Genomic DNA, 72,089 nt, shown 5'->3' with positions numbered 1-72,089 from the left:
GTTCCCGAGACAGGTGTCATCAGAGAGCACTTAGACATAAAAGAACAACTCAACTTCAGCAGCTCATAAGTATTGAAAGGATTAATATTTTTTAATAGAAGTAATTTACAAATCTTTGTAGCAGAAAAATTTACCCAAAACCTCAAGGACAGTGTATATATTTATTTGGGGATTAATGAAACAGACCGTGCTTCAATTAACAATTGTATTTATTAAAATATCACAATAAATAAAATAGTAAAAATAAACACCAGATACCCTCACAGGGCTCTATGGGGAGACAATGTGGGAAAAAGCCGGTACAATGGAGGTGCTGCTCAAATGGCGAAATGACAGGAATACTCAGGCGGTGCAGGATAACAACATTTTATTCAGAGTAATAGGACAACACGTTTTGGCATCTGCTGATGCCTTCCTCAGGTCAACTTAACAGTTCCCAAGCTTCATTGGTGTTCAGTGTGAGAGAGCTGGATAATGATCCTGTCCGGCGTCCGCACCGCTGCTGATAAAGGATACCAACAGCGGTGCGGACGCCGGACAGGATCATTATCCAGCTCTCTCCCACTGAACACCAATGAAGTTTTGGAACTGTTAAGTGGACCTGAGGAAGGCATCAGCAGATGCCGAAACGCGTTGTCCTATTACTCTCAATAAAATTTTGTTATCCTGCACCACCTGAGTATTCCTGTAATTTCGCCATTTGAGCAGCGCCTCCATTGTACCGGCTTTTTCCCACATCGTCTCCCTATATTGCATATGGGCTTCTAACCTAGGAGTCTGATGCCGGTGGGAATGCTGCAGCTCATCTAACATAAGGGTCAATGTGCGGCTCTTCTAAGGTGGGTATATCCCTGTTGGTGTGGTGGAGGGTGCACATCAGTGAATATACTATCTCAGGGAGTTCCCCCTGTATCTTTTTTTCTCTCCCCTCACATCCTAGGGCCTTATGGGGGGATCTAACAATAGCTAAGAATTGACTAAAATATTTTCAATGCCACTAAAAATTAATTTGTGCGTTCACCTTGTAAAAAATATATATAGATACAGCTAACAATAAATAGTTCACTGAAAGGATGTTAAGAAATGTTATCATATAACAATGTTGCTAAAATGACGTCACACGCTGAATCCACCAGGCTGAGGCGCTGCAGCGTGTCGTGAACTGGCTCACAGTCTCCCATCCGACCCGGCACCAAAGTGGACTGATCTCCATCAAATTACCGGTGAGCGTCATCACCACCGGCAATATTCATCTATAGTCAGCGCCTGCCAGCGCAGACAACTACCGGCGCACAAAGCCCATAGACTGTCATTCATTTGTCATATACTCTGCTGGGGCTAATAATACTATTTATCCAGAAGATACCGCAACTCTGCTACATTTTCCTTATTAGAGGACAACACTGCAACACTGTATTTTTTTTTTTTTTTTTTACTGCCATTCATTTTCATTGAAAGACATTTTAGCAACATTGTTACATGATAACTGTTATTTCTTACCATCCTTTCAGTGAACTATTTATTGTTAGCTGTATCTATATATATTTTTCACAAGGTGAACGCACAAATGAATTTTTTGTGGCATTGAAAATATTTTAGTCAATTCTTAGCTATTGTTAGATCCCCCCATAGGGCCCTGTGAGGGTATCTGGTGTTTATTATTACTATTTTATTTATTGTGATATTCTAATAAATACAATTGTTAATTGAAGCACGGTCTGTTTCATTAATCCCCAAAGAATTATATACACTGTCCTTGAGGTTCTGGGTAAATTTTTCTGCTACAAAGTACTTTTTTTCTTGGCACCTAGGGCAGGGCTCAAGTCCTGCAGGAACTCATGGGAACGGAGTTCCTGCACTTTTTCCACAGCAGGAATGCAGTTCCCATTAGCAGGAGTCCTGCAGGACCAGCCCTTAAAGGGTTACTCCGCCCCTAGACATGTTATCCCCTATTCAAAGGATAGGGGATAAGATGTCTTATCGCGGGGGTCCCGCTGCTGGGGATCTCGGCTGTGGCACCCCAGACATCCGGTGCATGTAGCGAACTCCGCTCCGTTCCGGATGACTGGTGATGCAAGGCAGAGGCTCGTGACGTCACGGTCCCTCAATGCAAGTCTATGGGAGGGGGCGTGACGGCCGTCACGCCCCCTCCCATAGACTTGCATTGAGGGGCCGTGACCGTGACGTCACAAGCCTCTGGCGCAGCACCCAATGCTCTAAACAAATGCTGGGAGCAGCAGGGAGAACATGGGAGTCCCCAGCAGTGGGCCCCCTGGGATCAGACATCTTATCCCCTATCCTTTGGATAGGGTATAAGATGTCTAGTGCCCCTTTAAGTGGAAATCTAGGGTGAGTTCCCACACTTCCTTTTTTCCCAGGACTTGACCCCTGACCTAGGGTATAGGTGCTCACGCAAGTTAACCTCGGACTAGTGTATTAATTGTGAGTTGCACTTATCCTCTTTTTTTCTCTAATTTACAAATCTGTTTAACTTTCTGGAGCCAATTGATATATAAAAAAGTTTTTTTTCCTGGATAACCCCTTTAAGTATTCTTTGACACTATACACTTTGGGGGAGATTTATCAAAACCTGTGCAGAGGTAAAGTTGTCCAGTTGCCCATAGCAACCAATCAGATCACTTCTTTTATTTTTCAAAAATGAAATCTTCCTAAAAATGAAAGAAGCGATCTGATTGGTTGCTATGGGCAACTGGGCAAGTTTTACTCTGCACAGGTTTTGATGAATCGCCCCCATTATGTATGATTCCTGGTAACTTTATACTGGTATTCATATTGTCGCATCCTTCATCCATTACTTTTGGGTTTAGTCTTCATACTTATCTTCTGCACGTGTCCTGGTGCCTTTTACTATTATGTTTACTGTCATGTTTTTATTGTCTAAGCATGTTTAATAAAGATTTCTTTTTCTTCATGTGATTTGTCTAGTGCACTATTTTGTTGCGTTTGGTGTTACATTTTTTATTATGTTGTTAAAGGGTACCTCTCATCAAAAAAACTTTTATATATTATAGATTAATGTATGCAGAATAACTTTACAATTGCATGTTATTAAAAAATATGCTTCTTTCTATTTAATTTTCCACTTTGAAGAAATGACCACTAGGGGTCTCCCTACCAGTCCTGGCAGCAAGCATTTCAGACTCATGCTGGAGTCCTAAACACTACGAGCTGCCAGACTGCTTTGTTCACAAAGGAGAACACTCAGAGCTGCCAGCCTGCTTTGTTCACAGCCTGTTTGGCTGTGAACAAAGCAGGCTGGCAGCTCTGAGTGTTTAGGACTCCAGCATGAGTCAGAAATGCTTGCTGACAGGACTGATCGGGAAAAATACAATAGAAAGAAGCATATTTTTCATTAACATGCTATTGGAAAGTTATTCAACATTCATTAATCTAAAATATATCAAAAGTTTATTTGATGAGAGGTACCCTTTAAATTATTTTGCATGTTATATTTCTCTTAATGTTTTTGATTTATTAATTCTGTTAGATGAGATTTTTTTTCCAGCGTAATTACATTCTTCTGCTTCCTCTTCCGAGTTGCCCCTGACACTGCTCCGGCGTCACCTTGTCACTGATGGAATGAAGCTCTTCTGCTCTTTAAACAATAATGATCTTTGCATCGCACCTTGGAGGCCGCTCCTGTGCAATCTTTTATTAATGTCTGTCAATAAGCTGCTTGTATACATTCTCTGATTTGGTCCGGAGGGTATCGCAGGCCGGCGCACTGTCATGTCTGACTCTATAAATAACCCTTATACTGTAGTCTGTACCGTTCTGCAACCGCACAAGATCTGTAGACACCAAAACCTGTAACACAAAGGTTTTTTTTTTATTTAACTTTTCTGGTTTGGAAACCTTCTCATTAAAGTACGTATTTTTTTTTATTTTTTATAAAGATTATGCAAAAATATACATGTTTCTAATATACATTAATTAAAAAAAAATCTTGTTTTTATTACATTATAAAACCTGGCCACTAGGTGTCACCCTATATGGCTCAGGATGCATTTTCACCCCCTTATGTTGAGCAGGTTCGGACCACGGCTGGTCCGAAATGCTCGTTCACAGCTCGCTCTATGCCTGTATATGAAACAGGCAGAGAGCGAGCACAGCGCTCATTTGCGCGCGGTGCGCAAAATATGAATCTCCCCACCCCCCTACATATTCCTTTTCACACTGCAGCACGCGTACTGCAGTCTCTCATGATGTAGGCATAGAGAGGGAGACGAGAGCGGAGACGCCGCGCGCAAAATTTTAATATCCCCACCCCCTTCATATGCCTCTTCTCACTGCAGGAAGACGGGCGGAAGCGATCCCCGGCCAGGCTTCAGATGATATCATGCCGGCCGGGGCCGCCCACTTCCTGCACTCCGGAGACTGCTCAACTCTGAGCTACCGAAGCTGTTTGAAAAAAGGTATTTTTAGGGGGAAATTGAATGAAATAAATAAAGGGATAGATGTAGGTAGTGTCAGGGACAGATGGGGAGGGGGATAAGGGAAATTTATGTTAGTGATAGCTACTCTTTAAGGTTTAATGTGATAAATCTCTAATGGTCAAGATTCTGTTTTTTTTCAATCTATAAGAAAAAGTGTAATAAAATAAAATCTAAAAGAAGGAGAAATGTGTAAATAACTAAATGTAATTAAAGGACAACTGCAGTGGTAAACATTTATATATGCCCGGGCCTAAAAAATAATCAAAATAAACTTATACATACCTTCCTACGAGCCCCCGTTGGTCCGGCACAGGCCTCATGGTCCATCAGTGCCGACGTCATTCCAGTTCTTGGGGACGCCGCAGAACCGTCGGCTTATCACCGGCCGTAGCGATTTCCCGCCCCGGCTGATGATAGGCTGAGCCCACTGTCATGTAAGAAGCCGGCCAGAGCTCCTTATATGACAGTGGGCTCAGCCTATCACAGGCCGGGGCGGGACATCTCCACAGCCGGTGATACGCCAACGGCTCTGCGGCGTCCCTGTCCCCAGGAAGTGGAATGACGTCAGCATTGCCGGACCGTGAGGCTTGTGCTGGACCAAAGGGGGCTCGTAGGAAGGTATGTATAAGTTTATTTTAATTATTTTTTAGGCACGGGCATATATAAATGTTTACCACTGCAGTTGTCCTTTAAAAGTTGTACCAATATTAAACAAAATACATATCAGGACTGAACAAAAAATAAATTTTTATAGATGTTGGTGATTAATAATAAAATATCACAATTGTGGTTGTGAAACTTGGTATTCTCAGTTTGAATAAATAAATATATAACACAATTGTAAGCAAAAAAATAACCATTAATAAATGGTACTAATAACTATACAGAGGCCCAATAAATATCCATTCAAAATAAAAGGGGTGTACCGGCCATATACATCTTTACCCCTATCCAATACGATGTCTGATTGCGGGGGGGCACATCGCTGGGACCCCCCCCCCATGATCTTTGTGTAGCACCCGCATTCTATTCGGGGTTGCTGATCCTGTCTTGGAAACCTGTGTGTTTCCGGGACTAGAGGCATGACCTCACGCCATGCCCCCTTCATTCAAGTCTAATGGCCGCCACGCCCCCTCCCATAGACATGAATGGAGGGGGGGTGGTGTCGTGAGGGGGCGTGGCATCACGTCTCCAGTCCCGGAAACACAGAGGTTTCCGAGACTGGAGCAGCAGCCCGAATAGAATGCAGGTGCTGCATGAAGATTGTAGGGGGCCCGCCACTGGATACGGGATAAGATGTCTACGGCTGGAATACCCCTTTAAGACATAAAATAGGGCCCCACTACAGACCTAAGTTCAGGACATTATTAGTGAATATTTTGTTCCAGATATTTGCTCTGTTATCCAAAATGGAACACAATCCCTCTAGAAAGGACTACAATATAGACCATAGACCTTTATTGGAAGTCCTCATTGGCTGTAGTCATCGATAGAGAAGTAACGTAACTTTGATGTATTATGTATCATGAAAAACCTAGAGAACAACTAATCTGGAATCAAAATGCTCATTATAATATTTATTCCTTTGTCTTTTCCTCGTTTACATGCCGCCAACTACGCAAAATGTCAACGTGTACGTAAGGCAGGTACAGTGGTCCCTCAACATACGATGGTAATCCGTTCCAAATGGACCATCGTTTATTGAAACCATCGTATGTTGAGGGATCCGTGCACCCTAAACGGCTATCCAGTGGCAGCTGAAGCAGTCTGCGCTGTCGGATAGCTGTTTATGCGATGGCCCCGACATACAAAAGCATTGTTTGTTGATGCTGCCTTCAACATGCGATGGCCTCTGACAGGCCATCGCATGTTGAAATGATCGTATGTCGGGGCCATCGTAGGACGGGGGGGGGTCACTGTATTATGCTCAGTCTTTGATGAATAACCAGCTTTTTGACACAATACAAAAACCTTCATAAATAAGACCATCAATACACATATGTAGCTAAGCCAAAAAAGAAAAAAAAAGGCAAATAATGCTCAAGCAATATAAACCTACTATATCCTAGCTCTTAATATAGAGAAGATTCACACAAAATAACCCATGAATGGCATCAAATACATTTTATTGCACATATATAAGAATTACTACAGAAACAACAAAAGAGTCCCACCCCATAAAAAACATATAACACTTGTGCCAAAATAATAAGTGAAAACACAAGTTCAATTGGTATTTTTAGTTATTACTTTGGCACATGTATGTTATTAATGTACTGAATATATATGCACATTTGCACTTTACTTTCCATCAACTGTATACTTAGTGCTAATATATTGCCAAGTGTTATTACTAGCCTATTATAGCATATCCATGTGGATACTTTATTAATATTTTTGTGTGTGGCTGTTATACCTTCATTATCATATCTACACAGCTCAACAAAAAAAAAAAAAAAGTGAACACTAAGATAACACATCCTAGATCTGAATGAATGAACTAATGGTATTGTGGTAGGCCTCTGGGGTAGGGGTAGTGTAGTCAGGGTTTTGCTTCAGTATATCAGGGGTTAAGGTTAACCCTATTGTTCGTGACGCCAGGCTGTGGGCTAGTATGCTGAGGTAATTCTCCGGCCTATCGCCGACCTTCCCAGCAACGATAGGTGCATGCAAATAATGACTGATAAACTTTACTTAAAGGCTTGCGGTACATCCAATGAACAGTAACAGTCTCATCCAAACAGTCTCTATACACTTCAGTGACTGACAGTTGTTGCGGACCTTGACTTGTTTTATAAGTCTCTGAATTTAAGGTAATTTGCGAAGATCCATCCGGATTTAGGGGATAGATATGGTCCGGTGATCTTGCAGAGTGTTTAGGGATTGATACATTCACGGTTTAGAAGATATCAGCCGTCGCCGCAAGGCTCGGGCCTAAACTCACTGATGACAGCAGCGCAGATCCTTCTCTGTCAACAGCCCAGGAACAAGAGAGAGAGCTATGGCCGCCGCTCCCTTATATGGGCAGGGGCAGGGCCGTTTTGATTGGTCCAAGTAACTGTCACTCACCGTTACAAGGAATGATGGGTGAAATACGTCATAGGGACCTCCAAAGGTCCTTAAGCAAAAACCACAGTCCACGTGACCCGCAGGTCCTGCCACGCTCCGCACAGGTAATTAACCAGTTATATACATTTGTACAATTATATTTATATAAATTCTGAATAAACGGTTAAATTACTAATACCTAGATGAGAGGTGACAAGGGGCGGACTAGGGACTGGCTATGGGGACCTATATACAGGTACCGTATAGGATGCCACAGTATGAAATACTTTCCTCTTTACATAGTTGAATGTGCTGACTAGTGTTGAGCGGCATAGGCCATAATCGAATTTGCGATATTTCGCGAATATATGGATGAATATTCGTCATATTCGTATATTCGTAATATTGAATTTTTTTTCAAGCAAAAATTAGCATATACAAAAATTAGCAGATGCAAAAATTAGCATATACAAACATTTGCATATGCGAAAATTTGAATATGCAAATATGAAAATTTGCACGCCAGTTTCACACAGTAGTATTAGAGCCTTCGTTACACCACACAAGCTGGAAGCAGAGAGGGGGGATCACTGTGATGTGTACTGTGAAGTAAAACAAAACAAATATTCGTAATTGCGAATATATAGTGCTATATTCGCGAATATGCGATATTTGCGAATAAAATTTGCATTGCAAATATTCGCGAGCAACACTAGTGCTGATAACAAAATCACATAAAAAATATCAATGGAAATCAAATGTATTAACCCATGGAGGTCTGGATATGGAGTCACACTCAAAATCACAGTGGAAAACCACACTACAGGCAGATCCAACTTATTTTCAGATAAAACATTGTATTAAGTTTTCAATGTACAAACACGACAAAGGGTAAACAAAAGATAAGGCAAGTAGGCGAGAGTATTGTAACACTCTCACAACATTAACTGCCACAGCATCAGGGATGTAACACTAGCGATAAACGTGAAGAGGGCACTTGCCCGCTTCTGCAGTCGGAGGTCTACGCAGCTAGTGCCACCTGGGGCGGGCAGCGCCATAGGATCGACAGTTTCGTGTATTGCTCAGGATTACCAGGGTCTCCCGAGTAGGCGCCCTTAAGAGTGCAAGTGCAGGTGCTCTGGCTGTAAGTCTGGCAGACAGTATATGATGCAGCCTTGTAATATAACATCTGGTATAACATGCTGGAATATGTAGGGGAGTGGGAAGAATAAGACAAGAACATGAGGGGTAGAGAGAGAAAAAAGGTAACAGAAGAGTAGGAGGGAAGTAAGAGACAAAGATATGAAAGGACCTGAAGCTCATGATGCAGGACTTACCAAGCAACTTGGACGCACCCAGAGGGTCCCCCGACATCTAGCGGTGTAACGTCAGACAGTCGGAGAAGGGGAGGCGCGTCAGGTCGTGCGGAGGGGTGGGGGTCGGGACTCAGGAGTGTCCGGGCGTGTGAGGTCGTTCGGTCAGGGTAGGTAGGGTCAGTTGGACAAATGGAGTCGGCCAAAACACGTAGAGGATGTAAAGGCCATCCAGGGTGCCCAAATGACAGTGTTTTTGGATAGTTGTCTGTGGGAATCCGCCAGCAGTTCCTCAAATCTGTAAAGGCAAGAGATTTCCTGCAGCCATGCAGAGACAATGGGTGCAGCCCGAGATTTCCAGAGCCTAGGTATCACCATCCTAGCCACCAGGAGCATGAATGAGAGTAGACGTGCAGTGTGTTTGGGAATCAATGGGGGGCAGCATGGAAAGCAGTAGTGGTTCGGGCGTGTGCTGAAGTCTCACCTTGGTAACATGATTGATGACATTGATGACACTAGACCAGAATCCCGATAGGGATGAGCAGGTAAGCCAGATGTGTAACATTGTTCCCCTTGCAGAGACGCACCTCCAGCAAAGGTCCGAGGTCCCCGGGTACATGTGTGCTAGCAGTGCCGGAACTCGATGCCATCTCGATAAAACCTTATAATTAATTTCCTGGGCCTTACAGTAGATAAAAGCAGAATGACATCGGGCAAGAGCAGATGTCCAGTACGACTCTGGTATAGGATGGCCTATGTCTTTCTCCCAGCCGGCTTTGAAGGGTATGGGAGCATCCGTCTGCATTTCCAGAACGAGAGGGGATAATGCACTAATGGCGTTGGATATAGGTGTTTGGGATGTGCAAAGCTGTTCAAATCTAGTGAGGCTATGGTGAAGATGAAGGATGTGTTTGGAGGTAGCATAGAAATTTTGAAATTGGGCGTATTGAAATCTATGTGTAGGGGAAGGATTGGATTCCTCCAAAATGGCTGCAAGGGGTTTCAGTGTGGAACACGTCAGCAGAGATTGGAATGTAGGCTGATCCAACTTTATGTAATGTCCTTAAAACAAGTCACAATGAGGCTCAGTAGTGTGTGTGGCCTCCACGTGCCCGTATGACCTCCATACAAAACCTGGGCATGCTCCTGATGAGGCGGAGGATGGTCTCCTGAGGGATGTCCTCCCAAACCTGGACTAAAGCATCCGCCAACTCCTGGACAGTCTGTGGTGGATGGAGTGAGACATCCTAGATGTGCTCAATCGGATTTAGGTCTGGGGAACGGGCGGGCCAGTCCATAGTATCAATGCCTCTATGCACATCCTGACACTTCTCTGCCTGACATACTTAGTGCACATATGAGGGTAGTACAATACGCTCCACTACGCTTAACACAGTATTTGTGTACAACAATAACCGGTGTGTAGGCCCTTAAATCTTTAACAGGAACAAAATAGTACACCACTTAGATGTATGTATGTGGTATGCACTTATGAGGGGAGGACAATGCGCTCCAGTACACTTAAAAAAGTATTTTTGTACAACACCAGCAGTACACACCAGTGCTGCAGCACACAGTCGCTGTGTACTACACCCGAAGTTGCACTTTCTCTCTCACTATCACTCCCTTCCCTATAAGTGCTTCTAGGCAGGATTTGGGCCTGAGGTGAATCACTGCTGTTCTGTGCAACACAATGTGCAACACACTGCTCCCTGTCCCTCTCTGTAATAGAGCGCTGTAGTGAATGGGAGGGGAATCGCTGCTGGAAAAATAATTTTCTGTGCAACACACAGCACTGTCTGTCCCTCTCTATCTCTCAGCAATAAAAGACTGTCCGCAAGATGGCTGCCGATTATATAGGGCTGTGACATCACAGGGGTGACTGGCTGCTGATAGGCTGCATGCTGCATGTGATCCAGGTTAATTCCGCCTACCCTTGTTCCCGCCTTTCCAGGATTCTTTGCCCCATGTCCTGACATGTGGATCCGCCATTTTAGATGCCCTGGAGCCTGGACCGCACTAAATGGAGTTTAAAGGGGTACTCCGGTGGAAAACATATATATATATATATATATATATATATATATTTTAAATATAAATGAATGTTCACCTCCCTCTATGTAGTAAGGTCCCCATAATGTTTTCCCTACCCCTTCTGTAGTTAGGCCTCCATAACTTATGTTCTCCCCACCCCCTCTGGAGTTAGGCCCCCATCCTCCATTGCTACCCCCCCCATTGTAGTCAGGCCCCCTCCCCCTTCTGTAGTTAGGCACCATAATGTATGTTTTCCCTCTCCTCCTCTGTAATTAGAACCCATAATACATGTTCACCTCTCCCCTTTGTACTTTGCCCCCTATAATATATATATTACATGCTATTACGTGATGCCAGGAAGGGGAGTGATGGCGCCGGAGCTGAGTCCGCTCCATACATGGGGATATGCTGGATAAGTCTTGTAGCTGACACCTGACATAGTAACCTGCTCTCAGAACAGAGATCTCCCTTCTCCCTTGGTATAAAAAAAACAGAGTCTCATAAAAAAAATACATAAATTGAAATCAGTAAGAAATGACAAAAAGAATTGGCACAGATACTAAAATATTCCACATAACCACGTGATTTTTTGTTATACAGATAAAGTCACAGATTTGCGGAGATGATTAGGGACTCGCGGGAAGTAAACAAATCACCTTCATTCTATGTCTTTTAGTAAACAAGAAATAGGGATTGCGGAGGATGGGGGAGATTTTACGTTTCAGAATTCAAAACAACTTAAAGGGGTTATCCAGGAAAAAAAACTTTTTTTATATATATATATCAACTGGCTCCAGCAAGTTAAACACATTTGTAAACTACTTCTATTAAAAAATCTTAATCCTTTCAGTACTTATGAGCTTCTGAAGTTAAGGTTGTTCATTTCTGTCTAAGTGCTCTCTGATGACACGTGTCTCGGGAACCGCCCAGTTTAGAAGAGGTTTGCTATGGGGATTTGCTTCTAAACTGGGTGGTTCCCTAGACACTAACTTCGGAAGCTCATAAGTACTGAAAGGATTAAGATTTTTTAATAGAAGTAATTTACAAATCTTTTTAACTTTCTGGAGCCAGTTGATATATATATATATATATATATATATATATATATATATATATATATATATATATATATAAATAAAAGTTTTTTCCTGGATAATCCCTAAGGACCAAGGACGTATGAGTACATCCTTGGTCCCGCTCCCGTGATATAACGTGGGGTCCCACGGTGACCCCCGCATCATATCACGGCGGGCTCGGCGTCATAGTGAAGCCGGGACCCGCCGCTAATATCGTGCGGCACTGATCGCGGTGCCGCGCGCTATTAACCCTTTAGCCGCTCGCTCAAAGCTGAGCCACGCGGCTAAAAGTGAAAGTAAAAGTGCCCGGCTAGCTCAGGGAGCTGTTCGGGATCGCCGCGGTATAATCGCAGCATCCTGAACAGCTGTTCTACAGGAGGAAGGTCTCTTACCTTCCTTCCTGCAGTCCGATCGCCGATTGAATGCTTCAAGCCTGAGATCCGGGCTTGAGCAATCCATCATCGAAAACACTGATCATTGCATCTCTATGGAGATGCATTGAACAGTGTTAAAGATCAGTAAATGCAATGTTATAGCCCCCTATGGGGGCTATAATATTGCAAACGAAAAGTGTAAAAAAAAATCATTAACCCTTTGAATGATCCCTTCCCCTAATAAAAGTTTGAATCACCTGGCATTTCCAATAATAAAAAAAAAACTGTGTAAATAGAAACAAAAATAAACATATGTGGTATCGCCGCGTGTGGAAATGTCCAAATAAAAAAAATAGATTGCTAATTAAACCGCACGGTCAATGGCGTACGCGCAAAAAAATTCCAGAGTTCAAAATAGCGTGTTTTTGGTCACTTTTTATATCATGAAAAGATGAATAAAAAGCGAACAAAAAGTCAGATTAACCCCTTAAGGACCAGGCCATTTTATACCTTAAGGACCGGAGCGTTTTTTGCAATTCTGACCACTGTCACTTTAAACATTAATCACTCTGGAATGCTTTTAGTTATCATTCTGATTCCGAGATTGTTTTTTCGTGACATATTCTACTTTAACTTAGTGGTAAAATTTTATGGTAACTTGCATCCTTTCTTGGTGAAAAATCCCAAAATTTGATGAAAAAAATGAAAATTTTTCATTTTTCTAACTTTGAAGCTCTCTGCTTGTAAGGAAAATGGATATTCAAAATATATATTTTTTGGGTTCACATATACAATATGTCTACTTTATGTTTGCATCATAAAATGTATGAGTTTTTACTTTTGGAAGACACCAGAGGGCTTCAAAGTTCATCAGCAATTTTGAAATTTTTCACAAAATTTTCAAACTCACTATTTTTCAGGGACCAGTTCAGTTTTGAAGTGGATTTGAAGGGTCTTCATATTAGAAATACCCCATAAAAGACCCCATTATAAAAACTTCACCCCCTAAAGTATTCAAAAAAACATTCAGTAAGTGTATTAACCCTTTAGGTGTTTCACAGGAATAGCAGCAAAGTGAAGGAGAAAATTCAAAATCTTCATTTTTTACACTCGCATGTTCTTGTAGACCCAATTTTTGAATTTTTGCAAGGGGTAAAAAGGAGAAAATTTTTACTTGTATTTGAAACCCAATTTCTCTCGAGTAAACACATACCTCATATGTCTATGTTAATTGTTCGGCGGGCGCAGTAGAGGGCTCAGAAGGGAAGGAGCGACAAATGGTTTTTGGGGGGCATGCCGCATTTAGGAAGCCCCTATGGTGCCAGGACAGCAAAAAAAAAACACATGGCATACCATTTTGGAAACTAGACCCCTCGGGGAATGTAACAAGGGGTAAAGTGAACCTTAATACCCTACAGGTGTTTCACGACTTTTGCATATGTAAAAAAATATATATTTTTTTTACCTAAAATGCTTGGTTTCCTAAAAATTTTACAATTTTAAAAAGGGTAATAGCAGAAAATACCCCCCAAAATTTGAAGCCCAATTTCTCCTGATTCAGAAACACCCCATATGGGGGTGAAAAGTGCTCTGCTGGCGCACTACAGGTCTCAGAAGAGAAGGAGTCACATTTGGCTTTTTGAAAGCGAATTTTGCTCTGGGGGCATGCCGCATTTAGGAAGCCCCTATGGTGCCAGGACAGCAAAAAAAAAACACATGGCATACCATTTTGGAAACTAGACCCCTCGGGGAACGTAACAAGGGGTAATTTGAACCTTAATACCCTACAGGTGTTTCACGACTTTTGCATATGTAAAAAAATATATATTTTTTTTACCTAAAATGCTTGTTTTCCCAAAAATTTTACACTTTTTAAAAGGGTAATAGCAGAAAATACCCCCCAAAATGTGTTAGGCAATTTCTCCCGAGTACGGCGATACCCCATATGTGGCCCTAAACTGTTGCCTTGAAATACGACAGGGCTCCAAAGTGAGAGCGCCATGCGCATTTGAGGCCTAAATTAGGGACTTGCATAGGGGTGGACATAGGGGTATTCTACGCCAGTGATTCCCAAACAGGGTGCCTCCAGCTGTTGTAAAACTCCCAGCATGCCTGGACAGTCAACGGCTATCTGGCAATACTGGGAGTAGTTGTTTTGCAACAGCTGGAGGCTCCGTTTTGGAAACAGTGGCATACCAGACGTTTTTCATTTTTATTGGGGAGGGGGGTTGTATAGGGGTATGTGTATATGTAGTGTTTTTTACTTTTTATTTTATTTTGTGTTAGTGTAGTGTAGTGTTTTTAGGGTACAGTCGCACGGGCGGGGGTTCACAGTAGTTTGTCACTGGCAGTTTGAGCTACGGCAGAAAATATGACGCAGCTCAAACTTGCAGCCGGATACTTACTGTAATCCTACGCCCATGTGAGTGTACCCTGTACGTTCACATTGGGGGGGGGGGAGCATCCAGCTGTTGCAAAACTACAACTCCAAGCATGTACGGTCTATCAGTGCATGCTGGGAGTTGTAGTTTTGCAACAGCTGGAGGCACACTGGTTGTGAAACACCGAGTTTGGTAACAAACTCAGTGTTTTGCAACCAGTGTGCCTTCAGCTGTTGCAAAAGCTACAACCCCCAGCATGTACGATCAGCGGAAGGGCATGCTGGGTGTTGTAGTTATGCAACAGCTGGAGGCATACTACTTTGGCTGGGGATGCTGGGGATTGTAGTTATGCAACAGCTGGAGACACACTGGTTTGCTACTTAACTCAGTGTGCCTTCAGCTGTTGCAAAATTACAACTCTCAGCAGTCACCGACAGCCAACGGGCATGCTGGGAGTTGTAGTTATGCAACCACCAGATGCACCACTACAACTCCCAGCATGCACTTTAGCTGATTGTGCAAGCTGGGAGTTGTAGTTACACAACAGCTGAATGTACACTTTTCCATAGAAAGAATGTTTCTCCAGCTGTTGCAAAACTACAAGTCCCAGCATGCCCATAAGGGCATGCTGGGAGTTGTGGTGGTCTGCCTCCTGCTGTTGCATAACTACAGCTCCCAGCATGTCCTTTTTGCATGCTGGGAGCTGTTGCTAAGCAACAGCAGGAGGCTGTCACTCACCTCCAACGATCCTCGCCGCACAGGTCAGTCCCTCGTCGTCTCCGCCGCCGCCGCTGCTCCTGGGGCCCCGATCCCAACAGGGGCGCCGGGGATCGGGGTCCCCAGCACCCGGGGGGCACGTCCCGCACCCGCTCACGTCCTCCGGAAGAGGGGCGGAGCGGGTTGCGGGAGTGACACTCGCAGCAGGCGCCCTGATTGGTCGGCCAGTAATCCGGCCGACGAATCAGGGCGATCGTGAGGTGGCACCAGTGCCACCTCACCCCTGCTGGCTCTGGCTATTCGGGGCCGTCACCGGGTCACTGGAGACCCGATTGACCCGGAATCCGCCGCAGATCGCTGGACTGAATTGTCCAGCGATCTGCGGCCATCGCCGACATGGGGGGTCATAATGACCCCCCTGGGCGATATGCCCCAATGCCTGCTGAACGATTTCAGCAGGCATCTGGCACCGGCTCCGCTCCAGATGGTTGCGGGGGGCCGGTAAAACACATGACGTTCTCATACGTCATGTGTCCTTAAGGACTCGGAAATGGAGACGTATGAGAACGTCATGTGTCCTTAAGGGGTTAATGCAAAAATGGAACTGACAAAAACTTCAGATCACGGCGCAAAAAACTGAACCCTCATAGTGCCCTGAACACGGAAAAATAAAAAAGTTATAGAGGTCAGAAGATGACAATTTTAAATGTATACATTTTCCTGCATGTAGTTATGATTTTTTTCTGAAGTACGACAAAATCAAACCTATATAAGTAGGGGATCATTTTAACCGTATGGACCTAGAGAATAAATATAAGGTGTCATTTTTACCAAAAAATTTACTACGTAGAAACGGAAGCCCCCAAAATTTACAAAATGGCTGTATTTTTTCAATTTTGTCGCACAATGATTTTTCCCGTTTCGCCATCGATTTTTGGGTAAAATGACTGATATCATTACAAATTGGAATTGGTGGCGCAAAAAAAAAGCCATAATACAGATTTTTAGGTGCAGAATTTAAAGAGTTATGATTTATTAAAGGTAAGGAGGAAAAAACGAAAGAGCAAAAATGGAAAAACGCCCGGTCCTTAAGGGGTTAAAGGGGGTACACCGCCCCTAGACATCTTATCCCCTTTCCAAAGGATAGTGGATAAGATGTCTGATCACAGGGGTCCCACTGCTGGGACCCCCACGATCTCTGTGCAGCAACCGGCATTCGTTTAGAATGCTGGGCACGGATGGCGGGGTCGTGATGTCATGGCTACGCCCCTAGTGACATCATCTCACGCCCCTCAATGCAAATCTATGGAAGGGGGTGTGGCCGTGACATCACAACCCAGCGCGCCCACTCCAAGTGTTTGGAACGCTGGGGCAGCAGAGTACCCCTTTAATAATTATTTAGTTCTAAGCCGCCTAAAATTGTGGAAAGAGAAGCACAGTGACCTGATGGGGCCTGATGTGTGGATTGTGCAGTATGAAGATGATTCTTTTTTTCTGTCTTTTTACATTGAAAATACATAAAGTGAAACGATAATTTCAGACTTGAATCTTTAAACAATTTTAAAGGGGTACTCCAATGGAAAACACATTTTTTTAATTCAACTGGTGCCAGAAAGTTACACAGATTTTTAAATTACTCCTATTTAACAATCTTAACCCTTTCGGTACTTACGAAGAAATTATGAGGAGGGGGATATGGCAGAGATGGGGACATGCTTAGGAGGGGGCCTCGAGGTTACTTATTGCACCAGGGCCCACAAGACTTTAGCTACGCCCCTCTCTAGCCTCTCATACTCACCTACCCTGTCATACTTATACTTACCTAGCCTGGTCCCCAGCAGTTGACAGCTCCCGATTTCTGCTCTTTAGCAGCTGTTTCTAGTGACTTGTGGTCTCCACCAGAACTGCCTGCTCAGCCAATCAGCAGCAATGAGGATAAGGGAGCAGTCAACGCATGAAGGAGCCAAAACATGGTGCAGAGAGGTAGGACATAAGGTTACCCTGACAGCTGGGTTTGTAGGGGAGATTGGTATACCGGTGAGAGGGAACTGCCAACATGACACCTGCTGCAGTAGCTCTTCCCCATTGATCTGCCTGCAATAGGCACATTAAGACTTATGTATCAGTTAAAGGGGTACTACCGTGCTGACAACTTTAAAGGATAGGGGATAAGTTGCCTGATCGTGTGGGGTCCCGCCGCTGGGGACCCATGCAATCTCGCATGCAGCACCCAGCACTCATCAGGCCCCGGAGCGAACATCCACTCCGAGTCTGATCATGATGTCACAGCTCCGCCCCTGTGTGATGTCAAACTCCGCCCCTCAATGTAAGTCTATGGCAGGGGGCGAGACAGCTGTCTCACCCCCTGCCATAGACTTACATTGAGGGGTGGAGCGTGACATCACATGGGGGAGGAGCCATGATGTCACGATACTCCGGCTCCGTGATTGACAGTCATCAGACCCGGAGTGGATGTTCGCTCCGGGGCCTGATGAGAGCGGGGAGCTGCATGCGAGATCGCGGGGGTCCCCAGTGGTGGGACCCCGCGTGATCAGGCAACTTATCCCCTATACTTCAGATAGGGGATAAGTTGTCAGCATGGTAGTAGGCCCCTAGACATCTTATCCTCTATCCAATGAATAAGATGTCTGATCACAGGGGGGGGGGTCTGTGCAATGGGACTCCCTGCGGCACCCCGGCATTTTAAACATTATGTTCAGAATGCTGGCTTTGGGCGGCCGTGGTTGTGCTGTCATGCCCCCTCCCATAGACATAAATGGAGGAGGCATGATGTGACGTCACAACCACGGCCACCAGAAGCCAGCATTCTAAAAATAATGTTCAAAACGCCGGGGTGCCGGCCCCAAGATCCTTAAAATAGGGGATAAGATATTTAAGGTTTGAGTACCCATTTAAAGGGGTTATCCACCATAAGGTGATTTTAGTACGTACCTGGTAGACAGTAATGGACATGCTTAGGAAGGATCTGCGCTGGAGATAAATGGCTATGTTGTGAGATTACCATAATACTGGCGCTAGATTTTTGTGAACTGGTATTTCCTGTCTGAGTTTTCCTTTTTGCCTACAAATCCCATAATTCCATTTTCCTCCCTCCCACACATCAGCTGCCCCACCCATTGAAAGATAAATGAGCGGCATCCATTCAAAAGACCTGTGGTTTTCAATCAGGGTGCCTCCAGCTGTTGCATTAGTTACAGATTGATCTCTCTCCCACCAAGCGATCGATCCACCCATTGAAGCAGACAGGCTCCCTGTCATCAGCTGACTAGTGATGTCAGGTCTCGGCCACATTGCAACCTGGGAAAAATCTGAGACAACAGTCATTTTGTATGCTGGTAAAAATAAATATTGGGGTGAAAATCATAGAAGAATTGTGAGAAAACTGTCAAACACAGGTACAGACACTATATTATGTACTACACTAACTTTACAACCCCTGTAGCATAGTCAAATAAAAAAAATTCCTGGAATACCCCTTTAAGGTCTTACTGAAAATATTTTAAGAAAATTGACTGCTAGGAAATGGAAACACGATGGGCAGGAATGTGTTAAGTTACCAAGAGTTCATTGGGGGTAATGTCTCTTTAACACCTGTAGTATAATAATACAGTGTAAGCAATTAACCCTATCTGGTGAAGTTTCTTTCTATTCCCAGCAAGGCTTGCTCACACTTAATGATACACAATGATTATTGCTGTAGGGCAGATCCTCATCGCCGGACCTGATGTACCTGGAATATAATAAGAATGCCATCCTTATTCCCCGTATGATGAACGCCGCGCCACTCCGCCACTCCGCCACTTCGGAGCTCTGACACTGGATATTAATGACCCTCATAGTAACTTTTCAGCTTTGCTACATTGTTGCTTGGGCAACCGTGTCTGGAGCGGAGCAGTAAGTGAGCGGCTATGACACAAGTGCCTCTTATTTTAGACCATTAGGCTATGAAGTAAATTTGTCGCGGTGTCCTCTGTGTTCTTGTACTTTTTTTTTGATCACTTACAAAAAGACTCAAGATCTGCAGAAGCGTGCGGGTCTATACAGAAATCCGTTCTGAAAGGAACGATGGCCATCTATACGCAGGGTCACAAGCTTTTCATTTTGTACTTTTTGTCCTATGATTATTAGTTTTATCTTTTTTACTTTTTTATTTACCGTATTTTTCGCCGTATAAGACGCACTTTTTCTTCCCCAAAACTGGGGGGGGGGGAAGTTGGTGTGTCTTATACGGCGAATACACCCCTATCGCGGCGGTCCCTGCGGCCATCAATGGCCGGGACCTGCGGCTAATACAGGACATCACCGATTGCGGTGATGCCCTGTATTAACCCTTCAGACGCGGCGATCAAAGCTGACCGCCGCGTCTGAAGCGAAAGTGACACTAACCCGGCTGCTCAGTTGGGCTGTTCGGGACCGCCGCAGTGAAATCACGGTGTCCGGAACAGCTTACAGGACACCAGGAGGGACCTTACTTGCCTCCTCGGTGTCTTCTCTGTGCCGGGATCCCCTGCGCTCTCTTTCGACGTCGTCGCGCATGCCGTCATCAGATAGGAGCGGCGTGCTTAGCAACGTGATGACGGCGACATGATGACGGGTCCGGAGAGCGTGGATCCCGGGAAAGAAGAAGTCCGGAGCGTCAGGGACACCACGGGGACGCAGCGACAGCGATGGAGCGACATTCAGGGCAGCGGTGACGGGTCCGGAGCAGCGGGGACACGTGAGTACAACCTCCTATACCAGTGGTCTTCAACCTGCGGACCTCCAGATGTTGCAAAACTACAACTCCCAGCATGCCCAGACAGCCGTTGGCTGTCTGGGCATGCTGGGAGTTGTAGTTTTGCAACATGTGGAGTTCCGCAGGTTGAAGACCACTGTTGGTTTCAGAATCTTTATATTTTTAGATTTTTCACCTATAAATTGGGTGCGTCTTATATGCCGGTGCGTCCTATAGGGCGAAAAATACAGTATTTATTTTTTGAAAGAGCAACTCCTTTGATGGTGCGGGCAGCTGGATATTTGCTTAAATTTTTGTGCTGCCCCATGGATACCAGTCTATGGTTTTTGCAGTCGTCTCATGCAAGTCTATGGGGCTAACAAAAAATCCGTAGACTGAACGTCGTCTCGCCAGACGGCTCTGGCTCAGATGGCTCAAGGAATCACCGGAGTTGCGCTTTTAGGTCCCCCAAAAAATTATTTGCCTCTCCATGGTCCTCTGTTAAAGGAGAACTCCAGCCAAAATTAACTTATTCCCTATCCACAGGATAGGAGATAAGTGACTGATCGCAGGGAACTGACCACTGAGACCCCCTGCGATCTCCGGAACGAGACCCGGCTCTCAGTAAGGAGCGCGTGCTCCAAGGGGGCGTGATGTGATGTCATGTCTCCAGTCCCGGAAACACAGAGGTTTCCCAGACAGGAGCAGCAGCCCTGCATAGAATGCCCCCCCACTATGAAATTCTGCACAGATATTCTGATGCAGCATTGGTGTCAATGGGATTCTGCGGCAGAATACACAGGCTAAAATTCATCTGCCGAAAGAATGATTTTTTTTTCATTCTTTTGTCGGAATACCGTGCGGAATACCTTGCAATCAACGCCGACTGATTACGTGGTCCTAGTGCCATCGCCCTTGAAATCTGGTAGATTCCATACTGTGAATCTGCCTTATGTTCCAACAACTTATGGTCATGTGGCTAAACAGAAGGAAGGGTTTAAAGGGGGACTCCAGTGGAAAACATTTTTTATTTTTTAATCAACTGGTGCCATAAAGATAAACAGATTTGTAAGTTACTTCTATTTAAAAAAAAAAAAATAATCCTTCCAGTACTTATCAGCTGCTGTATGCTTCAGAGGAAGTTGTGTAGTTCTTTCAAGTCTGACCATAGTGCTCTCTGCTGACAACTCTGTCCAAGTCAGGAAGTGTCCAGAGCAGGAGAGGTTTGCAATGGGGATTTGGTCCTACTCTGGACAGTTCCTGACTAGTGTTGAGCAGCATAGGCCATATTCGAATTTGCAATATTTCGCGAATATATGGATGAATATTCGTCATATATTCGCTAAATCCTCATATTCGTAATGTTTGCGTTATATTTTCGCATATGGGAAAATTTGCATATGCGAAAATTTGCATATGCAAAAATATGCGTAAACAAAAGTTTGCATGTGCAAAAATTAGCATATGCAAAAATTTGCATATGCGAAAATTTGCATATGCAAATTTCGCCATATGCGAAAATTCGTTCGCCAGTCTCACACAGTAGTATTCGAGCCTTCTTTACACCACACAAGCTGGAAGCAGAGAGGGATGATCACTGGGATGTGTACTGTGAAAAAAATAATAAACAATATTCGTAATTATGAATATATAGTGCTATATTCGCAAATATTTGCAAATTTTCGAATAAAATTTGCATTGCGAATATTCGCGAGCAACACTATTCCTGACATGGACAGAGGTGTCAGCAGAGAGCACTGTGGTGCAGACTGGAGAGAACTGCACAACTTCCTGTAGAGTATACAGCAGTTGATAAGTACCAGAAGGATTAAGATTTTTAAATATAAGTGATTTAAAAATGTGTTTACCAGTTGATAAAAAAATAAATAAAAAAATTTCACCAGAGTAACCCTTTAACCCCTTAATGACCAAGCCCATTTTCACTTTAAGGAACAGGCCAATTTTATTTTTGCATTTCCGTTTTTTCCTCCTCGCCTTCTAAAATCCATAACTCTTTCATATTTCCATCTACAGACCCATATAAGGGCTTTTTTTTTTTTTTTTTTGCGTGACCAATTGAGCTTTGTAATGAAACCTCTGATTTTACCATAAAATGTACGGCAAACCCAAAAAATATTTTTTTTAGGGAGGAAATTTAGATGAAAACCACAAGTTTGCACATTTTGGAAGGTTTTGTTTTCACACTGTACAATTTACGGTAAAAATTATATGTGTTCTTTATTCTGTGGGTCAATACGATTAAAATTATACCCATGGTTAGATACTTTTATATTTTTGTACCGCTTAAAAAAAATCTAAAACTTTTTGTACAAAATCAGTAATCTAAAATCGCCCGATTTTGACCACCTATAACTTTTTTCATTTTTTTCCGTGTATAGGGCGGTATGAGGGCTCATTTTTTGCGCCGTCATCTGAAATTTTTATCGATACCACATTTGAATATATAAAACTTTTATTTCAATTTTTATACATTTTTTTTAATAAAATGTGACAAAAAAGCTGCATTTTTGGACTTTTTATTTTTGACGTTTACGACGTTCACCGTATGGGATCATTAACATTATATTTTGAAAGTTCGGACATTTATGCATGCGGAGATACCAAATATGTTTATTTTTTTTAAAAATTACACTCTTTGGGGGTAAAATGGGAAAAACATTTTATATTATTTATTGGGGGAGAGGATTTTTCACTTTTTTTAACTTTTTATTTTTACATTTTTCAACTTTTTTTAAAACTCTTTTTATGTACCCATAGGGACTATCTATAGCAATCATAGGACAGAGCACTGATCAGTATTATCGGTGATCTCCTGCTCTGGTCTGTTTGATCTCAGACCAGAGCAGGAGACGCCGGGAGACGGCCGAAGCCAAGTGAGGAAACCTCTGGCCGCCATTACAGATGATCGGATCGCTGCGGCAGCGCTGCTGATAGCAGCTGGAACCTGCCGTGTATGACGCGAGCACCGTTCCGATGCTCGCGGTCATACACATGACGTAAATGTACGTCCTGGTGCAGGAAGTACCGCCAAACCAGGACGTACATTTACGTCCGTGGTTGTTAAGGGGTACTCCGCTGCTGCACTGCTTTTGTTTTTATGAAAAAACTTGCCAGATCTTCCACTTCAGTTCATTGCTCTTATCAAGGCCTCATACACAAACAGACACTGTATAGTCTGATCTTGTAATCATACTTCCTTCCATATTTCCCCTTCTTATTACTAAAATGCATCAGATCAACCCCTTCTGCTTTGCTCTATTGCTCAAGCAAAATGCCTAGGTCATCTGCAGCAGGAGCAATGAGAGTTTAAGTGTACCTGTCACATCAGAGTAAAAATGATACTTCTATATGTTCCTCACTAGGTCATGCTGATTCTTTTCTTGTCTTTTATTTGTCTAGCATCTGTATTTAACTCTCAAATCCCTCAGTTGTGCTGCTCACTCATTCTGATATCCACTGCTCTGGAAGGGGCGTGTCCAAGACAAGCACTGAGCCCGCCCTCACTCACCATGCATACACTTCCTCCCTGAGTCTGCTGTGCTAGGTCTTTTTATCCAATCACTGCAGGCTGCTCTGGAACCCCCAGCTCTGCACCCTGATAGGACAGGAATGAGCACAGAGGAGTGTTAGTCCCGCCCTCACTCCCTGGACTTTGTCCAAGCCTTTGCTTCAGTTGGGACTAGGATGATTCTGCAGTCAGACAGGATTATTTTCTGGCTGGTATAGGGACCCCTACTGGTCTTTTTTTAATAGCCTTGATTTTCATAAAAAGAAGACACATTTTTAATGAAGTATATTAGAAAGGTTAATGTTTTTCCAGGATTTATTACACATAAAAAGGTTTTTGATTCTGACAGCACCCATTTAACTGTGATCCCTCCCAGTGAAACTATGAAATGCTGTGGTTCATATTGACTGTTGCACCTAAAGTGCAAAACAAATGTGAAACTACCATCCTCCAGCAATCCTGCTCCCCCCCCCCCCGTCCCCCCCACCTCTGATATCAATGAGTTGCCAAAATGGAAACTTGAAACATTTAAAAATAACATATTTTAGCATTTTTTTTTTCTCCATTTGGTCCCCGTACGATCTCCCTGCTGCAAACGGCGTTCATTTAGAACAACGGCTGCTGCACCGGAGGCTCGTGATGTCACGGCCACACCCTCTCAATGCAAGTCTTTGGGAGGGGGCGGGGGCGTGACGTCAGCGCCACATCGCTAGTTATCAGGCATGGAGCAAAGTTTGCTCTGTGCCCCTAATGACTGCGGTGGCGCAGCAGAGATAAGGGGGGGGGGGGTTTCCAGCGGTGAGGACCCCGTGATCAGACATCTTATCCCCTATCATTGGGATAGGGGATAAGATGTCCAGGGGCGGAGTACCCCTTTAAATATATAAACCACACCATAAGCATAGAAGGAAAATGGTAGTGAGCACTGAGAAACAGTGACTCACATGACCAAGATCAAACTTTGTTCTTTTAATTGGTGAAGTATATACTACCCCTATATAAGCCCCCATATTACCAATAATGCCGTCATACAGTAACGCAATAGTGGTTACATACCAGGCGTACACAGATACTCCGCTGAGTATTATCATATTGCAGACTATACAAGCGAATACAGGACTAACCCGCCATAGTCACAGACAGAATACAGAACTGATCTGTCCTCTCCTCACCTGTCCATTTTATAACCTCTTAAAGGGGTGCTCTGCTGCTAGACATCTAATCCCCTATCCAAAGGAAATGTGTGATCGCGGGGATCTCGCTGTTGGCCCGAACACCAGACCCCCCCCCCCCCCCTCCGCAATATCCCGCAGCTCCCAGCGTTCTACACAAATGCAAACTTCCTGCAGCCGTGATCGTGACATCACAGCCACGCCCCTCATGACATCACATCACACCCCCTTCATTCTTGTCTATCGGACGACACGCCCCCTCTCCTAGACATGAATAGAGGGGACGTGGTGTAACGTCACACAGGGGTACGGCCATGATGATCTCGGCCTCCAGCTCTGAGCGTTCTGAACAAACGCAATAATAAATCTAAGAAATGACAAAAAAAAATTATAAATAATAATTAAATTTTAAATTGTTTTAATATTCTATAGCACTTTCTCTGACGGATGTCCACATGACCCAATAATACTTTTAGTAAAGGGTTGTTCTGATGGGAATATCACCAGAAGCCCAGGGTCTACTTTACCTTTAAATTTTTGTCGCCAACTAACAGATGTTCTATATTTGTCACGCGGATAATTAAATATTGTATTCTAGGTTTTAATTTCATATTGTGGCAGATTTAATTCTTCCTCTACAACAACCACAGTATCAAGCGCCAATAATCTCTTTTCTTTCAATTTTTATTTTCTCACTATATAAGTTTTTGGTATTGGAGCGATTAGAAAAGGGAAAAAATATCAAAATAAAACCCCTCCTTCTTCTTAAGGCTGGTGTTATAATCCCGGCGCATTACTAGAATTAGCTGCTAAGTCTCAATGCAGCATCTGTTATCTGTAATGGATTAATTTCACTGTTCAGGTGGTTGAAAGCTCCAGTTTGCCGATAAGGAACCTTCACAAAAAGAAAACAGAAATTAAATGGGAATTAGGAAGATACATTTTCTGACCAGATTTTTCTGATAAGTAAAGGAGATTGAAATAATTCTAATACTAATGTTAAAAATGTTAATAATTGTTCCTGGTACCCACTGCAGATCTCTCTCCATAGCTTTACATGGACCATCACTTCCAATTAGGTGACTGGCTATTTAGAGTCCATCTATCCTTCTTGAGATAAAATGCAAAACATCATAACAAACTCTTAAAGGGGTACTCCGGTGGAAAACTTTTTTTTTTTTTTTAATCAACTGGTGGCAGAAAGTTAAACAGATTTGTAAATCACTTCTATTAAAACATCTTAATCCTTCCAGTACTTTTTAGGGGCTGTATACTAAAAAGAAATCCAAAAAAGAAATGTATTTCCTCTGATGTCATGACCACATTGCTCTCTGCTGACCCCTGCTGTCCATTTTAGGAATTGTCCAGAGCAGGAGAAAATCTCCATAGCAAACATATGCTGCTCTGGACAGTTCATAAAATGGACAGCGGAGGTCAGCAGAGAGCACTGTGGTCATGACATCAGAGGAAATGCATTTCTTTTTTGGATTTCTCTTTAGTATATATCCCCTAAAAAGTACTGGAAGGATTAAGATTTTTTAATAGAAGTGATTTACAAATCTGTTTAACTTTCTGGCACCAGTTGATTTAAAAAAAAAAAAAGTTTTCCACGGGAGCACCCCTTTAAGAGCTATGTAGCAAGGTTTCATAGTCCAAACTGGGATCCAAGATGGCGGCAATGCGTTTTAGGAGGCTAGTGCTCCGTTATTATGGTTGGGAACAATGGCTGGTCGGCTTTAGCCTTGCATCTGCTTACAAAAAGTAATCTAGGGATTATTTATGGGTCACTGACCAGAATATGCCTCATGCCCCATGGCGGGCTACACAAGGGCACCACTGAAATTATGTAGAGGAGCAGGGAGAGACAGGAGTCTCTGCCCATCTACAGTAAGCAATGATGTCTCTGCATATTGTCTTGCAAAGGTGGAAAGTGGTGACTCTTTATACAATTTATACCATTATTAGTAGTATTAGTAGTAGAAACAATTCTTAATTTATATAGCGCACACAGATTTCACAGCGCTGTATACTCAAATCGGTCCCTGTCCCCACTGGGGCTCACAATCTAACTTCCCCTATCAGTATGTTTTGCAGTGTGAGAAAAAAAAACCGGAGCCCCCGTGCCACCCGTGTAATGTTAGTAGCAGTAGTATTAGTTATAACAGTAGTTGTAATAGTAGTAGCATATACCACCAGTAGTAATAAAAGTAGTAGTAGGAATGGTAATATTTGTAGTAGTTTTAGTAATATAATTATTTAGGGATGAGAGAATCGAAGCTGATGAAACCGAATTTGTTACAAATTTCAGGAAAAATTGCACAAATCGCTTCATTAAACTCCATTTAGTGTGGTCCAGGCTCCAGGGCATCAAAGATGGCAGCTTCATATGTCAGGCCATGGGGAAAGGAACGCTGGAACACGGATAGGGGGGATGACTGTAAATCACATGCCACCTATCAGCAGCCAGCTACCCCTGTGATGTCACAGCCCTATATAATTGGCAGCCAAATTGTGGCCAGTCACTTTAGCATGCTATTGCAGAGAGAGAGGAACAGACAGCGCTGTGTGTTGTACAGAAAAGCATTTTTACAGAAGCAATTTACTTCAAGCCCAAATCCAGCCTAGAAGGACTGATAGGGAAGGGAGAGATTGAGAGAGAGAGAGTGCAATTTTGGGTGTAGTACACAGCGACTGTGTGCTGCAGCACTGGTGTGTACAACAACTGAAAAGTTAATAGTAGCCAGCCAGTATGGGTGAGCAGAGCACTAAAAGCCATAATCACCTGCTATTAGTGCCTAATACAGGTTGCAGAGCGTATTGTCCTCTATTAAGTGTAACCTGTGCGTACATAGATGCTGTACCATTTTGTTCCTGTTAAAGTCTTAAAGGCCTAGTTACTGCTAAAGGCCAGACAAAAATACACACCTGCTGCTGTTCTAGACAAATACAGTTTTAAGTGTAGTGGAGCGTATTGTACTCCCCTCATAAGTGCATACCATGTACGTACATTTAAGTGGTGTACCATTTTGTTCCTGTTATAGTCCTAAGGGCCCAGTTACTGCTAAAGGCCAGACAAAAATACACACCTGCTGCTGTTCTAGACAAATACTGTTTTAAGCGTAGTGGAGCGTATTGAACTCCCCTCATATACGCACTAAGTATGTCAGGCAGAGAAGTGCCAGGATGTGCACAGAGGAGTGGCAGAGGCCAAAATTCATCAGGCGCAGGCAGAGGTCGCAGCAGACTAGGGGCGAGTGACAGCAGAAGTCGCTGTGAGAAGCCTGAGCTCCCGGTATCAGCTAGAGGTCATGTCTCAAGCAGCAACCATCTGTCATTGACTGGTTAACTCGGTCATCCACTTCATCACAAGTGACATCTGAAACCACCAGTCAACAGTCAATGTGCTCCTCAGACACAATCCTCAGTTGGCATGGCCTGGGAACAGTCCCTGTCCTCCAATTGCCTCTGTCCTATGCTGTTCCCTCCCCCATAGAAGTATCCTATGCTGTGGGTCCAGCTCCACTTTTTAGTCAGGACGGTCTACTAGAGGACAGTCAACATCCCCGGCTTCCTTCGCTAGATGGGCAAGTAGTGATGAGGAGAGTCGCGTGGTAGATGGTGTTGGGAGAATTCAGGCTCCTGAAGCAGACACTGTGGAGGAACCTGCGGAGGACATCAGTGATGTGCAGACACAACTCGATGATTATGAAGCCGATCGCACTTGGGAGCCCGGTGCAGAAGGGGCTTCATAATCATCAGGAAAAGAGGGTGGCAGGTTGCCTGTGAGGCAGCAGTTGAGCAAGCAAGGTGGTAGCATGGTTGGCAGTCAGCATGGTGGCAGCAGTGGGAAGTCTGGAGCCAAACATGCCTGGGGTAGACCATCTGCTTTGCGGCAGCCCTCCTGCCCGGTAGGTAGTGGAACAGGGGTACCTGGAGTCGGCGGCAGTAGCAGTCAGTCAGTGCGGACTGTTGGGGGGGTGAATCAGCTACTCTGCAGTGTGGCAGTTTTTCATCAAGTATCCAGAGGCCACATGCAATTTTAATAAATATGTTTAATCTTTTCAATTATGATGCCCTTTGGTCTGGTCTGGTCTGGCTGCCGCCACCTTCAGGCTGTGTCATTCCGTCACCATATGGTCTCTTCTTGCAGCTGCCACCTCCAGGCTTGGTCATTCTGCCACATTTTGGTCTCCTCATGCTGGTGCCACCTCCAGGCTGTGTCATTGTGCCGCCATGTGTTCTTCTCATGAGGATGGCACATTACGTAAAAATGTTCATGTTAATCTGTTTAAAATCTTCAATCTAAATTTTAAAATATATCTTTAGTATTTTCAAATGTGAGGCCCTATGATCTCCTCTTGCTGCTGCCATCTCCAGGCTTGGTAATTCTGCCACTATATGGTCTCCTCATGCTTCCGAATCATGGCTGACCGACAACAGGAAGAACATCTTGTCTGCGTTGCTTCCAGCCTTGAAGCCTGAGCCATGCGCCCTGCATGACACACATGTTCAATTTGGCTGTCAAGCGATTCCTGAAGTGTTACCCCATCTGCAAAACATACTAACAATAGGAAGAAAACTTTGCATGCGCTTCAGCCACTTGTACACCGCAAAGAACACCCTCCTAATCTTTTAAATTGTGTGGCCCTATGGTCTCAACAGGCGGTTGCCACCTCCAGGCTGTGTCGTTCAGCCACTATATGGTTTTCTCTTGCTGCCGCCAATTCCAAGCTGTGTTATTCTGCCACCATATGATCTCCTCACGCTGTTGGCACCTTGAATTAAACTTTTACATTTTTTTTTAAATCTAAAATCTTCAATTTAAATTTTACAAAATATCTTAATTTTTTTTCTATTGGGAGGCCCTATGGTCATCAACGTCATATATCACCTGTGAAATTACCACAAGAATCCAATGAAACAGGTTGGAGCGATAACAATGAACCAAAATTGATTAAATGAAACATTCGCACTTTCACAATTGGGGAGGCGCTGAGAGGCAGGGGCTGGGACAGGTGGTAGCTTGCCTAGCGGAGGAACGCCAGCTCAATTTTAAGACACAAGTACAAGCTTTTTCACTGCATCCACTTCTAGCTGTTACGCCGAGCGCTCCGGGTCCCCGCTCCTCCCCGGAGCGCTCGCTTCTCTCTCGCTACCGCAGCGCTCCGGGCAGCTCCACTGACCCGGTGCGCTGCGATACCGTCTCCAGCCGGGATGCGATTCGCGATGCGGGTAGCGCCCGCTCGCGATGCGCATCCCGGCTCCCGTACCTGACTCGCTCTCCGTCTGTCCTGTCCCGGCGCGCGCGGCCCCGCTCCCTAGGGCGCACGCGCGCCGGGTCTCTGCGATTTAAAGGGCCACTGCGCCGCTGATTGGCGCAGTGGTTCCAATTAGTGTGTTCACCTGTGCACTCCCTATTTATACCTCACTTCCCCTTCACTCCCTCGCCGGATCTTGTTGCCATTGTGCCAGTGAAAGCGTTTCCTTGTGTGTTCCTAGCCTGTGTTCCAGACCTCCTGCCGTTGCCCCCGACTACGATCCTTGCTGCCTGCCCCGACCTTCTGCTACGTCCGACCTTGCTTCTGTCTACTCCCTTGTACCGCGCCTATCTTCAGCAGTCAGAGAGGTTGAGCCGTTGCTAGTGGATACGACCTGGTCACTACCGCCGCAGCAAGACCATCCCGCTTTGCGGCGGGCTCTGGTGAAAACCAGTAGTGACTTAGAACCGATCCACTAGCACGGTCCACGCCAATCCCTCTCTGGCACAGAGGATCCACTACCTGCCAGCCGGCATCGTGACACTAGCTTTATGTGTCCACTTATACAACGGTACAAAAGCTGAATGTGCTCCTGTCCAAGTTGCTGGTACTGCAGTCCCTCCCTTTTCAAGTGGACACTCAGAGCATGGGGGTGGGACAGGCGGTAGCATGCCTCACAGGGGACCGCCACTCAATTATAACATACAATACAACACACAGAAGAGATGATTGGTGCTGCTATCTTCTTCTATATTAGCATATCTCTTTGTGGGTATGACTGGAAAAACTGTGGTGTGAAGGTAGGTGGTGCTCTGACATGACACAAGATAATGGAAATATTGCAAGAAGATGAAAAATAAATGCCGGCCACTCACCAAGTCTTCTTATTCTTCTTTGTTAAATAAACTTACTCACATATGAACAGTCATTGAGGCCAGAGGAAGCACTGAGCAAGTGCAAAACAACGGCTCCTGTTGCCTTCTTTGTACCCCCCCCCCCCCACGTGTGTCCGTCCCCGAAATGACTGTTCATATGTGACTATGTTTATTTAATAAAGAAGAATAAGAAGACTTGGTGAGTGTCCGACATTCATTTTTCATCTTCTTGAAAATTATACACTGCAGCAATTATACACTATTGGAGCTGGAATTACTGCAGCTGTTTGCACCAGACTTGCCCTCCAATGGGTCCTCAATAGAGATGGGCGAATCAAATCGGACGAATTTGAACTCCTCTCTAGTCGTTGTCATATATTACCTCTGGAATTACCACAAGAAACCAATGAAACAGGTTGGAGCGATAGCAATGAACCATAACTGATTAAATGAGTAAATGAAACATTTGCAGTTCCACACAGAGTAAGACAGTTGGGGAGGGGGGGGGGGGGGGGGCAGGGGCGCATAGAGGCAGGGGATGGAACAGGTGGCAGCTTGCCTCGTGGCGGACTGCTAGCTCGATGCTCACCAGAATGGGTCATCAAAAGAGGATAAAAAAATTAGATTAAATTAAATAAAAATGTCATAAAATATCTCTATCATCTTTTCAATTGTGACACTATATGGCCTCCTGACCCTGCTGCCACATCCAGACGCTCTGCAGCAGTGATTCTAATAGCGATGTCATAATATGTCATACTGAATAACAGCATTATTTCACTTACACAGCACACTCCCTATGCGTGTTATAACAAGGCAAAGTGTTCTACACCCCTATTGTGGCAATAAATTCGGACCTAAACTATTTTTTTTCTTTTTTATTTGGCAAATCAATTTTTTTAAACATTCACTCATCTCTAGTATTATTATTATTATTATTATTATTATTAGTAGTAGTAGTAGTAGTAGTAGTAGTAGTAGTAGTAGTAGTACAGTGGTCCCTCAAGTTATAATATTAATTGGTTCTGGGACGACCATTGTATATTGAAACCATTGTATGTTGAGACCAGAACTCTATGGAAACCTGTTCATTGGTTCTGAAGCCACCAAAATGTCATCTAAAAATAGGAAAAAGTGAGGATTAAAGAAAAATAAGTAGATAATTAATACAGATAAAGTAAGATTGTACATATAACAGTAATAAAGATCTGCTGGAAGCTTTAAATCACTGTTTATGTCAGTGTTTCCCAAGCAGGGAGACTCCAGCTGTTGCAAAACTACAACTCCCAGCATGCCCGGACAGCCAAAGGCTGTCCGGGCATGCTGGGAGTTTTAGTTTTGCAACAGCTGGGGGCACCCTGCTTGGGAAACACTGGTCTATGAAGAGGACAGGAGCTTCTTCAGGGTCCTGTACAGTACACAGTGTCCTAAAAAAGTAACATGGAATCGCCCTCACCTGGTGTCCAAAGGAGCAGCTAACCCTGGTACAGGTAAAGAGTACAGAACATGTAATACCTCCCTGTACTGTAGGGGGTGCTACCAGACATCAGTCAGTGCATACACTTCAGTAATACATGTAAAGAATACAGAACGTGTAATACCTCCCTGTACTGTAGGGGGCGCTACCAGACACCAGTCAGTGCATACACTTCAGTAATACAGGTAAAGAGTACAGAACATGTAATACCTTCTGTACTGTAGGGGGCTCTACCAGACACCAGTCAGTGCATACGCTTCAGTAATACAGCAGGGGTAGCTGCTGTAAATTGCCCATTCTGATTGGTCAGATCTTCCAGTCATTGACACATTTCACAGATCTGGATTGTCTGTAGCATTGTATGTTGAGTCTGGTTTCAACTTACAATGGTCCAGAAAAGACCATTGTATGTTGAAACTATTGTATGTTGAGGCTATTGTAAGTTGAGGGATCACTGTAGTAGTAGTAGTAGTAGTAGTAGTAGTATTTTTTGTAGTTGTAGTAGTATAAGATACTCACACAGTAATGGAAGTAGAAGTAGTAGTATTTTTAGTAGTTATAGTAGTAGTAATGGTACTCACACAGTAATCATAGTAGAAGTAGTAGCAGAAGAAGAGTGTGTCATTTTTGTTATACTATTATTATTATTATTAATTATTATTATTGTTGTTGTTGTTATTTGTAGCATTTATATTTTATTTGTTTTCTATTTTTAAACTCTATATAAATAATATTGTGGCAGCCGCAGACTTGTCCTCGATTATGTCACTCCACGTTGTTCTCAGAAAAGAAGGCGAAATGCTGTGAGAATAACGTTTCGCCGGCGAACTGATTAGCTGGGAATATTCCCTCCGTCATGTTCGGAATTGATCTGTTTATTTCACTCCGGCGACATCGCAGCAGAATGTGATCCACTTCCAAGGTGATTAATGACATCATTGATTAACATTCGGAGTTCGCATCAAACTAAGTTGTCAAAAATGTGACCGCTTTCTTATACGGCAAATGGAAGTGACATCTCCCTCCCTTTCTTTTTTTAAAGCAATAAACAGGGAAATGTTCAGTTCTTTTCTGCTTCCGACCATTTGCTGGCAATAAAGGAAGCAGTGAAGTCAGATTAATTCTACATTAGTCATATGCCCAAATGGAGCTCAGCGCTTGTTTAAGAACCGACTTGAATTCTTGTGTGGGGGAATGGAGGGTTTTACTACCCATAATACCTGACAGGTCCCTGATAAGTGCTCTGACAATATACATCATTCCCCGTAATCTCCGCTATGTCTATTATTGTGTCATTTGCTAAAAGAATGTAAGCATTGATGTAAGCTTTGGATGTGGTAAATTGCTGCAAAGGTTTTTATTACAGTCATATTAGCTCCATATATTATTAACATCTGTCACCAGAAAGGAATCATTCATGAAACGTTCTGTCAGAGAAGGAATTGTGTCGGGCGCGTGCAACATTTTACCGGCAGAGACGTGAAATGATCATTATGTATTTAGAATTTTTACATCAAATTGATAAATGTCAACAACATAATATACAAAATATAAGTAGATTAATTACTGATTTTGAAGAGCACCGGTTAGATTTTTATTCATTATTGTCCAGTATATAATTCAGTAGTGCATGTAAATTTGTAACAATTTTTTAAATGTATTTTATTATGTATTTTATAAAAGTGTGCAGTCACAAAAGAAAAAAGAAAAAACTCTTTAAAAGGAAGACATGGTGAAGGGGAGAGGAGGGGGGTGCAGCTTCGTTTTCTGTCTTTGAGGCTACATGCTGGGAGAAGGAAGGGGGATGAGCACTGGACATCTGATTGGCTCAGTTCGTAGACACAGCCTATAAATAAAGCAAAACAAAATCCCAAACAGGCCACATCCAGGAACAACAATGCTTCTTCCACTCGAAATATGGATGTACAAGGTCTATCTGTTTGATTTTTCCTGTTTGTTGACAAAGCTTGTGGTTGCTGTTGCGACACCCTAGCCTATCCCGTCTTGTGTTTCTCGGCCAATGAGGTGTCATTTTTATGTCCACACCCTGCTTGCTTTGGCAATTTAAAGGGGTACTCCACCCCTAGACATCTTATCCCCTATCCAAAGGATAGGATAAAATGTCTGATCGTGGGGGGTCCAAGCCATGGGACCCCCCACAATCTCCCTGCAGCACCCTGTATTTTTTAATGGCTTGTGATATCATGGCCACGCCCCTTGTTACATCATGTCATGCCACCCCCCTCAATGCAAGTCAATGGGAGGGGGGGGTGGCATTCTGGTCCCTGCCGCCGCACCACCTGAGATGTCCCTGCCCTTATCCCAGAGTAGGCACCGTCTTCTAGTTGTGGAGTTGTCATTTAGGGTGATTACGCAATAGGCAGGGACAGGAGTTCTGGGTGAGAGCTAGAGTGCACTATTTCGCTGCCCATACGTAATGATGGAACCATACATCACACAACATTACACACATAGCATACTCAGAAAGCTAGAAGAAATATCATAATCCCAAAACAAAATCATAACCCCACAAAGAGGCCCTTTTAACGTAACAATGATTATTATTAAAATGGTACATACAATGAAGTAGAGGAGTTTGCATATTATTTCACCAAGGATAATACAAGAACATAACATGCATTATGACACACTCACAACCTGGAATCAATTATAGTAGATTGTGATTATCCAGAATCCCAAGGGTGTATAGGTTCCTGGGTCAGGATAATTCAGGACAGTAGAAACAGGGAGAGTGGAGCGTCTAGATATCAGCGATATTCTATTGTAAGTAGTAAATAACGAGGAAGCAGTAAGGTGCAAAGGTATCCCAAATGATTTCCAACTGCATAAAACAAGAGATCGGGTGGGAATATGGTCTATCCTTAATAATCTACTGCACTGTGCTCTTTCCAGGGATCTCGCAGTAAAAAAGGAAAAACCCCATAAACATCAACCGTACACTCACTAATACTCACTGGTACCAACTGGACTCCCGCCATCAAACATAGATAAGTAACAAAATATACTCTTCGGCAGTGTTACCCAATCAGTGTGCCTCCAGCTGTTGGCAATCTAAAACTTCCAGCATGCCCAGACAGCCAAAGGTTGTCTGGGCATTCTGGGAATTGTAGTTTTGCAACAGCTGGAGGCACACTTATTCGGAATCTCTGTTCTACGGCTAGTTGTTTAGGACCTGCCAGGTCAGCCAGGTGAAAAAAGTTGGGGACCCAATCTGATTATATTTGTCAGTACACTTTCTACCCATGTTCCTAGGAGCACTAGTACTGAACTTTCCCGTAATTTCACCTTTTGATTTGCATAACTTTATCTGGAAATGTTATGTTGGTCTTTTACGTGTTCATTTTTGTAACTATTAAAGGGGTTATCCACTGTTTAAATAATAAAAAATAAAAAATAAAATAATAATAATGTCTTCTGGGGTGGGTGAGAAATAGACAAAAAACATATTTACCTAACTCCTGAAGCTTCCCTGCAGCTCCCATTCTTCTCTGTATGGTTCCCTGGTCTTCTCTCTTCTTCCTGCTTCCAAGATGAGTTTTCGATACAGAACCTGCCAGCTCAGCCAATCACTGGCCTCTGTGGTGTCCTGTTTCGGCCAGTGATTGGCTGAGTAGGAAGGTCCTGCACCAAGCACTTGTCTCTGAAGCAGAAAGAAGAGAGAAGACCTGGGAACCGGACAGATATGAATGGGAACTGCAGGGGACTGAGGATAGGTAAGTATGCGTTTTTTCTTTCTCTTTTAGCTTACTTCCAATATATAAAACACTGTTAACCATTTAATAGTTACAAAAACTAACACATAATATGCAAACATAACATTATAAAAAAGATAACAAAAATCAAAAAGGAGAAATTACAGAAAAGTTCTCTGCGTAGTGGTTCCATGTGGCTGCTCCCAGGGACAGGGGCAGAAAGTGTTCTGACAAATCTAATTGGATTGGGTCCCCAACTGGTGTCACCGTAGTGTAGAACACAGTGGGATGAAAGCATGATCATCTTCCTTTATTCCTCATCCCATGAGAAGGTAATTTCATTATTTATTCACCATGCCACCTACTTCTTACCAACAGTCATTCCGAAATATTCTAGAACAGAACTCCCAGCCCTTATAGAAGATGTTACACTGTCAAGCAACTCCGTAAGCCATATGGCATCCCGACGATCACATAGGGACTAATTATGATTGGACTGTACAGTGTTTCCCAACCTGTGTGCCTCCAGCCAATGCAACATTACAGCTCCCAGCATGCTGTTGGCTTTTTATTATATAATTTTTTTCAATTGGTATTTACAGAAAGCAGAAGAAAGGTGAATAAAGGCCCAAACCTTATATTAGGTTGGCTTCACCTGGCTACAATATGGACACAATTAATTTTTTTATTTTTTTTAATCAATTGGTGCCAGAATGTTAAACCGATTTGTAAATTACTTCTGTTTAAAAATATTAATTCTCCCAGTACTTATCTGCTGCTGTATGCTCCAGATGAATTTATTTTCTTTTTTAATTTATTTTCTGTCTGACCACAGTGCTCTCTGCTGACACATCTGTCCATGTCAGGAACTGTCCAGAGTAAGAGCAAATCCCGATATCAAACCTCTCCTGCTCCAGACAGTTCCTGACATGGACAGAGGTGTCAGCAGAGAGCACTGTGGTCAGACAGAAAATAAATCCAAAAACAAAGGAACTTACTCTGGATCATACAGCAGCTGATAAGTACTGGAAGGATTAAGATTTTTAAATAGAAGTAATTTACAAATCTGTTTAATTTTCTGGAGCTGTTTAACCTCTTAAGGACTCAGGGCTTATCTGTACGCCCTGGTCCATTATAACAGGTTTAAACCGTTCTCACGGGTTAAACCCAGTGGGTCCCAGTTGCTATGGGTAGACAGGATCCACAGCTAATGCCGGGCACAGCTGATCGGGCCAATACCTGACATTAACCCTTTAAATGCCACAATCAAAGTTGATTGCGGCGTCTAAAACAAAAGTAATAGAACCCCAGCAGCTTAGCGGAGCTGATCGGGACTATCGCAACAAAATTGCGATGTCCCGATCAGCTTACCGAATGACAGGAGGATCCTCTGCTGTCTCTGCGTTGTCCGATCAGCAATCTACTGCTCCATGCCTGCGCAGCAGGCTAGAGCATCAGATCACCGGTTGCAATGGCAGAGCACTGATCAGTGTATGCAATCAGAAGATTGCATGTTTTAACCCCTTCCCTATGAAAACTTTAAATCACCCCTCTTTTCCCATTTTTTCAAATAAAATAATGTAATAAAGAATAAAAATAATCATATGTGGTACAGACACATGTGTAAATGTCCGAACTATAAAAATATAATGTTATCTAAACCACACGATCGATGGCGTACACGTAAAAAAAATACCAAAGAACAAAATTGTGCATTTTTGGTCACATCATATACCATAAAAATATTAATAAAAAGTGATCCAAAAGTCCCATCAAAACAAAAATGGTACCTATAAAAACTACAGATAGGTACCACTTAATAGGTAGACTTAAAAAATTAAAAACTAATTTTGGTGCATGTAGTTTATAATTTTTTAAGTATTAAAATTATATAAAATATAAACTACCAAAAAGTGCACTGCGTAGAAACGGGAGCCCCCGAAAGCTACAAAATTGAGTTTTATTGTTTTTATTTTATTTCCTTCCACAAATATATATATATATATATATATATATATATATATATATATATATATATAAAAGAAAAAGGTTGTTTTGCAGCACTACTTAGCTTAATAAAAAATGGTCGGGTGCCAGCTCCTAATGAACTTGATCAAAGTCCCAAAATTAATCCATCCAAAGAAATGGTGCAGCACTCCATGAGTAAATCCAAGGTGCAAAAAGATTTATTCACTTCACATCATAGCATAGCAATGTTTCAGATCACACAGGATCCTTTTTCAAGCTCATACAAACACACATTAGGGGGTAATATATACCCAGGTGAACATTTCAATCATGATATAATAATTATAGTGCCAATTAATGAAAAGTTTACAAAAAGTGCATATTTAGTGCATCATATTACAAATATAAAGCATTAGTGCAACATATAAATAAAGTGCATACGTGTGTATTAAAATCATTAAAATAGCTTGAAAGATACAGTTAATATTATACAAACATAATCAATTGCACACACATGTCTGTCATATTGTATAATCATACCCATGTGTGGCAAACATAAATCATAAACACTGGCACGGAGAAGGAGGAACGCTCACCTGTTGTAATGCATAATGGCGCCGGCAAGCGTGAGGCAATCTCTACTGCGCAAGTGCAGAGAGTTGTGACTGGGTCTGTGTGGGGATGTCAGCTGACTCACCCGATCACGTGTTCCGCGTCACTGTGTTGTTCTTGTATCACATGACCGTCGTCATGGAGATGAGCAACGCCAACCTGTGCTCTCTCCATGATACTCGGTCGGACATAGTCTATCACATATTGGTATATTAGGAGATCTGCCGTGTTATTTGTATCTAATTTATATATGTGACTACAAAATATATAGTGAATACAATTATATATAATATTATATGAAAAAGTATAAAAAAAGTGTATATATGAAAAAAATCCTTTTCTTTAAGATGCAGTAGTATTGGACCTGTGTGGGCAAAAACACAACATGTCCCAGAGTTATACAAAAAAAGGGGAAAAAGAAAAAAAGAAAGAAAGCAAGGAATTAAATTAATATAATAAATGAATAAATAAATAAATGAAATATATAATAAAAAAATATATAATATAGAAAAATAAATATAATACAAATAAAAAAATAATAATTATTATTATTATTTTTTTATTTTATTTGATCATAGATCACCACATGAACACCCAATGATCTCTGGATCTTTCAGGATATGGGGGACCCATATATAGAATCCCTAATAATAACTGCTCCTGGTACCATGGGAACAGTGCCCGGGGGCACATTATCAATGTATCCCCTGACACCAGTCAAAGAGAGAGTCTCTAGAGTTGGGTCGCTAGACCCTTGTCCAGAGGTTCTATTCACCATCGTCCAATGATGGAGCGCGCCCGCTATTTCAGCAGCGACTTATCAGACTGGGTGGGTCCCCCTATTCTTGTTCCTTATTATTTTGAAAAAACAAAATTATCAAAGGATAACTCAAAAAAGGAAAAGAAAAATAAAGCAAAATAATATAATAGAAAAATCAAATAAAATACATAAGATGTATCCTGTCCACACATGGTAATCCATCAACTGCATCACAACTAAAAAAGAATTTAAAAAAATATATATTTTATTTATCTTATCAAACAAGATGGCAGTTCTCCATTCTATACAAAAAAATAATGTCAAATTACATTAATTTCTTGATGAAATTCAAATTGTTGAGCTGTTCCTCCTCCTCCATCCAGATACAGTTCCATAATCTACCTAAAAAATAAACAAAAGAAATTATAAGTAGAACATAAAAATACATTTTAATTAAAGGATAAATAATAAAGAAATGTGTGTCTATTTATCATATACTGTTGAGTGGACTCCGGAATTTATCATGTTTACACCATATTAAAGTCTACATTAAGACCTTTCGGACGTAATGAGTCCAATTGGTGGATCCACCATAGTTCTCTCTTACGGAGTAGAGCAAGTCTATCGCCACCTCTGGCAGGTACTGGTATACAATCGATCGCCATAAATCTTATATCATTCTCCGTGTGTCCAGCCTATATACAATGCTTGGACACAGGGAGATCTAACTTCTTCTTTCTAATGCTGTATCTATGGTTATTCAATCTGACTTTTAGGCTCGTTTGGCCTACATATATCAAATCATATGGGCACATTAATATATATATATATATATATATATATATATATATATATATATATATACATATATATATTACCCATGTCGAGTCACATGTAAGAAAGTGATTGAGATTGTATATTTTACCTGTACCATGTAATTTGACATTATTTTTTTGTATTGAATGGAGACCTGCCATCTTGTTTGATAAGATAAATAAAATATATTTGGAAAAAAAAAAATTTTTTTTAGTTGTGATGCAGTTGATGGATTACCATGTGTGGACAGGATACATCTTATGTATTTTATTTGATTTTTCTATTATATTATTTTGCTTTATTTTTATTTTCCTTTTTTGAGTTATCCGTTGATAATTTAGTTTTTTCAAAATAATAAGGAACAAGAATAGGGGGACCCACCCAGTCTGATAAGTCGCTGCTGAAATAGCGGGCGCGCTCCATCATTGTACTATGGTGAATAGAACCTCTGGACAAGGGTCTAGCGACCCAACTCTAGAGACTCTCTCTTTGACTGGTGTCAGGGGATACATAGTGTGCCCCCGGGCACTGGTCCTATGGTACCAGGAGCAGTTATTATTAGGGATTCTATATATGGGTCCCCCATATCCTGAAAGATCCAGAGATCATTGGGCATTCATGTGGTGATCTATGATCAAATAAAAAAAAAAAAAATAAATAAAAAAAATATTATTATTTTTTTATTTGTATTATATTTATTTTTCTATATTATATATTTTTTATTATATATTTCATTTATTTATTTATTTATTTATTATATTAATTTATTTCCTTGCTTTCTTTCTTTTTTTCTTTTTTCCCTTTTTTTGTATAACTCTGGGACATGTTGAGTTTTTGCCCACACAGGTCCAATACTACTGTATCTTAAAGAAAAGGATTTTTTTCATATATACACTATTTTTTATACTTTTTCATATAATATTATATATAATTGTATTCACTATATATTTTGTAGTCACATATATAGATTAGATACAAATAACACGGCAGATCTCCTAATATACCAATATGTGATAGACTATGTCCGACCGAGTATCATGGAGAGAGCACAGGTTGGCGTTGCTCATCTCCATGACGACGGTCATGTGATACAAGAACAACACAGTGACGCGGAACACGTGATCGGGTGAGTCAGCTGACATCCCCACACAGACCCCGTCACAACTCTCTGCACTTGCGCAGTAGAGATCGCCTCACGCTTGCCGGCGCCATTATGCATTACAACAGGTGAGCGTTCCTCCTTCTCCGTGCCAGTGTTTATGATTTATGTTTGCCACACATGGGTATGATTATACAATATGACAGACATGTGTGTGCAATTGATTATGTTTGTATAATATTAACTGTATCTTTCAAGCTATTCTTATGATTTTAATACACACATATGCACTTTATTTATATGTTGCGCTAATGCTTTATATTTGTAATATGATGCACTAAATATGCACTTTTTGTAAACTTTTTATTAATTGGCACTATAATTATTATATCATGATTGAAATGTTCACCTGGGTATATATTACCCCCTAATGTGTGTTTGTATGAGCTTGAAAAAGGATCCTGTGTGATCTGAAACGTTGCTATGCTATGATGTGAAGTGAATAAATCTTTTTGCACCTTGGATTTACTCATGGAGTGCTGCACCATTTCTTTGGATGGATATATATATATATATATATATATATATATATATATATATATATATATATATTATATATATATATATATATATATATATATATATATATATATATATTGTCAGGATCCGGACTGGTATGCTGGGAGGACACGGGTGGTAGATCCTCTGTGTCAGTGAGGTGATGGCGTGGGCCGTACCAGGGGAACGGAATCTAAGGGGTTACTGATTTTCACCAGAGCCCGCCGCAAAGCAGGATGGACTTGCAGCGGCAGGTCTTTCAACCCGATAGCGACTCAACCCCACTGACAGCTGAGACAGGCGCAGTACACAAGGACAAGGCAAGAGTAAGGTCGGATGTAGCAGAAGGTCTGGGCAGGCAGCAATAGTCAGGGGCAACGGCAAGGCTTTCACAGGGCACTAGGCAACAAGATCCGGCAAGGACAGGAAGGTGAAGTGGGTTTATATAGTGTAGGGACTAATTGGGCCAGGCACCAATTAATGGTGCACTGGCCCTTTAAATCTGAGAGACCCGGCGCGTGCGCGCCCTAGAGAGCGGGGCCACGCATGCCGGGACTGAACAGGAGGACGGGGCAGGTGAGAGACACGGGGCGCGATCCGAGAGCGGGCATGTCCCGTACCTCGGATCGCGTCCCAGCCGGAGACATTGAAGCAGCGCTCACGGTCAGCGGTGCCGACTGGAGCGCTGCATACACGGGCATGCCGCGAGCGCTCCGGGGAAGCGGCGGGACCCGGAGTGCTCGGCGTGACATATATATATATATATATATATATATATATATATATATATATATATTTTTTTTTTATATTACAAAATAAGTGATATCATTGCAAAGTACAAAAAAAAAGCCCTTATATGGGTCTGTAGGTGCAAAATTGAAAGTGTTAGGATTTTTAGAAGGGAAGGAAGAAAAAGGGAAAATGCTAAATTGAAAATTTGCTGAGTCCTTAAAGGTGTACTCCATCCCTAGCATCTTATCCTCTATCCAAAGGATAGGGGATAAGATGTCAGATTGCGGGGGTCCCACCGCTGGGGACCACTGGATCTCTGCTGCAGTACCCCGCTATCATTACTCCACAGAGCAAACTCGCAATTGATGGGCAATACAGGGTCCGGAGCATTGTGATGTCACGACTCCGCCCCCTCGTGATTTCACGGCCCACCCCCTCAATACAAGTCTATGGGAGGGAGCACGGCCATCACACCCCCTCCCATAGACTTGCATTAAGGGGGCGGGCCGTGATGTCATGAGGGGGTGGAGCCGTGATGTCACGATGCTCTGGCCCATGTATCGCCGGTTATTACTCACAGAGTGAGTTTGCTCTGTGCAGTAATGATAGCACAAAGAACAAAACAGTACACCGTGAAGCACACACCCGAATAAATGTACAATAAAATCTTTATTAGAAAATACACAATACACATACAAAATGTCTAATCAGACAACAAACAAAAACATTTAAAAAGGCATAAACATGCCCTCCCACAACAGGGGGGGAGCCCCTTGGACTCCTCCAAGGACACCTGTATCTATAGTAAAGTTCTAACACCATCTCTGAATATATATCCAAATAACACAAATATATCCGTATATCTATGCAGTTTGCATGTATTATCACAAAAACTGTGTCAAGTACAAATATATAGTATACAACCTGATCCACAGATATGACAGGAAACTGGGAAATGCAAGAACAAGAGGTAGTGCAGTTAAAAATCCCTGCACAGGTGTCCTCCTGAACCCCACGTGTTCCGATGTGTTAACACCCCTGAGGAAGTCACCAGTAGGTGACACAAGACACACAAGAGCTGTACTTGGGTATCTCCTGTGCTCCCATGTCAACTCCAAATTCTATGCAGCAGGAAGATTTTGGGCCCCGCTCCCCCGCCCATCCCCCGGGATCAGACACTTGTGGATAGTGGATGTATTTTTTAACGCTAGAGTACCCCGTCAGAGTTTCTGAGTAATAGAGGGATCCCCTGCTCAAGACCTTTATCTCTTAGCGGAGGAACTGACACATATGAGTATTACACTGCACATAGTCTAATGCTTCACGTCTACTGTGGTTGTGCTTTAGGCAACATTAGCACCCTCAGATTACTTAGGGTCTCACCATCAGGACTCCCTGACACAAAAAGGGTTTATTCAAAATAGACGACCTTTCTAAAGCTCTAATTCAACTTTTTTTAAAGGGGTATTCCGGCTTTATATATCTTATCCCCTATCTAAGGTATAGGGGATAATGCCGGGTGCTGCCTCCGAGTTTGGGACATGACGTCACGGCCATGCCCCCTCCCCCCCAGTGTTGTCACACCATGCCTCTCCATTCATGTCTATGGGAGGAGGCGTGGCAGCCATCATGCCCCCTCCCATAGACATGAATAGAGGGGCGTGGCGTGGCATCACATCCCCATCTCGGAGGCTGAGTCCGGCACAGAATGCCAGAGGCAGCACTGACATTGTGGGGGTTCCCAGCGGTGGGACCCCTGCAATCATACATCTTTTCCCCTATCCTTTAGATAGGGGATTAGATGTATAAAGCTAGAATACCCCTTTAAGGTTTTTCATTGGGAAGAACTGACCAAGACACAGACTGTGTCCCTCCAGGGAATGTCATGCACTATTCTAATTTTTCACAGTTACATTCATTTTATGTAATTTTCTCAATGGAAACATGAACTTTGTGCACTTCAGAGCCGAACAAAGGAAACCTGTTCACTACTTCGTCTCCTGAGAGCTTGCAATTTAAATTTGGAAACTTTATGAGAGGTAGACAAAGGCGAACAAAGACCACATGGAGAGATTGTTCAATATACAGTTCGGTGTTTACCGTATATACAGCAGAACGTTGACTGTTCTTCGAGAAGTGCATCTATACAGAAGAAACACTTACAGGAGGGGGGAATGTTATTATTTATTTAAATAAGGGGTAAAATTAGCAGGTTTTCTTATAAATAGCATGAGGTCCTTTTCAAAATGAAACCTTTATGTTTATGTCGACAGTTGGCTCACCGTTTACAGCGCAGAACATCAGAATGGGTCTCTTGCAGCAGCCGCGGGCATCTGAGGGCTGAAATTACTGTACAATTATGATCAACATCAGTGGACGTCTGCAGAGTTTATTGACACATACAAGAAACTCAATAACACGTATTGAAGACTGTAAAGTATTTACTCATAATGTTCCGAACCAAGGTAGAACTTTCAACGCGAGAGAAGAGTTTATTTGAGGAACAGAGGACAAAGTGGACAAGACTGAATAGCGTTAGGATCTTATATATCAGAATACATACCAGACTATACTAAGGAAAGCATTAAAAGAAATGGAAAACAAAAGGCAGAGCAAATCAAAGGGAAACACTGTGATAATATGTAGAACACGAAAGGTGCCTACCAGCCACTTACCTTACAGAGTTGTGTCAAGAAACATCACCTATATGAGCCTTAAAGAGTACCTCTCATGATCTTGTTACATTTTATAATCCCCCCAGGTCACTGCCCCCTTCATGATAAACCCCCCGCTGCCTTTATTTTTATGTAGTTTTTAGTTTTTTACTTTGATATTGTGCTGTATTTTCTGTTCAGTCTCAGTCAGATTCACAGACTGGGAAGGGGCGTTCCCCAGCAGGCGTGACATCATCTGAAGCCATACAGGGGAGAACTTCCTCCCTCATTCTGCTACACACAGCCCAGAGCCGTTCAGGGTGAGAAAAGCTATGATTGGCTAAAGCTTCCCCCCCCCACCCCCAGATTACAGACTGCATTTCCTGATTTTGGACTCCTGTCAAGCCAGCAGGAGTCCAAAGTCTGTGCATGAGATGGGGGGAAATGTGCTCTGGACAAGTAGGGAGACACCTAGTGGCAGCTTTTTAAACACAAATAAAACATAGAAAACTTCATTTTTTTTAAACAGCGTACATTAGAAAGTCATTTATTTACCATAAGGAGGGCAATAGCTAAAATTAGTTTTAATGACAGTGCCCATTTAATAATTAAATAATACTCTAAGGTTCCAGAAAACAAGCAGCAGTCTTATTGGGTTTTTATCATCCATTTACCCCAATCACTGGTAGAAGTCCAAGAACATTTACCATCAAGGATGTAGTTCTGGGAGTGGAAACCTTATTTATTCAGCAACTAAGAGACAGGAAGAAGAGAGAAGATTGGGGGAGCGGACAGAGTTAAACAGGAGCTGTGGGAGGAACACATAAATTCCCATGGCCGTAGTAATGTGCGACATTGCAATGCCTAAAAAGCAGATGTAACAGTTTAATAAATTCCCCCCAGAGTTTTAATTTTTTTTATTTTTTTATATTTCTCTTGATGTAGGTAGTGACCACAAAAAGGGGACTATGGGTGAGGTTAAAAAAAAAAATCAGACACATTGGTCCTCATTTACTATTCTAAACCCGACCTCTTTTGTCGTTTTTTTTGTCGCATCTTTGTCTGCGCCATTTCGCAGACATCGTGCGCCAGTCTGCGATACAATGCAACATTTTTTCCCGACGGACCCGATTTGGATTCTCCCAAACCTGAAAAAGGGGCGTAACCCGACATTTCTGAGCTTTCCCACGTATTTATAAAGGTTTCCAACCCGAATTTGTTGTATTGTTGTGGATTTTTTCCCGACAGCTCAGAGGAGTTGGAAACCAAAACCAACAAAACCCACGTGCGACAAACAGGATGCAACATAGTAATAAATACCAGGGGAAAAAAGCAGTCGGGTAAGAAAGCAACATAGACTTACAACCCGATTTTCTTAGTAAATGAGGGCCATTATTATCATCAAACATTGGCAATAAAGCAATTACTTAAGTTAAACTGTTCCTAAATTAATTTTATTCAGGCAGCAAAGCATACCAATAGCTAAAGGGAAAAAAAGAACAAATAAATGCCTAAAAAAATAAATAATAAAATATCTGAAAGGGAGTCGGGACTTTTCCATCTCGCTTCATAAAGCCACAATTGGCAGAAACATAACTTAATTTGCAAAATTCAAACCCTGCAATGTTTCCAAAAAAAAAAAAAAAAAAAAAAAAAAAAAGCTTTTTTATTTTCTCCACATGTTCTGCATATTGAATTAGCTCAGTATTTTTATAATAAAAGAGGCAATTATTAGTTAAAAAAGTATTAATACTCTAAATAACTAATAACAACGAAAACAAAAATGTATTTTTCATTTTTAAAGAGAGGGATTACAAGTTTATCTCTACTAAGGCAAGTCTTAACTTAAACAAAAAAGGGATGTAAAAAACAAGGACAAAAATTAATGCAAGTTTTAATGAAAATACTGTAAATCACAGTATACAATATCGTTACTTTCTAGGAAGTATAAACAAAAGAAAGTGCATTCCAAAAAGTTGAAGTTTATGTTCACAATTTTCTGGTTATATTATAGATATACTGTATATGAGATAGAAAGATAAGGGATAGATAGATAGATAGATAGATAGATACTGTAGATATACACAATGAAGAAATCTGAATCATTTTGTGGAGAAGGGGCATGGTGAGAGGGATTTGTGTTTTATGATTTTGGAACATATCCCTGTTATGAAAAGAGGTGGTGATAGGCAGTCTGTATTAAAGAAGTGTGAACTCAGGTGGATCGACACACTCAATACTCTGAAACCGTATGGCCTTAAAGGGTACTACGGCGCTAAGACATCTTATCCCCTATCCAAAGGATAAGGATAAGATGCCTGATCGTGGGGGTCCCGCTGCTGGGGACCCCGGTGATCTTACATGCCACACCCAGTTAAAATCAGTCCCCGGGGCGTGTTTGCTCCGGGTCTGATTACTGCTGATCACGGGGCCGGAGCATTGTGAGCCTATGCAAGCCTATGGAAGGGGTGCGGCGTGCAAGATCATGGGGGTTCCCAGCGGCGGGACCCCCGCGATCAGACATCTTATCCCCTATCCTTTGGATAGGGGATAAGATGTCTGAGCGCTGGAGTACCCCTTTAACGTGGAGTTTAAAACATTCACAAGTATATTGACTAGGTAGAGTGATCTGAATATATATCCCTTTGGTCTGATCTCTACATTGGTGTAATGTTGCACATTCTGTTTAGCTAATATTCATTTTTTTCTTTTTTTTTGTTTATGTTACAGATACATATCGGAGGAGACGTCTTACATCAATCATCTGATGCTTTGAATATTTTACTTCTATATTTATGATCATTATTATTTAATAAAGGAAATTAATTGACTTAGGCATCATCCGTGTGAGCCAGTTGATATGGACAGGGCATCTGACATGGACTAATGGGAATGAAAGTGCTTTACCTACACAATCATTTTGGAGACTGGCATATACTTATGTGGAGTTTAAATGTTAACATGCAGCTTGTGTGTGTGTGAACAGTGATTTATTATATTCCATAGGCTGGCATGTTGGGACAGTCATTTGAATGTTGCTGGTCCGAATACCTTTGCCATGGAGGTCTGGTACATGACCCATGTCTGTGAATGACATCATGGGGTTCATACCCTCAATATGAAGTATGTGGGGTATTTACAGTGTTTGCTCCTCTTTTGCTGCTGCTTAATCTACAGTCTGTGGCTGACATAAATGCAGCTATGGTTGTCTCCTACTTTAGAATACAATTGGTATAAGCTTTCCCTTAGTATAAATGGCGTCAGGGAGCACGATATACACAGTGCGCAGGCATGATCTAGCCTGACACTTTGTAATGAAGTTCATTACATACGCACGTTTCTTTGTGGGAGACGCGATGATGCAGGAAGGCTGATTGGCTAGTGACTCATAAGCCCCCTGGTGACTCATACAGAGTCTGTGTGCAGACCGCGCAAGCGCAGCTGCGACTTTGTGATGCCGGTAACACAATGGTGGAGCCTGTGTACATGTTTTGCTTTGGGTGAGTGTTATTGTTAGGAGTCACGGTAGGTGGTGGATCCTCTGGGCCTGTGTGGAAGGAGACTTGAGCCGTGCCAGAGAGCGGAATCTAAGGTGCCGCTGGTTTTCACCAGAGCCCGCCACAAAGCGGGATGGTCTTGCTGCTGCAGGCGGCACCCAGGTCGCTACCCCTGGCACGACTCATCCACACAGGTAGCTGGGGGGGTGTCGGGGCACAAAAGGTGACTGGCAAGAGTGCAGACAGACAGGGCAGGAACACTGGTACAGGATAGGATGTGAGCAAGGGACAGGTGTACTGTAACAGAGACACAGGACTAAGCAATGGCAATGGGACTTCACAATGGCAAAGACTACCAAAGATCCACCAGGGAAACCGGGGAGGAGCATATACTTATGGACCAGGGGACAGGTGCAGGCACTTCAATTAATTGGGTACTGGCCCATTAAGAGTAAGAGCTCTGGCCCGTGCACCCTAGAAGGTGGAGGCACGCGCGCCGGAGCAGCAGGGACATCAGGAAGCTGACACCGAGGAAGGGCGCGTCCCACAATGTGAATCTCAGAACCGCCGACAGCGGGGACAGGAAGCGCTCATGGCCAGCGAGTCCTGCTGGAGCGCAGGCGTAACAGTACCCCCCCCCCCTTTTAGTCTTGCCCTCTTTTTTGGAACTCAAAGAGTTCCCTACTACATGAGACCAGGGGGTTTCAGGAATGGGCAAAGGCTGTAAGGAACTTGCAGGCTTCTGTCGAGAAGTCTTCCGTCTTTTAAGGGGACCAACAGGCGAGGAAGAATGTCCCAAATTTAAGACTTTACGTCTAGCAGAAGACAACACAGGAGGAACAAGACAGTGATCTTGGCAATATAGTCCCCAACAAGTGATTTCTCCGGTCTTCCAGTCGAGATGTGGAGAATCACATTGAAACCAAGAAAGACCAAGAAGCTCAGAAGTACATTGTGGTAGTACATAGAATATAATTTTATCTTTATGCAAATTTCCTACATGCATGTCTAGGGGTTCCGTACGAAATTGCACCATACAGTTCAGATTTTGTCCATTTACAGAAGAGATATGGAAGGGCTTGGTAAGACGAGACACTGGAAGACGGTATTTATGGACCAGGTAGGCACCAATGAAGTTACCAGCAGAACCAGAGTCCAAAAGAGCAGAAGCAACGAAAGAGGTGAACACTTGAACCGGGGTGGTCAAGCGAGGAGCTGAAGTGTTCACACCAAGGGATGCCACTCCAACTTGACCAAGATGAGAGCATTCTCCAAGACACGAAGGACGTACAGAGCAGTCTTTGAGTAAGTGCTCCGGACTGGCACAATATAAGCACAAATTCTCATTGCGTCGACGGGATCTTTCCTCTTGCGTTAAGCGAAAATGGTCCACTTCCATAGCCTCTTCCGCAGGAGGCAAAGTAGATAGTAGAGGTGGCTGTTGGAACACGGGTGCCAGTTGGGGTAATTGCCTTGTTCGGGCAAGTTCTCCTTCAAAAAGAAGTTCATCCTGCCTCTCGGCAAAACGCACATCAATACGGGTGGCCAAATGGATAAGTTCGCTCAGGTAATGCGAAAATCTCATGCAGCGAGAGCATCCTTGATTCGAGGGTAAAGTCCTTTTTTAAAGGTAGTACACAAGGCCTTGTCGTTCCAAGAATGTTCTGAGGCAAGAGTGCGGAACTGAACCGCTTAGTCACCAATGGGGAGTTACCTTGGCAGAGGTTAAGTAGAGCCGTCTCTGCAGAGGAGGCTTGCGCAGGTTCTTCAAAAGCATTACGGAATTAATTAAAGAGGCACTGTCATTGTTAAAAACTTTTCATATATTGCAGGACTCATTATAATATGACATTTCACAATATACACCTGTTAAAAAAAATTACAATTTTCAACTGAAATTCAAGCTCAAAATAGCCACCACTAGGGGTCGCCTGTCTTTTAGCCAGACAGACTAGTCTAGATTTTACAGCATATTGGAGTAAAGCCGTAAAGCATACCAGTGTCCAGTATAGGAGATTTCTATTGTGTATGCAAAACTACAGATATAGGATGTGTGGACATGCTGGGAGCTGTAGTTTTACAACAGCTGGAGGCAACACTGCTCTAACACAGTTATTTACAAACATTGCAGCTTCAGTTGTTACTAAACTACAACTCCCAGCATGTTGAAATAGTCAAAGCTTTCTCGGACTCCTGAATGACAAAGAAGTTGATCAGACATTCAGGAGTCTGTGAAAGATGAATGACACACATAGTGACAGCTATGCTGATTAGCATCCAGCTTTACTAGGAGAAGATAAAACAGATAGAACATGTATTCATAAAAATGCTGTACTTTTATCTAAAAATCCTTGCACTAATTTTATAAAGATCTATTCTTATATTTATACATTTATCCTCATAATGTCTTCTGATTACTGCAGGCAAGCTCCAAGTATCTTCCTCTGTGTAACATGACACAGCATAAAACCAGAGAGGAAAGGGTTACAGAGTAGAGAGTACTGATTGGCTGACTGCACAGGCTTGCTCCTGTGAGGAAGACAGACTGACACGCCCCCTCCAGCCTAAACAATGAAAAAGTAACTCACCAGCAGATAAATGCTTATATCTCTGGATATATAAGTCCCAGACACATAAAAATGATATGCACATGATCAGGATTGGGTCCTGAATAACAAATCACTTTTTTTTTTTGCACAATGACAGATACGCTTTAAGGAAGGCTGACAGGTTCAAGGAGACCGAATCTCTACGATTCCAGAGAGGAGTAACCCAGGCCAGGGCTTTTCCGGACAGTAGACTGAAGACAAACGCCACTTTAGCACGCTCCGCCGGGAACAGATCCGCCATGAGTTCAAGATGGACTGAACACTGTGTCACAAAGCCTCTACACACCTTGGGGTCTCTGTCATACTTAGAAGGCAAGAACAAATTAAGCTTGGTCCCAGGAGAAGCTGCAGACACAGGAGGAGGCTCAGGAAGAGGTGGCTGCTGCTGCTGTTGTTGCTGCTGCGCAGTAAGGAGCTGTTGCATCATGGCAGTATGTTGGTTCAGTTGTTGCACCTGATGGGCTAACTGCTGCGACTGCTGAGCCACAACGGAGTTGGCAAAGGCACACCAGCGGGGTCCATGGTCAGATCTTACTGTAACGGGTCACGGCAGGTGGTGGATCCTCTGAGCCTGTGTGGATGATGATGTGAGCCGTGCCATGGAGCGGAGTCTAAGATGCCGCTAGTTTTCACCAGAGCCCGCCGCAAAGCGGGATGGTCTTGCTGCAGCAGGCGGCACCCAGGTCGCTACCCCTGGCACGACTTGTTTACACAGGTAGCTGGGGGGATGGCGTGGCACAGAAGGTGACTGGCAAGATGGAAGACGGACAGGGCAGGAATATTCAAAAAAACTTTTCAAAAAAGTGTGAGGGGAGTACTACTAAAACATAACTTTTATTTATTACTTTCTAAAATTACACCATACTAGTGATTGTGAACTACCACCATCTAAAATAGTTGATTCACAGGATCCACTAAAGGTTACCACCCGTCTGGTGGATTTATCATATATTCAGAGCGCCACCTGTCCGGTGGATTACCATAGATTCATATATATATATATATATATATATATATATATATATATATATTGTTTTCTACGCGTTTCTGCCCTGATCTAGAGCATCATCAGGAGACCTTTATATATGCAGAGGTCACAATGTATAGAATTATCACATATGAAATAAAGAGATAACAATAACGTCACTCAATATATATCAACATGAATCAATGTATGGCACCCTGATACCAGGTGCCACTATACGGGTGTAATCGGTCACAGCAGATCCAGGAGTAAGCAGGTATAGTAGTCCTTGGTCAGACTCCCGGCACTGTCCGCAGTAGCGGGGAGCCAGTGTCAGTCTCACCGGCTTCTGTGCGCTCACTCAAACTTCACAATCTTCTAAACTTATAAACTATTGAACAAAGTTTGTTTTTTTTTGTTAGTTTTGGGTTGTGACAATTCAATAACATTTAAGTGAACCACAATTTACTATCTCTCCCCCCCCCCAAAAAAAATAATGTAAAGTATAAAATATCAAAAAAAGTTTTCATCATGGGTTTCCTATCGTCTTCCCGCAGTTTATCTCAATCATTTGGATTTGACATTTTTTTTTTTCCATTCCATCCTGTTTCAGCTGTTTGCAAAATACTTACTTTCAACTTTTCGGAAGGGGTGAGTCAGCAATGTGCAAAGATCTCATTCACTTTCACTCGTCAAAATTCTATGTTCGTTCCAGGTTGAAGACAAACCAGAATTGGGAGAACTACAAAGTTTGCAATAAAAGCTTTGAGACAATTTTTAGGTTAGTAATTTCACACATCACTGTACAATATTGAAAGCCAAGAATAAGACAGGGACAGAAAAATAGTATAAGAAAAAAAAAAAAAAGGGGGGGGGGGGAGGGGTAAAGCCAACCAAAGGACGCATAAAAATGAAGCTGATGTTGCCAAAATTTGTAGAGACTGTAAATTTCGGTGACTGTTAAATATGTAGTTATGTAAAATGAAAGGAATCAAAGTTATTATAAACCTACAGGCAAAAAAAAATCTTTGTCAAAAAGTTTTATTGGTTCCCGGTAGTCTATTTAGAACAAATATAGAAGTTTAGAAAACTTTATGAAGCAAAATCTGGTGACCAAGGGGTTTCAGTCAACATTTTGTTAAAATCATCATTTCTGTCCATTAATAAATATTATGTCAAAAGTTGTCTAAATAAGACAAAAATTCCAAAGCAAAATCACAAAAATATAATGCAAAGACTTTACATTTGTGGAGACATTGACCTATTCAGTGACCTTGACTTTTAGAGGTCAACAATATCTGAGTGTCTTGTATGAGTGATGATGGGCGGGGTAGGTATATAGTAGTTTCTGCTAATCTATTGTACCTTATGTAACTGTTTATATTTATATTATAATATCTGTATTGGAAATTAAAATGGCCTGACAAATCATTTATGACTGCAGAGGTACTGGGGTCAATTGTTTGCCATTTTTCTGTACCCCAAGAGTTATTATCCTGTACCCCAAGTGTTATTATCCTGTACCCCAAGTGTTATCATCCTGTACCCCAATTGTCATCATCCTGTACCCCAAGTGTTATTATCCTGTACCCCAAGTGTTATCATCCTGTACCCCAAGTGTTATCATCCTGTACCCCAAGTGTTATTATCCTGTACCCCAAGTGTTATCATCCTGTACCCCAAGTGTTATTATCATGTACCCCAAGTGTTATTATCCTGTACCCCAAGTGTTATCATCCTGTTCCCCAAGTGTTTTCATCCAGTACCCCAAGTGTTATTATCCTGTACCCCAAGTGTTATCATCCTGTACCCCAAGTGTTATTATACGGTACCCCAAGTGTTATCATCTTGTACCCCAAATGTCATTACCTTGTACCCCAAGTGTTATTATCCTGTACCCCAAGTGTTATCATCTTGTACCCCAAGTGTCATTATCCTGTACCCCAAGTGTTTTCATCCAGTACCCCAAGTGTTATTATCCTGTACCCCAAGTGTTATCATCCTGTACCCCAAGTGTTATCATCCTGTACCCCAAGTGTTATTATCCTGTACCCCAAGTGTTATTATCCTGTACCCCAAGTGTTATCATCCTGTACCCCAAGTGTTATTATCATGTACCCCAAGTGTTATTATCCTGTACCCCAAGTGTTATCATCCTGTTCCCCAAGTGTTTTCATCCAGTACCCCAAGTGTTATTATCCTGTACCCCAAGTGTTATCATCCTGTACCCCAAGTGTTATTATCCGGTACCCCAAGTGTTATCATCTTGTACCCCAAATGTCATTACCCTGTACCCCAAGTGTTCTTATCCTGTACCCCAAGTGTTATCATCTTGTACCCCAAGTGTCATTATCCTGTACCCCAAGTGTTTTCATCCAGTACCCCAAGTGTTATTATCCTGTACCCCAAGTGTTATCATCCTGTACCCCAAGTGTTATCATCCTGTACTCCAAGTGTTATTATCCTGTACCCCAAGTGCTATTATCCTGCACCCCAAATGTTATTATCCTGTACCCCAAGTGTTATCAACCTGTACCCCAAGTGTTTTCATCCAGTACCCCAAGTGTTATTATCCTGTACCCCAAGGGTTATCATCCTGTACCCCAAGTGTTATTATCCTGTACCCCAAGTTTTATCATCCTGTACCCCAAGTGTTATTATCCTGTACCCCAAGTATTGTCATCCTGTACCCCAAGTGTTATCATCCTGTACTCCAAGTGTTATTATCATGTACCCCAATTGTTATCATCTTGTACCCCAAGTGTCATTATCCTGTACCCCAAGTGTTATCATCCTGTACCCAAATGTCATTATCCTGTACCCCAAGTGTTTTATATCCTGTACCCCAAGTGTTATCTTGTACCCCAAGTGTCATTATCCTGTACCCCAAGTGTCATTATTCTGTACCCCAAGTGTTATCATCCTGTACCCCAAGTGTTATTATCCTGTACCCCAAGTGTTATCATCCTGTACCCCAAGTTTCATTATCCTGTACCCCAAGTGTTATCCTCCTGTACCCCAAGTGTTATTATCCTGTACCCCAAGTGTTATTATCCTGTGCCCCAAGTGTTATCATCCTGTAGCCCAAGTGTTATTATCCTGTACCCCAAGTGTTATCATCCTGTACCCCAAGTGTTATTATCCTGTACCCCAAGTGTCATTATGCTGTACCCCAAGTGTTATTATCCTGTACCCCAAGTGTCATTATCCTGTACCCCAAGTGTTATCATCCTGTACCCCAAGTGTCATTATCCTGTACCCAAAGTGTCATTATCCTGTACCCCAAGTGTTATTATTAGAGATCGAAGCTGACCAACCTGAATTTGTAACGAATTTAATGAAATATTCAATTTGCAAAAAATGTGAATATCACTGTGATTCTATTGCGCAAATCCCTTCATTAAACTCCACTTACTCCGGGCATTTAAAATGGCGGATCCACATGTCAGTACATGGGGCAAGGAACGCTGGGAAGTCGGGAAGGGAAGTAAGCGGGATGACCCTGAATCACATGCAGGATGCAGCCTATCAGTAGCCAGTCACCCCTGTGATGTCACAGCCCTATATAATCGGCAGCCATTCATTACACTGCATACAGATAGGACGGACATCGCTGTGTGTGTGTGTAACACCGAAAAGCTCATTCCAGCAGCGTTTCACATCCTAGTCACATTCTCGTGGACGGAGAGCATGGTTTTATTCACTGAAAATGATTTTTACTGCAGCCATTATCCTCCCAGTCACTTTCTTCAGCATTGTATTACAGAGAGGGGCACATAGCTGTGTAGATACATGGGGGGGGGGGGGTCATTTATCAATGTTTGCTTATGTATTCCTTTTTTTAGTTATTTTTTTCTTACTACTTTTTTGCTTATGTGCGACTCATTTATCAACTGCTTTCAGCCTGTTGATAAATTTCGTTCACTTAATCACTTTTTCTTTTGTTGCTTTGGCAGTGGCTTTTTCTGCTCCATGTCTGAGCTGGAGTAAATTTAGTAGGTTTTTTCATGCAATGCGACTTTTTTGCGACTTTTGCACTTGATAAATCTCTGACCACTGCAAGTCAAAAATCACTTTTTGCTTTGGTAAGCAAGATATTTATTTTTTACTTAGGACACTGAACATGCAAAAAGTCGCAGAAAAAAGAGCGTAGTCGCGTGCGACTTTTTTGTGACAATTTTAAGCGAAAAAAACCTACTAAATGCTTTGATAAATGTCCTCCATAGACGGTATAATACTCAGCAGTGCATTCCTAATTGTCCTTGACAGAGGGAAATTTCGTATTTAGTACACAGCTTTTTTGTGCTGCAGTACTGTTGTGTACTGCTGGTGTTGTGCATAAATAAATTTTTTAAGCGTACTGTAGCACATTTTTCTGCATGCATAAGTGCATACCACATACATCTAAGTAGTGTACTATTTTTTACATGTTAATCTGTCAAGGGTCTAAATACTGTGAAAGGACAGACAATAGTACACACCTGCTGCTATTCTAGACAAATACTGTTTTAAGTGTAGTGAAGCGTATTGTACTCCCCTCATATACTGACTAGGTATGCCAGGCAGAGTAGTGCCAGGATGTGCACAGTGGAGTGGCAGAGGCCTAAATTCATCAGGCGCCGGCAGAGGTAGCAGCAGATTAGGGGCGTGTGGAAGCCAGAGTCGCATCGAGAGATCTGAGCTCCCGGTGTCAGCTAGCAGTCGTACCTCGACCAGCAACCCAGCAGCTGTGGCAAGAAGGTTTGCTGTGTCTGTCAGCATAGTGTCCAGAGCATGGAGGCGCTACCAGGAGACAGGCCAGTACATCCGGAGACATGGAGGAGGCCGTACGAGGGCAACAACCCAACAGCAGAACTGCTACCTCCGCCTTTGTGCAAGGAGGAGCAGGAGGAGCACTGCCAGAGCCCTGCAAAATTACCTCCAGCAGGCCACAAATGTGCATGTGTCCACTCAAACGGTCAGAAACAGACTTCATGAGGGTGGTATGAGGGCCCGATGTCCACAGGTGGGGTTGGGCTTGCAGCCCAACACCGTGCAGCAGGGAAGTGCACACATAGGCTTCAAAGGGGGCTCTAGCCCCTGCCCTTTTTGCAGCTGCCCCTTTAATACCCTTTTTTTTTTTACATCTACAGCACTGCTCAAGTCCGGGCAGGTTGTCAGCAAAACTCCTGATTCCCCTAACCCACTAACCCGAGCCCCTCCTCCTTCTCCTTCCCCTCCCCCTCTGGTCTGCTCACTCTCTCTTTCCAGTCTGGCCAGCACAACATGCCCCCTGAACCTATCCTGAGGCTCCCAGGAGTCCTCTTACTCTCAGGATCCGTACATTAGTGCGCAGGGGCTGCCAGGGTAAATGATGTGCGCACGTCTGCTAGATCACCTGACCCCAGCAGCGTCATTAAAGCAGAGGAGTCCACGCTTCTGTTTACTTCTTCATTCCTGAAGTGTCTCTGGTGATCTGTCTGCCCTGCCTGCCCCGGTAATAGTTTTAATTTAGTGGTTTTCTTATGTATGACCTTCAGTATTCAAAGGAACAAAGCACTACAACAATTGTAGTTCATTGTCCCTTTGCATATTGGGGATTGTAGTGCTTTGTCACTATACATGCTGGGGATTGTAGTGCTTTGTCACTATCCATGCTGGGGATTGTAGTGCTTTGTCACTATACATTCTGGGGATTGTAGTGCTTTGTTACTATACATGCTGGGGATTGTAGTGCTTTGTCACTATACATGCTGTAGATTGTAGTGCTTTGTCACTATACATGCTGGGGATTGTAGTGCTTGGTCGCTATACATGCTGGATATTGTAGTGCTCTGTCACTATACATGCTGGGTATTGTAGTGCTTTGTCACCATACATGCTGGGGATTGTAGTGCTTTGTCACCATACATATTGAAGTTTGTAGTACTGACTCTAATATGCAAAAGGTTAAAGCAGTACAAGGCACTGTACAGTCTGTAGTGTCATCTTGCCTTTTGTCCTGGAGGTTTTGAGCTTGAAATGCATTGTCACTTTACATAATGGGAGTTGTAGTTCACTGTTGCCCTGAATACTGGAGGTGGTGATACAAAATAGTGAATAAAATATTTAAAAAAAAGTGTTAATAAATGTGAATAAGCCCCTTACCTAATAAAACGTACCCAATAAACTGAAATAATGTAAACAAAAATGAACATATGTGGTATCGCCACGTGCGGAAATGTCCAAGCTATTAAAATATAATATTAAATCGCACAGTAAATAGCATAAAAGTAAAAAAAAAAATTCTAAAGTCCAGAATTACAGATTCTTGATAACTTTATGTATGAGTAAAAACTGTATAAGCAGTGAATACAAATTCCAATAAAAACTTTCAGGTGTAAAAATGAGCCCTCATATGGATAATTAAGCCTTAACAGAAAAAAAGGAGCATTTTTTTCATTTTTGCACTTTTGTATTTTTCTTCTTTCAGTTTTCCACCAACAGACCCATATGAGAACTTGTTTTATGCGCTACCAATTTTACTTTGTAATGACATCAGTCATTTCACCACAAAATCTACAAAAATTTTTTGTGGGACAAAACTAAAGAAAAAGACACAATTTTTTTTTTTTTTTTTTTTGTGGCTTCTGTTTCAACGCAGTGTACTTTTTGGGTAAAAATTACACCTTATATCTATTCTCTAGGATATTACGGTTACAGGGACACCTAATTTATGTAGGTTTAATTTTATTATACTACTGAAAAAAATTATAAATACATGCACCAAAATGAGTATGTTTAAAATTTACATCTTCTGACCCCTATAACTTTTTTATTTTTCTGTATTTATTTATTGATCTGTAGTTTTTATCAGTAATTTTTGTTTTGATGGGACTTTTTGATTGCCTTTTATACATATTTTTAGGGTATACAAAATGACCAAAAATACCAAATTTTGGACTTTTGAATTTTTTTTTAATGGACCGCACAGTTTAATTAACATTATAATTTTATAGTTTGGACATTTTCGCACGCAGTGATACCATGCATGTTTGGGTTTATTTTTGTTTACATTTTTTTTTAAATGGGAAAAGGGGGGTGATTCAAACTTTTATTAGGGAAGGGGTAAAATTACATTTATTAACTTATTTTATTTTACTATTTTTACACCATTTTTTTTGTCCCCATAGGGAATTATTATATGCAGTATTCTGATTGTACACACTGTTCAATGCTATGCCATAGCATAGCATTGATCAGTGTTATCTGCACTCTGCTGCTTCAGCCACCTGAGCAGGCATGGAACAGCAGATCGCTGATTGGACGGAGATGGCTGCAGGTAGGGACCCTCATATACAGGGAGAGAGCCTGCTGTCCTAGTGCAGCTGCAGCAGACATTTGGAGGTATCATTCATGACAGTGTAACCTGTCAAATGTGAAGTAATAGTATTATAGTTTTTAGTCTTTATTTGTAATTCAATTTATATAGTCCATTTTTATTATTGCATACATATAATTTTTGAACATCTAGAGGATGCTAAAAGACTTTGAAGTGAGATATGGAGCTGAACTCGCTTCAAAGCCGGTAAGTAATGGCTTTTATCAGCAACCAGAACGCAGTTAATGCCAGATCTCGGCGATCACAGCAATGTCCGTCACTAACACTTTAGATGCTTTAATCAAAGTTGATTGCGGCACCTAAAAGGGCAAATTACTGGTGCCAGTGGGTTTTAGGGGGACTGATCTGGACCTATGTGGGGTGATGCAGGGTCCTATTTAGCTGACATGACAACGGAGGCCCCTACCTCAGGAATTGTGTTTTGTTAAAGGGGAACTCCGATACAGAACATATTATTCCCTATCCACAGGGTCCAACCGCAGGAACCCCCCCCCCCCCCACGCTCTTGTGCCGTGCACCCTGGCTCTTCTCATGTACAGAGCAACCTCAGCATCATGCATGGATTACTGTCAACCACTGCGCAAAGAGGTGGCTGACACGTCCCTCCGTGTATCTCTATGGGAGAGCCAGAGATACATGAACGCTGTATCTCTGGCTTTCCCATAGAGATACACGGAGGGACGTGTCAGCCACCTCTTCGCGCAGTGGTCGACAGTAATCCATGCATGGTGCTGAGGTCGTTCCGTACATGAGAAGAGCCAGGGTGCACGACAGGAGATAGCAGGGGGTCCCAACAGTCAGACCCTCTGCAATCAGACAATTATCTCCTATCCTGTGAGTAGGAGAGGATAAGATGTTCTGTACCAGAGTTCCCCTTTAACATATTTAAGGCTTTTACTAACATTTCTAAAAAAAAAATTATTATAATTAAGTGCCTTTTTTTTTATTTGAGCCCCTGCCCTCCAAAATGTCTGTGCACGTCCCTGTCGTGCAGGATGTTTGACTTTTTTTTTTTCTTTTTTTTTATAAAATGTCAGTTTTTTTGTTTTGTTTGTTTTGACCTTTTGATTGATCTTGCAACTCCCAGCATGGCTAATCTGCCTTCCCTTTGGCTAAGTTTCCACTTATGTTTTTTTTTTTTTTGCCATTTTGCCCCCAAAAAACGCCAAAACGGCCCCCATGGCATTTTTTTTATTGAAAAAACGCTGCGGGTAAGGTGTTAACTATAAATCAATGAAAATACACAAAATGATTTTTCCACTTTGCATTTTTTCAGTTTGGCATTAATTTTTATACTTTTGGCACTTTTTTTTATTCCTTTTGGTGTTTTTCAGCTCGTTGGCAGTTTTGCAAATATGTTGAGCCTATGGTGTTTTTTCCCTGAAATTTTGGCGTAATATGGCAGTAAAAAAAGCCAAGAAAAAGGTTTTTATTCCTTTTTGGACTTTAGCGATCCAAAAAAGTGATGGAGATACCTTTTTTAATTAAATCTCGTAGGGTACCATTAAAATAATAATAAAAATAGTATTTAACAAAATGTATCTTTTTTATAACATCATTTTTATACATTTTTAAATGGGATCAATTTATGTGTGAGGGCCGGGAACTAAAAATGTAGCCGACAATAATAAAAATAATAATACAAATTTTTAAGAAATTATAAAAAAAGAGTAGTGTATGTGTTTTACACTTTTTTCTCTTTGTTAATTTTTTTTTTCTGTTAGTACTACTACTCCCATCATGGAACACACTGTTCCATGATGGAAGTGGTAGTACCTGTACTAATTGACAGATCGCCCCGGGTCCGTTTTGATCCTTCTGTATAATGTATAGATGAGGCCACTCTTCTATGGTCCCCTGCACTGATGTATATATACACCTATTCATATTTCCCGCAGAGAGCTGTGATTGGCCAGATGGTTCCAGCCAATCACAACTCTCTGTGGGAAATATGAATAGGTGTATATATACAGTCATGGCCGTAAATTTTGGCACCCCTGAACTTTTTCAAGAAAATGAAGTATTTCTCACAGAAACACATGTTTTGCTATTCAAAATGTTTATTCCCTTTGTGTGCATTTGAACTAAACCAAAAACGGGGAGGAAAAAAAACTAATTGGACATAATGTCACCAAACTCCAAAAATGGGCTGGGCAAAGTTATTGGCACCCTTAACTTAATATTTGGTTTCACACCCTTTGGAAAAAATAAGTGAAATCAGTGACTTCCTATAACCATCAATAAGCTTCTTACACCTCTCAGCCGGAATGTTGGACCACTCTTCCTTTACAAACTGCTCCAGGTCTCTCTTATTGGAAGGCGCCTTTTCCCAACAGAAATTTTAAGATCTCTCCACAGGTGATCAATGGGATTTGGATCTGGACTCATTGCTGCCACTTCAGAACTCACCAGCGCGGAGTGTGCTCTATGTTGGGAGCAGTAGTACCTGCAGTTAAAGGGGTATTCCAGGCAAAACCTTTTTTTATATATATCAACTGGCTCCGGAAAGTTAAACAGATTTGTTAAATACTTTTATTAAAAAATCTTAATCCTTCCAATAGTTATTAGCTTCTGAAGTTTTCTGTCTAACTGCTCAATGATGATGTCATGTCCCGGGAGCTTTGCATGATGGGAGAATATCCCCATAGGAACTGCACAGCTCCCGGGACGTGAGTCATCAGAGAGCAGTTAGACAGAAAACAACAACTCAACTTCAGAAGCTAATAACTATTGGAAGTATTAAGATTTTTTAATAGAAGTAATTTACAAATCTGTTTAACTTTCTGGAGCCACTTGATATATAAAAAAAAGTTTTGGCCTGGAATACCCCTTTAAGGACAGATCATCAATAGATCGTCCTTTCTGTTGCAGAGATGGAGCGGCTTTCTCCTGCGCTCCGCATCTCTGGACTATACTCCGGCCAGTGATATGAATAGAACATCATTCATTAATATTTCCCTGTGAGAGCTGTGATTGGCTACAACCATCCAGCCAATCCCCACACTGGGTGGAAAATATGAATGAGTGATGTTCTATTTAGTGATGAACAGCATAGGCCATCTTTGAATTTGTGACATTTTGCGAATATATGGACGAATATTCGTCCTATATTCACGAAATTCACATATTCAATATATTTGCGGTTATTTTCGCATGCGCGCATGCAGATAACTATCTTCCTATCTATCTATATTATCTATTTATCTATCCAGATACAGCAGCAAAAGATAGTCGCAGCACTCCAAAAATAGTGAAAAAAATTTGGTGGCTTTATTACATATCAAAAATATAAGAGCAACGTTTTGGCTGCCTGCGCAGCCTTTTTCAAGCATGTCAAGGGAACAAAGTAGGCATTTAAATACAACATCCAAGATAATTAAGTGTACATACAATGTAATAAACAATTAATATAAAAGGTAAAAAACTAACATCATATAAAGTGCGTACATAAGAAAGTGCATTGTATATGGGACATACACATTTGTCCAGGTAATGGTACAAAGTGGTACAGTGCAGGAGTAAAATCACATGAAAAAAGAGGCAAAACAGCATAATTAATAAAATGTACAACATTAATAGCTTAAGTGGGGGCAGGGGTTACAGCAAGACACTCACCGGATGCAACTGTAAACATGGAGGCTGCACGCGATTCCGGTGTATCTATTTGTGCGGCTGCATAGTGTACAAAGGCAAGGTATAGATATTATCCAATAAGCACTCGGAAGGCCCGGTCACATGATGTGCAGCAATGCGAATTTGCGGCACATGCGCACCACAGAGCGGAAAACTCCCGGAGCCATCATGGAGCAGGGAAAATGTCTGATAATGATTAAATCAGTATTGGGCATCAAGGGAATAAAGTATACAGACAAAGAATGTATCATATAGATAAAGGCAATGAACAAAATAGAGATAAATAGAGACAAAAAAGTCTAAAAAAAATTGAAAAAATTCAAGAGAGAAAATAAATAAAAATAAATATGCCAAAGTACAGAGATAAAAATAAAAAGGGAAAACTGAAAAATAAAAATGAATAAAAAATAGGTAATAAAAAATAAATGAAAGTAAAAAATAAAATAAAATAAAATTAAGAATAAAAAAATTAGAGATAAAAAATAAAAATAAATTAATCAAATTGCACACAATTGCTAACAAGCTGGAATATATACGGTAGATCTCCCAGTCTCATACATACAAGGGATCCGCCCACAAGGTGACATTTTGGGCTGCCCTTACTCCATCGTTCCGATCAGTGTGGAATGAACCCCACTAGTCCAAATGTCTGGCGGCGAAACCTGATGTAAATCTTGCATCACGCCACCAGCCAAAAAATAAAGCGGTGGCCGTGGACCATTTATTGGTCACCTATGCACTCAATGCAGAGCACCGGACTGGGATATCAACACTTATTATGGAGAGGCCATTATTTAAAGATGGTTACCATCTCCTAGTCGCTGGGCAGCAACAGTAACAGGTAAGACTAAGGCCATTGATTGCGGCCGAAATGCGTCACTTGTCATCGTTTGGTGTTATGGCTGAATAAATTTTCGTATTGCTTGACATCCGCCCTGGACATTCCTTGCTTTTACTAATAAATAAGTGAGTGTATTGTTTCATAGGACAACTGGCCACTTAATAAATACACAGGTTGAAAATATTCCACACTTTAGAGAATTATCTATCTATCTATCTATTAAGTATCTCATATCTATCTATCTATCTATCTATCTATTAAGTATATATCTCATATCTATCTATCTATCTATCTATCTCATATCTATCTATCTCATATCTATCTATCTCATATCAATCTCATATCTATCTATCTATCTATCTATCTCATATCTATCTATTTTCTCATATCTATCTATCTATTTCCTATCTATCTGTCTCATATCTATCTATCTATCTATCTATCTATCTCATATTTATCTATCTATCTATCTAATGTATATCTATCTATCTCATATCTATCTATCTATCTATCTATCTATCTATCTATCTATCTCATATCTATCTATCTATCTATCTATCAAATTCATATCTATCTATCTATCTCATATCTATCTATCTATCTATCTATTTCATATCTATCTCTCTATCTCATATCTATCTAGCTATCTATCTATCTGTCTCATATCTATCTATCTATCTCATATCTATCTATCTATCTGTCTCATATCTATCTATCTATCTCATATCTATCTATCTCATATCTATCTCATATCTATCTATCTATCTATCTATCTCATATCTATCTATCTATCTATCTATCTCATATCTATCTATCTCATATCTATCTATCTCATATCTATCTATCTATCTCATATCTATCTCATATCGATCTATCTATCTATCTCATATATATCTATCTATTGTTTCTAACATATTAAAGGTAAAAAACCTTATAGAGTAAAACAGTAAAATATGGAAATGTGACATATTCATTAGACACTAATTATTTCTTGCATTGGCTACATTTCTACTGTAACTTCCCCAAAACATTGAGCCGATTGTGTCAGCCGGGCCATGTCATCGTTGTGAAGCTGAAATCAGCGAAGAATAAGACTGGAAATACAAGAGAAGTCATGGATCTCGCTACGGTGAGAAGGAAGGAGCAGAGAGGGAAAGTCTTTGCCTCTGACATGTATCAAAATTTCATCACTGTCTACCTGGCTTTGTCTTGGACGTTTTCCACTTCAGACCTGGCAGATTTTATTGACAGAAAAAAGGGAGACATGTGACAGCTCGGATACGAAATCTGATACCACTGCAAAACTCCAGCAAGGCCCCCGTCCTCCACTTCACCCTCATGTTCTCTATAATCACTGTCCACAGTCTTCACCCATTCAAAGTGGATGAAATAACAGGAAAGGAGAATCAGAATTTTCATCTTTACCGAGGAAAAGAAAAACTGGAATGTTTCAGAAATGAATTTTAATGATTCAGATACAATTCTACATTATTAATTATTATTAATAATAATATCATGATGATAATAATAATATTAATAATAATAAGAGTTGAGCAAAATATCATTAACACGTTCCCACACCTGGACGAGTATACAGGTCCATGGTTCTCGTGGGTGCTGCCCAGTGCACCCATGAGATCACGGCAGGGACTCGGCTGTAACACCCAGCCGGGACCCTGCCACACTGCCGGGACTGAAGTAAACTTTGGTCCTCGCAGTTTAATCCTTACAGCAGCGATCGGAAGTGACCGCGGGCTGTGAGTGTTTTGACAGAGGGAGCTCCCTCTGTCTTCCCTGCAGCACCCCACAGCGCGATCGCCGGGTGCTGTGTGTTATCCCCAGCGTGTGGGGCCCACCGCACTGCCGGGACCGAAGTAAACTTTGGTCCCGGCAGTTTAACCTTACAGCCGTGGTTGGTCCCTCTGTTTCCCTCCTGTAGCACCCCACAACGATTGCGGGATGCTGCAAGTTACCTGGGCATCCAGGGGTCTTACAAGGATGCCCTGGTCTGCCCCGGGTATTGCCTGCCAGGACGTGCCAGGGACACGTCCTGATATGCTGCCTGCCAGTGTACAACTGGCAGGCCGCATAGAAATGCAATGCTTTGTAATGCTAAGTATTCCAAATCAATTTTAAAAAAGGGCAAAAAAATATAAAATAAATAAAAGTGTAAAAAAAAGTGTAAAAATGTAAAAAAGCGTAAAAAAGATAAAATAAAAATACTTTTATTAAATAAATATAATGAAAAATATAAATGCACGTGCAGGAACACACGGCGCAATGTGCTGCGGATGGCCGCCAGTGCTCACAATAATGAGCTCCCTGCTGCAGCTGTGTAGCTTTGTGTGTCCACTCATAGCGGTGGATTTCCCGCCGGCAGTCATGAGCGGACACACAGAGCTACCCAGCTGCAGCAGTGATCTCCTCCTTGTGACTGCCAGGGGCATCCCTGGTGTGAACAATGCTGCGGATGTGCTGTATGTGACCCTACACTGCATCCCGTTCATACTGCGTTTCAGCAGAATGCTAGAGGTATCCGTCAGCATCATGTCAAAAAAAGTGATGCTGACATATACTGTAGCAGCTCCATTCATTTCAGAATGAGACTGCTACAGTATACATTGGCATCCCATTTTTGACATGACAACGGACACCTATACTGCAAAAATGCAGCATGAATGGGTACTATCAGCTAAAAAATAAACCAGTTTATTCAAGATTTTTTTTAACCCCCAGTGATGGATATATTTGCCATTAGCCAACCAAGGACCAATCATAGTGGTCCCTGGACCATCCAATACACTTGTAGGGGTGCGGTATTGTTCTGACAGCTCCGATCCTTTGCAGGCATGGGGTGGGGTCTATAATTCATATAATGATGCCCTGAAAGCCAAAGGGGGTTCCTCTCCTTCTTGGTCCTACCAGTCGGTCAGGCAACCAGATATGGCCTAAGTAGGGGTACTGCCAAGCTCGGGACGAACAGCGTGATAAAATATGGGGCGCATTTCCTCCATTTCAAAAGCGACTTACCAAAATGATGTCCCACAAATAAAGAATTTGTTGAAAAAAAAGCTAATTTCTATTTTTTCCCACTGACTTTGAAATAATTCCAGCCACACAATAAGGGCTCAACATACTCACTTTTGCCATAGGTGAATACTTTAGGGGGCGTATTTTCGAATTGTGGTCACTTCTATGGGTGCAGTATTTTTATGTCAGCTAGAATGCTTCGCAAGATGAAGTGCGGCCTATAATTTGTATAATGATATCCTGACAGCCAAATGGGGCTCCTCTCCTTTTGGGTCCCACCATGTGGCCATGCAACCAAATATGGCCTAAGCAGGGGTATTACCGAACAAGGGATGAACAGCGTAATAAAATATGGGGCACATTTTCTACTTTTCAGATGCAATTGTGGTAGGCCTCTGGGGTAGGGGTAGTATAATCAGGGTTTTGCTTCAGTATATCAGGGGTTAAGGTTAACCCTGTTGTTCGTGACGCCAGGCTGAGGGCTAGTATGCTGAGGTAATTCTCCGGCCTATCGCCGCCCTTCCCAGTAACGACAGGTGCATGCATAAAATGACTGAAGGTCCACAAGGTAGTTGAATTTGAACTTGGATAAACTTTACTTAAAGGCTTGCGGTAGATCCAATGAACAGTAACAGTCTCATTCAAACAGTCTCCATACACTTCAGTGACTGACAGTTGTTGCGGACCTTGACTTTTGTTATAAGTCTCAGAATTCAGGGTAATTTGCGAAGATCCATCCGGATTTAGGGGATAGATATGGTCCGGTGATCTTGCAGAGTGCTTAGGGATTGATACACTCACGGTTTTGTAATGATCAGCCGTTGCCGCAAGGCTCAGGCTCAAACTCAGAATGACAGCAGCGCAGATCCTTCTCTAACAACAGCCCACGAGGAAAGAGAGCCAACAATGGCCGCCGCTCCCTTATATGGGCAGGGCCGCTTTGATTGGTCTGAATAACTGTCACTCACCGTTACAAGGAATGATGGGTGCAATACGTCATAGGGACCTCCAAAGGTCCTTAAGCAAAAACCATTGGCTTGTACAATTATATTTATATAAATCCAGATTACTAATACCTAGATGAGAGGTGACAAGGGACGGACTAGATAAGAAGGACCCCGACGTCCTAGGGACTCTGGCTATGGGGACCTCTATACAGGTATCGTGTAGGATGCGGTACCTGGACACCACACAATGTACAAAGAATATGTCCCACAAATGATGCATTCGTGGAGAAAAAAATAAAATAAAATTGTTTTCACTGATTTTTAACCATTCCAGCCACACAAAAAGGACTCAAAGTACTCAGTTTTGGTCTAGGTGAATACTTTAGGGGGTTAAGTTTCCAAAATGGGGTCACTTGTGGGGGTTCCGTATGGTACTTACAGGCATGAAGTGCAGCCTATAATTCATTTGGCCTAAAATAATCCCCAGAATGATGCCCTACCACGCGGCGAAAGAACAAAATATGGCCTAAGTGGGGGAATTTCCAAACACGGGCCAGGCAGCCCAATAAAATATAGAGTGCATTTCTTGCAATATCAGAAGCTATGTGCAAAAAATATGTCCCACAAATGATGCATTTGTGAAAAAAAGGAGCAAATTTAGCATTTTTAACACTGACTTTGTAATAGTTCTTGCCAAAGAACCATTGTGTTAAAATACCCACTGTACCCCCTAGCGAATGCCTTGAAGTTCCAGTTTTAAATGGGGTAATTGGGGGGGGGGGGGCGGTTTCCTATGTTCTACCCCCTCCAAATTTCTGCAAACCTTGCATAGCACATAAAAAAAAGATGTACTTTTTAAATTTTCTAAATTTTCTAAATTTCAAGTAGAATTGTTAGGTTTCTAATTCATTTAAAATGTTCATAAAAAAAATAATAATAAGAAAAATGCTTTCAAAATAAAGTAGACATCTGAAAGTATGTTTCATAAACTATTTGGTCAGTAAGTATAAATATACGCAACCGATTAGTTTTAAAATAGCAAAAAATCTTTATTTATTTTTTTATTCCATGATTTTTTGCATTCGGCTTTCTTTTCTATGTACATGAACGACAGCTTGTGACAAAAAAAAAAAAGTAAGAATTATCGTGATTGGCAAAACATTACCAGAGTTATACTCTGATAAAGTCAGACATCCCCAATTTGAAAAAAAAAAAAAAACTGTCCTGGTATTTAAGGGGCGTACAGACCTAATTGTCTTGGTCCTTAAGGGGTTAACAATTATTGCAAGCTATTATAAAAGTAATAATAACAATAATTGTAATAATAACAACACTAATCTTAATACTTATTATTTTTATCATTTTTATTATTATTTGATATAACAGTTATCGTATTATTATTTCACTATTATTATTATTATTATTATAATTACTATATAATCGGCAGCTATATTGCGGCCAGTCACTTCATCCTTTCACTGCAAAGAGATAGATAGGGACAGTCAGAGCTGTGTGTTGCACAGAAAAGCTTTTTTCCAGCAGCGATTCATCTCTTAGTCACATCAGTGTTCTCTTGCACAGAGAGAGGGACAGAGAGCAGTGTGTGTTGCACAGACAAGCATTCTTACTGCAGTGATTCCCCTCCCAGACACTACAGTGTTCTATTACAGAGAGGGAAAGAGCAGTGTGTTACACAGTGTGTTGAACAGAACAGCAGCGATTTACCTCAAGCACAAATCCTGCCTAGAAGCAATGATAGGCAAGGGAGTGAGATTGAGAGAAAAAGTGCAATTTTGGGTGTAGTACACAGCGACTGTGTGCTTCAGCACTGGTGTGTACTGCTGGTGTTGTGCACAAATACTTTTTTAAGCATACTGTAGCACATTTTTCTCCACTTATAAGTGCATACCACATACATACATCTAAGTAGTGTACTATTTTGTACCTGTTAAAGTCTCAAGGGCCTAGATACTGTGAAAGGCCAGGCAAAAGTACTCACCACCTGGTGTTGTATACAAATACTGTTTTAAGCGTACTGTAGCGTATTGTACTCCTCTAATATATGCACTAAGTATGTCAGGAATGGAAGTGCCAGAACGTGCACAGAGGAGTGGCAGAGGCCTAAATTCATCAGGCAGAGGTCGCAGCAGACTAGGGGAGAGTGGCAGCAGGAGTCGCAGCGAAAGGCCTGAGCTCCCAGTATCAGCTAGCGGTCATCTCTTGACCAACAACCCATCTGCTGTCATCGATAGCTTAACATGGTCATCCACTTAATCATAAGTGACATCTGACACCCCCAGTCAACAGTCGGTGGGTTCCTCAGACACAACCCTCAGTTGGCATGGCCCGGAAGCAGTGCCTGTCCTCCCATTGCCTCTCTCCTATGCTGTTCCCTCCCCCACAGAAGTATCTTATGCTGTGGGTTCAGCTCCACTACTTAGTTAGGACAATCTAATGCCCAACCAAGAAGTGGAGGAGACATCTGCTACTTTCTACGCTAGGCAAGCAAGTAGTGATGAGAAGAGTGGCGTGGGAGGCGGTGTTGCAAGGGTTCAGGATCCTGAAGCAGACACTGTTGAGGAACCTGAGGAGGACATCAGTGACATACAGACACAACTCAATGATGATGAAGCCGATCACACTTGGGAGCCGGGTGCAGAAGGGGCTTCATAATCATCAGGAGAAGAGGGTTGCAGGTTGCCCGTGAGGCCGCAGCTGAGCCAGCAAGGGGGTAGCATGGTTGGCAGTCAGCATGGTGGCATAAGTGGAAAGTCTGGAGCCAAACATGCCCGGGGGAGACCACCTGCTTCACGGCAGCCTACCTTCCTAGGAGGTAGTGGAACAGGGATTCCTGGAGTCGGCGCCCATAGCAGTCAATCAGTGCGGACTGTTGGTGGGAAAATCAGCTACTGTGGTGTGGCAGTTTTTCAAAAAGCATCCAACGAGGTTAAACCAGGCCACATGTAAGATGTTCCGGCAGAAGGTGAATCGTGGCCAGGGTCCAAATGTTGGCACCATGGCCCTGAGTCAACATATGCTTCGCCACCATAAAGCGGCATGGAAGAACCATGGCTCCGATATAGTGGTCCAGCCTGATGAATCACCGCAGGCCATCCGCTCCCTCCTTCAGCCAGCCAAGGCTCCACCACCTCAGCAGAAGGGAGCTTTGTGTCATAACCATCTTATGTCGCTCCAGATGCTCCTGCTCTTCCTACTTCAAGTCAGTCATTCCGCCAGCAATCGATCAGCGTAGCCATGTCCAAGAGACAACAGTATGCGCCCACTCATCCAATGGCGCAGAAGTTGAATGTGCTCCTGTCCAAGTTGCTGGTGCTGCAGTCCCTCCCTTTTCAAGACTCTGCACCTTTCAGAGAACTGATGGCTTGTGCCAAGCCGAGGTGGAGAGTGCCAAGGCGTCATTTCATTGCGAAGAAGGCAGTACCAGTCCTGTACAATTTTGTGGAACAGAAGTTGGTCCAGTCCTTGAGCCTGTCCCAAGCACATTTTTATGCACATTTTTATGCACATTTTTCATGCGAATTTTCGCATGTAAATCACTCGTCGAGGAAAACTGATGTATAGATCCTCATATATATGTGATAAAAATGCCCTTATTGATAATTTAGTAAACAACCAACACTCTCAAAATCATTGATTAGGCCTAAATAATAAAATTTAAATCTTTATTGAAAACATAAATACATATAGACATAAAAGGGTTCACTGACAATACAGAATTATGTATCTTGATCCGACAATGTGCACAGATCACGGATCAGGAAGGGACGGGGTATAGGATACAGGTGAACCCCTACTCCTTAGAAGACCCTACCTTGTCTAAACCCTTGCC

At 42.1% G+C, this 72,089-nt stretch overlaps 1 long non-coding RNA gene across 2 annotated transcripts; it reads right to left on the bottom strand.

Annotated features, from left to right (window-relative positions):
- Positions 1-25,430: 25,430 nt before the first annotated feature.
- LOC130291137 (uncharacterized) lies at positions 25,431-63,465 on the bottom strand. 2 transcript variants are annotated; one of them, XR_008847805.1, is made up of 3 exons: positions 63,404-63,465; positions 53,061-53,170; positions 25,431-25,731 (listed from the first exon to the last, which is right to left on the bottom strand). It is a non-coding gene; the product is annotated as an uncharacterized LOC130291137 (long non-coding RNA). The 2 variants fall into 2 exon arrangements; XR_008847804.1 differs by having other exon boundaries at positions 53,061-53,191; positions 63,404-63,431.
- Between the last annotated feature and the right edge of the window lie 8,624 nt (positions 63,466-72,089).

Source organism: Hyla sarda, chromosome 9, assembly GCF_029499605.1.
Source record: "Hyla sarda isolate aHylSar1 chromosome 9, aHylSar1.hap1, whole genome shotgun sequence".
NCBI lineage: Eukaryota > Metazoa > Chordata > Amphibia > Anura > Hylidae > Hyla > Hyla sarda.
The sequence above is the reverse complement of the archived record's forward strand: the minus strand, read 5'-3'. Positions and strand labels throughout refer to the sequence as shown.